Source organism: Lactuca serriola, chromosome 4, assembly GCF_051521515.1.
Source record: "Lactuca serriola cultivar US96UC23 chromosome 4, Lser_US96UC23_V15, whole genome shotgun sequence".
Lineage (NCBI taxonomy): Eukaryota > Viridiplantae > Streptophyta > Magnoliopsida > Asterales > Asteraceae > Lactuca > Lactuca serriola.
In genome coordinates, this window is record NC_136411.1 from 182,412,710 (window position 1) to 182,484,798 (window position 72,089).

The 72,089-nt window shown below is 37.8% G+C and overlaps 2 protein-coding genes and 1 pseudogene across 2 annotated transcripts; 2 read left to right on the top strand and 1 right to left on the bottom strand.

The window, feature by feature from the left end:
• Positions 1 to 15,852: 15,852 nt before the first annotated feature.
• Positions 15,853 to 18,057, top strand: LOC145099050 (auxilin-related protein 1-like; annotated as a pseudogene).
• Positions 18,058 to 37,194: 19,137 nt separating this feature from the next.
• On the bottom strand, positions 37,195 to 42,999 carry AAE13 (AMP-dependent synthetase and ligase family protein). Its single transcript, XM_079040530.1, has 16 exons — positions 42,744 to 42,999; positions 42,125 to 42,279; positions 41,862 to 42,023; positions 41,460 to 41,619; positions 41,269 to 41,357; positions 41,088 to 41,158; positions 40,941 to 40,992; positions 40,708 to 40,815; positions 40,357 to 40,455; positions 40,149 to 40,241; positions 39,659 to 39,736; positions 39,367 to 39,553; positions 39,179 to 39,252; positions 38,076 to 38,255; positions 37,583 to 37,636; positions 37,195 to 37,480 (listed from the first exon to the last, which is right to left on the bottom strand). Exons 1-16 carry the CDS (start codon positions 42,874 to 42,876, stop codon positions 37,433 to 37,435), a joined length of 1,743 nt encoding a protein of 580 aa, XP_078896656.1. The 5' UTR covers positions 42,877 to 42,999; the 3' UTR covers positions 37,195 to 37,432.
• Positions 43,000 to 55,948: 12,949 nt separating this feature from the next.
• On the top strand, positions 55,949 to 56,829 carry LOC145099051 (uncharacterized). The gene is made up of 4 exons (XM_079036635.1): positions 55,949 to 56,079; positions 56,171 to 56,321; positions 56,401 to 56,671; positions 56,759 to 56,829. The coding sequence occupies exons 1-4, from the start codon at positions 55,949 to 55,951 to the stop codon at positions 56,827 to 56,829; spliced, it is 624 nt and encodes a 207-aa protein (XP_078892761.1).
• Positions 56,830 to 72,089: the final 15,260 nt, after the last annotated feature.

Below are 72,089 nucleotides of genomic sequence, written 5' to 3' on the forward strand. Positions count from 1 at the left end.
ATTTATCAAAGCATTTCTTAAAGAAATGTATTTTCATTATATAACAAAATCTCGGGATGTCATGTTCCGATACAGACACATAAGCATAAACAAAACTTACATTTATTTACACTAATGATTTACATCTCCTTTAATCTCTCAGTGAAATATGTCTTCGTATTAATACTTGTGATACAAAGAAAACATAGTGGGTCAGACTTGGGAGCCTGGTGAGGATATAGGGTTTTTGACCCACAATAATATAATTATTATATTCAACCATCAAACAATCAACCCAATTACCCATCCTCATTATCTTTTTTATTTCTTAGGTTTTTACCCTAAGAATTCAACTACCCGTCATTCATTCATTCCTAAGGATTGGCCTAAGGAATTGGCACAAAATCTATTGCTACATAAGGCTCATCTACCAACATCATCCTTTAAGCGCCTCTGCCAGGATTACGTCATACACTATGAGGCGCGACTGCCAGGTTTATGACATTCTCTTTTAGGCGCGTCTGCCGACATATCCTATAAGCGCATCTGCCAGGATTATCCTATAAGCGCATCTGCTAGTATTATAACATTCTCCATTTGGTGAATCTACCAATATTATTCTTAAGCACATCTGCTAGTATTATGACATTCTCTAAATGGTGCATCTACCAATATTATTCTTAATCGCATCTGCTAGTATTATGACATTCTCTAATTGGTGCATCTGCCAATATCATTCTTAATCATCATACATACCTCATCATTTATCTCATCATTTATCACATACCAACTATCTCATCTACCCATGTTCTACCCAACATATTGCTAGATATAAAATGCATATACATTTTAACTCGTTTAAAAACCATATAAAACATCCATTTCACACTTATCTCAAATAAACAACAGTATATAAACACATAGCATGTATTTCATAGCAAATACTTCATATTTATGTGTTAAAATAGAGTGACTACACTCTCACCCAAAACATATACTTAATACATTCAAACAATACTTGTTTTAAAATTGTGTTTATGAAAGGGACAATACACTCACTCCAAATAAACAACAATATACATATACACATAACACGTATTTCAAAGCAAATACTTCATATTTATGTGTTAGAAGAAAGTAACCACACACTCACTTGATCAGAAGATGATTGGACAACACTATTGCTTGTAGAAGTAGTATTCTTCGGTGAAACTGGAAGATCTTCACACACCGGGCTTCTTGCAGGCAGAGCTTCGGCTCGGAAACTCTTTTCTTCTCAGGATCTTCGGGCTTCGGGACTCGCTTCGGGTCTCGGGATGATACCGGGGCTTCGGGGGGTTAAAATAAAGCTTAGAGAGAGTATCGGGAGTGAGAGAGAAGAGATTGAGCAACCAAACTCGGCTGCCCCTTGAATTCTATTTATAGAGCTGATTTTATGGATTCACGTCGTGAATCTCAAATATTTACGTCGTAAGTTCAGTCGTCAGTGCATGCGTCATCGCAAGTTGCATCTATCAGGCTCCAGAAGTCATAAATACTGAGTTCACGTCGTGAACACTGTATTCACGTCGTGAACTCTGACAGTTTTGGGGTTTCACGCCCCGGACTTCAGAAATTCATAACTTTCGCATACGAACTCCGTTTTCGACGTTCTTTATATCCACGCGTAGGTAAAAACAAGCTCTACAACTTTCATTTAGATTTCATCGGCTAATTTTGAATTTAATTTTAATATATTATTAATATATTATTTTAAGTAGGCCGGGACAAGAAAACTCCGTTCGAAATTCATAACTCCTTCATCTGAACTCCGTTTTTTCTGTCTTTTTATCGTTTGAATACTATTGATGAGATATTCAATTCTCATTTAGAAAGTTTTGGCTAAATATCACTCGACCTCAAATTCGAGTTTCGGGCTGCATACTGCTAATGCTGAAACTTCGAAAAATCATAACTTCCGCATAGGAAGTCAGATTTAGACGTTCTTTTTATGCACGCTCTCGGTTTAACATATTCTACGACTTTCATTTAGATTGCTAAGGCCAAATATCTCTCTAATGTAAATTCACTATTTACGTCGCGCTGTGTCGTGTCGGTTCTGTCGCGAAACTTCGACAGGTCATAACTTCTTCGTTATAACTCGGATTTTGACGTTCTTTATATGTACGGAATGATGGGTTTTAGCCATAAGAACTTTCCTATGTGCGCATGCAAAACCCTAATGCTTGGATCTAGGCTTTCTAATAAACATGCTTTGAATCCAAGTCTTCTAATGACTAATTAGGTTAAATAACAACATTGAAACAGATCTAGAATCATACCTTTGAGTTCCTTGTTGATCTTGAGGTCTTGGAGCTTCTAGAGTCACAAATGTCACTCCTCTAATGGCTTACAAACACCAATAGCAAGAAGAATGATTTAGGAGAGAGGAGAGGAAAGGAATTCGGCCAGGGTTCTCTTACTTTTGGATAGGTTACGAATTCCCTATGCTATGGGGTCTATTTATACTTGTAGACTCCTTAAGGGTTACAACCTAAACCCTAATTGGATAATCTTCTCTTAAGGCTATCCAAATCCATTCCATAGATAAGCCTTTGGACGATTTAGGCTATCCTAACACTCTTAGAATTCGTCCAATGCATATCCCAATGGATTTACAGTCTAAAGCTTAACTATCAAACAATTGACAGTTTATACCCCTTTATTTAATTAATCTCTTTAAGTCACCAAATTAATTCTAATTAATTCTATGACTTATATTAATCAAATAACAAATATATTATTCATTATATTATTCCCATAATATAATATTTACTCTCTCTTAATAAATCATCCTATCAAGTTGCTATGGTGAAGGCAACCCAAAAGGACCATGCACAACCGGATCAAATACTTGCCTAATATAGTTGCAGCCTTAGACACTATTCCAACAGTCTCCCACTTGGATAAGTCTAGTAACTATATTCACAAGTACAATTTGGTTTGCAATCGTAGCTCTCAAAGACGCTGTCAACTCTGATCTAATCAATCTTGTCCTTTAGATAAGGGAACGTATAGTCCTCTGTTAGATATCATGCTGACAATCCTATGGAATGGTTAGTCAAGCATTTAGGTTTCTCGATCTCTGATTTATTTGACATAGAACTTAATCGAACACATCAATTTAGTTCTGACCGGGCCCGACACATAAGTCAAATCAAATCATCGAGCGGCCGAGTTATCGCTTTTACCTTCTTAGATAAAAGTTACAGATAAACTTCGACTTATATGCATTTACTTATTCATTAACCAACTATACACAACAATACGTTTTATAACACCAAGTTACTGATGCGTTTTCGTATTATCAATGTACAATCAATTAACAAATAACAAACCATATATCTAGGTTTTAAGACTATATGATATTATCGTCTTGCGATCACCTTTTATATCGTATTCCATAAGGTCATTCCAGCAAGCGCGGGTTTATTCCAATGCTCAAAACTAGTTCATAAGCACTCATGAACGTTGCAGCAATCCTTTGCTATGTCTAACACCATTTAGACATTCTACACACCAATTCATGACAATCTTCATTCATATCTACTCCCAACATATGAACGATTGTGGACCATTTGAACAATTCGATTATTCCTAATAAACTCAATTATTCTGGAAGTCAAAACATGCAAAGTGAAACAATAGCTAAACAATTAACATAAGATAGTAACATTACTCATAAATAAAACTCCTTTATTTAATCATCAAATGTCAATTACATTTATCTATTACACGTTTCTAATACTATCTAATCTATGCTAATATCATCCTTCAGCCCAATACTCCTAGCATGCTGCAAGTGCTTAACCCTACTCAGTCCCTTCGTAAGCGGATCTGCTGGGTTATCTTCTGATGATATCCTCTTCACTACGAGTTGTCCTTCTTCTACACGATATCTAATGAAGTGATACTTTCTATCGATATGTCTTGATCTACCATGATCCCTCGGTTCCTTGGTCAAGGCAACCGCGCCTTCGTTATCACAGAAAATCTCCATTGGCTCATTTATGGCAGGTACAACTCCAAGATCACCGATGAAGTTCTTTAGCCATATTGCCTCCTTCGACTCTTCGCTCGCTGTAATGTACTCTGATTCGCACGTTGAATCAGCTACGGTTTCCTGCTTGGAACTCTTCCATGTCACTGCTCCTCCATTTAGGGTAAAGACCCAGCCCGACTACGAACGGTAGTTGTCCCTGTCGGTCTGAAAACTGGCGTCACTATACCCTCGCAACTTCAAGTCATCACTCCCTCCGAGGACTAAGAACCATTCCTTCGTCCTCCGAAGGTACTTAAGGATGTTTTTCACCGCAATCCAATGTGCTTTGCCAGGATTCCCTTGATATCTGCTAACCATGCTCAAGGCGAAGGCTACATCAGGGCGAGTACAAGTCATAGCGTACATGATTGAGCCAACTGCGGAAGCGTATGGTACTCGGATCATTTCTGCTATCTCAGCTTCGGTACTCGGACTTTGAGTCTTACTCAATTTGGCATTACTTTGTATCGGTAGTTCTCCCTTCTTTGAGTTTTCCATACTAAAACGTTTTAGTACCTTCTCTAAGTAAGTATTCTGACTAAGTCCAATTAGTCTCTTACTTCTTTCTCTTACTATCCTTATTCCCAAAATGTAAGAAGCCTCTCCGAGGTCCTTCATAGCGAAGCACTTCCCGAGCCAGGACTTAACCTCCTGCAGAGTCGGGATGTCGTTTCCTATGAGTAATATGTCATCGACATATAGAATGAGGAAGCTTACTATACTCCCAATGGCTTTGACATATACAAAAGATTCGTCTTTGCTTCGTACAAATCCAAACTCTTTGACTTTCTCATCGAAGCAAAGATTCCATCTGCGAGACGCTTGCTTAAGTCCATAAATGGACTTCTCAAGCTTACACACTCTATTCGGATGCTTCGGATCCACAAACCCCTCTGGCTGAGCCATGTAAACATCCTCAGCCAACTTTCCGTTAAGGAAAGCGGTCTTGACATCCATTTGCCAAATCTCATAATCATGAAATGCGGCAATTGCTAGCATCACTCTAATAGATTTAATTTTCGCAACTGGCGAGAAGGTCTCATCATAGTCAACTCCGGGAGTTTGAGTAAAGCCCTTCGCGACCAATCGCGCTTTATATGTGTGTACGTTCCCATCCACGTCGGTCTTCTTCTTGAAGATCCATTTGCACCCAACGGTCTTACGTCCGGGCACGTAATCAACCAAATTCCAAACTTGGTTATCATACATGGATTGGATCTCGCTATCCATTGCCTCTTTCCACTTTGTAGACTCTGGGCCTGCCATGGCTTCCTTATAGCTATTAGGTTCATCAAGATTTACTAGTGTACCATCACTAATATACGTGTCCCCTTCGGTAGTAATATGAAAGCCATAAAACCGGGGATGAACTTTAACTCTATCGGAACGTCTAAGAGGTAAGGATTTGTCAATCGGTTCAACCGGAGTTTCCTCCTCGGGTTGAATGCCAGCGGTAGAGGTTCCTTCATCTATCGACTCTTGAATCTCTTCAAGTTCGATTTGCCTCCCACTGTCTCCTTGGCTTATGAGTTCTCGCTCTCGGAAAACTCCTCTCCTCGCAACGAAGACAACATTGTCCTTCGGTCTATAGAAGAGATATCCAAAGGATGTCTGCGGGTAGCCGATGAAAATACATCGCTCACTTCGAGGTTCAAGCTTGTCGTGAGTATCTCGTCTTACGAAAGCCTCGCAACCCCAAACCTTGATATGTGCCAACGAGGGAGCTTTCCCTGTCCACGTCTTGTGAGGTGTTTTGGCAACCTTCTTAGTAGGGACTCGGTTAAGGACATGGGCGGCAGTCTCTAAGGCATACCCCCAAAAAGAGATTGGTAGTGAAGCACGACTCATCATAGAGCGAACCATATCCAATAAGGTTCGATTACGCCTTTCTGCCACACCATTTAACTGCGGTGTCCTAGGAGGCGTCAATTGTGAAACTATTCCACACTCCTTGAGATAATCGTGGAATTCAAGACTTAGGTACTCTCCTCCTCGATCGGATCGAAGCATCTTGATTTTCCTGCCCAATTGATTCTCCACTTCATTCTTGAACTCTTTGAACTTTTCGAAGGTGTCTGACTTTTGCTTGATTAAGTAGATATACCCATATCTACTATAGTCATCGGTAAAAGTCACATAGAAGCGGTTCCCATCCTTCGTGGTTGATCTAAACGGTCCACATACATCGGTATGTATTAGGTCCAATAGACCCTCGCCCCTTTCACATGTACTCGTGAAGGGTGACTTAGTCATCTTTCCAAGCAAACAAGACTCGCATGTGTCATCTTCCCTAAGGTTGAATGACTCCAACACTCCATCCTTTTGGAGTTGGGCTATGCGTTTCTTGTTGACATGTCCAAGTCGACAATGCCACAAGGATGCTTTATCCATACTAGTGGAAGAATCAATATTCAAAACATCATTTCCTAAGTTATCAACAATCATAACGGTTTCATATATTCCATTACATGGTATAGCTTCAAAGTAAAAGACACCATTTAGATAAGCCAAAATAGAACCATTCTCATTATTAAAAGAAAATCTAAATCCGTGTCTATATAAACCATGAAATGAAATGATGTTTCTAGCCATTTCTGGCGAATAGCAACAATTGTTCAAATCCAAAACCAAACTATTCCTAAGCACTAAAGAATACACTCCAATCTTGGTCACAGGCGACGATCTTCTGTTCCCCATGATTAGATTGATCCTTCCTTGCTCCACATCCCTACTTCTTCTTAGTCCCTGCACATTAGAACAAATGTGATAACCACAACCGGTATCAAGAACCCAAGAAATAGCATGATTAGAATCGTTAGATTTGATTGTGTATATACCTGCGAAAGATGGCTTGATCTTTCCCTCTTTGATTGCTTGCAGGTAATCTGGGCAGCTTCTCTTCCAATGTCCTATCTTGTGGCAGTGGTGGCACTCTGCCTCCTTCGGGTTAGAGCAGGGCTTAGCGGGATCAACTTTGGTCCCACTAGAAGAGGCACCATCTCGGGCTTTCACCTTGCGATAGTTCTTCGATGAAGCTTTCCTCTTCTTTCCCTTTCCTTGACCAATAGCCAAGACAGGAGCAGCGGACGGATTGGGAGTAGGTGCAACAGACTTGTCCTTGAAGTTGCTCTCAGCAACCCTCAAGAGACATTGGAGCTTGCTTAGGGTGACCTCTTCTTTGTTCATGTGGTAGGTCATCCTAAATTGGTTGTACATCGGAGGCAAAGAGTGAAGCACCATGTCGATCGCCAAGTCTTCACCGAAGTCAACATTTAACTTGCGAAGGCGATCGACATACCTTTGCATCTTTTGCAGGTGCACGGTAAGAGATTCTCCATGACCCATCTTAGCGGAAATCATGTTGGTGAAAATCTCATAACGCTCTTGTCTCGCGTTTTGGTGATATCTCTCCAATAAGTCTTGGTGCATCTCGTACGGGTACATGTCCTCGTAGGACTTTTGGAATTCGGAGTTCATGGTAGCGATCATGATGCAATGTACCTTCGTTGCATCTCGCTCATGAGTTTCAAAAGCAGTGATTTCGGAGGGAGTAGCAACTTCGGGGTTGATTTTCTCGAGCTTCTCATCGAGGACATAGTCCTTATCCTCATTGCAAGCAATGGTGCGAATGTATCTTATCCATTCGCTAAAGTTCGTCCCATTGAAGGTGACCTTTTGGCAAAGGCTCATCAACATGAAAGAACTAGCAACAGCGTTGTTTGCGTTCGACATCTTCAATTAGAAAAGGACAAAGATAGATTAGAATAAGAATCCCTAATTATCACCCAATAAGAAAAATTAGGGCTAGGATCCAACAATAACATTTACATACTAGAAAAGGGATGCCGTAATCTAACATGCAAATAAATTGAAGGTAAGTGAATGACGATTCACTACTTCTCCATCACAAAACTTAAACTATTAGTCCTAAGTGTTTTTGAGAATTCCTAGGTTCGGATGAGATTTATTGAAACTATTCAATGGCATGTTTAAATCTCGATATGCCCCTCTTGTTTGTGACTGGGATGCCGAGGATCACAAAGCGGGTGTGAATTACCATGCAAATTCACATGGTGCCTTCATTGTAACGATCACCTATTCGATGTGCCGGTAAACCACACACGCTCCATCGAACTATGATAAACAATGAATCACCCTTTGCCACCTTCGCTTAGAACCAATTAGTGTGCCGGTAAACCACACACGCTCCACTAACATCTTAGCAAGGTGCAAAGTGTAATTTCATGGGATTGCATCAATTCACTTTTCCTAAAGTAACTAGGATTGGGAAATTTTAAAAATATGTGTAGTTACTTTATATTTCTTATTATACTTTTAATGAGAGGATGAGGTTGCCCTATCCTACCCGTTCGGCTAACGACCCTCCACCAATCAAGCAAGCGGTGGGTGTGAGTGTACACCCATTAAGCGCCATTTTATAGGCCGCAACCTTATACCCACCTTATAGATCGGCTTCGTGAATGAGGCCTACTAACGGTAAGACTAGCATTTAGTTATATATATATATATTATTCTAGTAATATCATATTAGTATAGGGTTGTATTTTAAAACTTTTAAAATCTAGGGTTTGAAATTTAAGTTGTCTAAATTAAAACTTTTAATCACAAATATAAATTTCAAAACTTGAGGGCAAGTTTTAAACATTTAAAACATGGAGGATCATATAACAAATAATTCCAATTAACAATTAATATCCTAATTATCTATATTTAATTTTATTCAAGATAACTTTGAAAGATAATTACCAAAATAATTAAAATAATTAATTAATTATCATATAAGGAAATTAAATATTTTATTAGTTGATAAATACCTTTAACTAGATCAAGATAATAGTCATATATATCAAAAAATCGGATTTAGATTGATCTATTATGATTAAGGTAAGTTTCCATAAGATAATTATGAAAAAATCCCGAATCTGGCCATTCCTGACGCCTGGACTCGCCGAGTGCACAAGGGGACTCGCCGAGTCAGGCCTACTCGCCGAGTCCACCTTGGGACTCGCCGAGTCAGTGACTCAAAAACCTAAAAATCGAATTTTACAGGTTTGTTTCAGTTAATCAAGCAACAATTTAAAGAAAACCAAGCTAGGCTCTGATACCACTGATGGGTTTTAGCCATAAGAACTTTCCTATGTGCGCATGCAAAACCCTAATGCTTGGATCTAGGCTTTCTAATAAACATGCTTTGAATCCAAGTCTTCTAATGACTAATTAGGTTAAATAACAACATTGAAACAGATCTAGAATCATACCTTTGAGTTCCTTGTTGATCTTGAGGTCTTGGAGCTTCTAGAGTCACAAATGTCACTCATCTAATGGCTTACAAACACCAATAGCAAGAAGAATGATTTAGGAGAGAGGAGAGGAAAGGAATTCGGCCAGGGTTCTCTTACTTTTGGAGAGGTTACGAATTCCCTATGCTATGGGGTCTATTTATACTTGTAGACTCCTTAAGGGTTACAACCTAAACCCTAATTGGATAATCTTCTCTTAAGGCTATCCAAATCCATTCCATAGATAAGCCTTTGGACGATTTAGGCTATCCTAACACTCTTAGAATTCGTCCAATGCATATCCCAATGGATTTACAGTCTAAAGCTTAACTATCAACCAATTGACAGTTTATACCCCTTTATTTAATTAATCTCTTTAAGTCACCAAATTAATTCTAATTAATTCTATGACTTATATTAATCAAATAACAAATATATTATTCATTATATTATTCCCATAATATAATATTTACTCTCTCTTAATAAATCATCCTATCAAGTTGCTATGGATAAGGCCAAATATCTCTCTAATGTAAATTCACTATTTACGTCGCGCTGTGTCGTGCCGGTTCTGTCGCGAAACTTCGACAGGTCATAACTTCTTCGTTATAACTCGGATTTTGACGTTCTTTATATGTACGGAATCCTTGTAAAATATACTAAAACTTAGTTAAGATTACCCCTTATAAATAATATTCCATCAAAAAGTCATTTTTGATGCTTATCGTCTCTAAATTGAATAGCCCGGATCTACGGGCGTTACAATTACCTCCCCCTTAGGATGATTACGTCCCGGAATCATCAACGAAATAGGACTCGTTTAATGATTTCATACGTTATCTCTTCATAATAGATAATAAATGTAAGTTCTATGTTTCCTCGAAAGAGTATCTAACTCTTGGACTTCTCGATAGCAGGTAGTGCTCAATCCTGCATCTGCTCTTCGTACTATGTATGTTGTACTTTCAATTGTAAAGTTCGAGTTACGAAATAAATCCTTATTTAGGACTCCTTCTTGTTCTTAGGATAAGTACTTTCCTTTATCTATTGTAACAAACCGATGGGTCGTGTTCTAATGACCTCTCGTCGTTTGATGCAACGCTTAGACTCAAGTCTCATAGAGTCAAATCCGGAATGGAATATACCTTCTTTCATATTCTAATGTGATATAATCACATTTTTACATGTAGCATTTCTAGATACAAGTTTCCCTAACAACGAGCGCGATGCTATCGATCGCATTGATTTCAATCTTCTGACTTGACTCAGATGCTACCTCGAACTTGGCTCTATGAACCACGTAACAAACTCATCGTAGTCGGACTCAATTTGATATGACCGCTAGGGTCAAAATATCAATCATCTTCTTAGTCACTACCAAAACAATGGTAACGACATACTTGAATAAAACGAGATCAATCACTAGCTTCTTGGTAACCTTGTGATTTTCCCTGATCCAAGTGCGAGTCCTATGCTTCCGGTAGTATATGCATCTACTACCTTTCACACCTACTCGTACTCGTCCCAAGTATTGTCATGCAGTCGACCAAGTCACCATACAAGAAAATCATACAATCATTCAACATACCAGATAACAAAACTAGGGTTTATATTATTTCTTGAAACTATTACACAAAAGTTCAAGTTCACCATATCCTATGCCTCTAATAGGCTACACCATAAGTTACTATTCACACTACTACTTCATGACTTGATCTTTGGATATAAAATTTTCATCCTTGACTCCTTGCGTTACCATCTGCTTCATCAAGGATCATTTGAAATGCTCTTGCCTTTGGCTTTGGCGGTGCCTCTAGCCTTGCTACTTGATTTTTCCTTGAGCAGTCTTGCTTGAAGTGCCCCTCTTCGTTACATTCGTAACACACCTTTTTGTTGAATATACATTCATCGGCGTAGTGCCCATGCTTTCCACATTTGAAACATGTCACCTCCGCGCCACATTTTCCCGAGTGCTTCTTCTTACACTTATCGCACCACCTTGCTCCATCTCTTCCTCCTCCTCCAGACTTTGAGAATTTTCTTTTCTCATTAGAACCTGAAGTTCCTTCCAACTTTATCTTCTCGCCAACTTCAACCTTAGTGGCGATCCTCCCCTTGATCATATTCTCAATAGACTTGGCAGCCCAAATAGTTGCCTCTAGAGTAGGTGCCTGATGCACTGGCACCGCATACTCCCATGGGAGTCCTTTTGCGTACCGTTTGACTTTTGACTGCTCGTCTGGGACGATGCGCAAAGAAAACTCCATCTTGTCTGTGAAGGCATTAGTGTATTCATCCACTGACATGCTGTCTTTCTTCAATATTAGAAATTTGTTCTCCAACTCTAGCAGGTTTTGGGCCGAGCAGAACTTGCGCTTGAATTGCACCAAGAACTCTGTCCAAGACAGTTGCAGTGGCTCGTTAGGGCTTAGGGTCTTCTCCAGAGTGTTCCACCAGCGAACAGCGCCACCTTTGAACTGACGCACTACAAATATGGTTTGTAACTTACCCTTGCAACCACATGTCATAAAGGCTAATTCCATTTCTGAAATCCAATCCATGACTCCAATCGGATCCTCCTTCCTAGTGAAAGTCAATGGTTTGCAAGTCAAAAAGTCTTTGTACTTGCCTCCAAGTCCATCAATTCCTCCCTCCTGATGGTTTTGTCTAACTAACGGTGGGTTGGCTTGACCAATAGTCCCACTAAAATTACCTCCCTCCAAATTCCCTCCATTCACTTCGGGCTCTTCCATTTGAATTCACAGTTCTTCACGATTCTGCCTAAGCAGACGTCTCGTTTCTTCCATCTGACGATCCAACATTGTTTGAATCATCATTTGTACACCGGCCATTGTTATTGGCTCAGGTGCTGCTGCTACAACAGCCACTCTCTCAATCACAGGTGGTTGATTCTTGTTTTCATTTGCGTTTCCAGCTCCACTTCTGGTTCTTGCCATTTTTGATCTATACACCGAATAAGGTGAATTTAGATCCTCATTCACAATAGATATTTAAATCATCCTTATCACTCCGAAACGTTTACATGCTAGTTTTAATATCGTAATCATACGCTTAGAATCCTACACACATAAGGTTTCCAGATCCGCTCGGCAACAGACCATAGATCCGAACAAATAATATCATATATGGCAAACATATAACATTTTGCACATAAAAGCATTTTAGGCATCATTCCTAAAATAAACTAGTGCTTGTATCAATTTAGGTGTACTACCTAACGTATTTTAGACACACTCCTCACAATCATTACTTAGCATTCTAAGTTTAAGTCTAGAATTTTCCTACAAATTCCTAGTTCGCTTAAACTAATGCTCTGATACCAACTGTGACATCCCCAATTTCACAGCCAGAAAAGACCGATTTGTTTATGCTTTGTTTTTAAAATCAGAGTAATCTTTTATAGAAAACAGTTGCGGAATTTGTTCCCAAAACAAAATATGATAAGAATTTATCAAAGCATTTCTTAAAGAAATGTATTTTCATTATATAACAAAATCTCGGGATGTCATGTTCCGATACAGACACATAAGCATAAACAGAACTTAAATTTATTTACACTAATGATTTACATCTCCTTTCATCTCTCAGTGAAATATGTCTTTTTATTAATATCTATGATACAAAGAAAACTGAGTGGGTTAGGATTGGGAGCCTGGTGAGCCTATAGGGTTTTCGACCCACACTAATATAATTATTATATTCAACCATCAAACAATCAACCCAATTACCCATCCCCATTATCTTCTTTATTTCTTAGGTTTTTACCCTAAGAATTCAACTACCCGTTATTCATTCATTCCTAAGGATTGACCTAAGGAATTGGCACAAAATCTATTGCTACATAAGACTCATCTACCAACATCATCCTTTAAGCGCCTCTGCCAGGATTACGTCATACACTATGAGGCGCGACTGCCAAGTTTATGACATTCTCTTTTAGGCGCATCTGCCGACATATCCTATAAGCGCATCTGCCAGGATTATCCTATAAGCGCATCTGCTAATATTATGACATTCTCCATTTGGTGCATCTACCAATATTATTCTTAATCGCATCTGCTAGTATTATGACATTCTCTAAATGGTGCATCTACCAATATTATTCTTAAGCGCATCTGCTAGTATTATGACATTCTCTAATTGGTGCATCTGCCAATATCATTCTTAATCATCTTATATACCTCATCATTTATCTCATCATTTTATCACATACCAACTATCTCATCTACCCATTTTCTACCCAACATATTACTAGATATAAAATACATATACATTTTAACTCGTTTAAAAACCATATAAAACATCCATTCCACACTTATCTCAAATAAACAACAGTATATAAACACATAGCATGTATTTCATAGCAAATACTTCATATTTATGTGTTAAAAGAGAGTGACTACACTCTCACCCAAAACATATACTTAATACATTCAAACAATACTTGTATTAAAATTGTGTTTATGAAAGGGACGATACACTCACTCCAAATAAACAACAATATATATATATATATATATATATATATATATATATATATATACATAACACGTATTTCAAAGCAAATACTTCATATTTATGTGTTAGAAGAAAGTAACCACACACTCACTTGATCATAAGATGATCAGACAGCACTACTGCTTGTAGAAGTAGTATTCTTCAGTGAAACTGGAAGATCTTCACACACCGGGCTTCTTGCAGGCAGAGCTTCGGCTCGAAAACTCTTTTCTTCTCGGGATCTTCGGACTTCGGGACTCGCTTTCGGGTCTTGGGATGATATCGGGGCTTCGGGGGGTTAAAATAGGGCTTAGAGAGAGTATCGGGAGTGAGAGAGAAGAGATTGAGCAACCAAACTCGGCTGCCCCTTGAATTCTATTTATAGGGCTGATTTTATGGATTCACGTCGTGAATCTCAAATATTCACGTCGTGAGTTCAGTCGTCAGTGCATGCGTTATCGCAAGTTGCGTTTGTTAGGCTCCAGAAGTCATAAATATTGAGTTCACGTTGTGAACACTGTATTCACATCATGAACTCTGACAGATTTGGGGTTTCACGCCCTGGACTTCAGAAATTCATAACTTTCGCATACGAACTCCGTTTTCGACGTTTTTTATATCCACGAGTAGGTAAAAACAAGCTCTACAACATTCATTTAGACTTCGTCGGCTAATTTTGACTTTAATTTTAATATATTATTATTATATTATTTTAAGTAGGCCGGGACAGGAAAACTCCGTTCGAAATTCATAACTCCTTCATCTGAACTCCGTTTTTGTCTGTCTTTTTATTGTTGGACTACTATTGATGAGATCTTCAATTCTCATTTAGAATGTTTTGGCTAAATATCACTCGACCTCAATCTCGAGTTTCGGGCTGCATATTGTTAATGCTGAAACTTCGAAAAATCATAACTTCCTCATACGAAGTCAGATTTAGACGTTCGTTTTATGCACGTTGTCGATTTAATGTATTCTACGACTTTCATTTAGATCGCTAAGGCCAAATATCACTCTAACATAAATTCACTATTTACGTCGCGCTGTGTCGTGTCGGTTCTGTCGCGAAACTGCGACAGGTCATAACTTCTTCGTTATAACTCGGATTTCGGCATTCTTTATATGTACGGAATCCTTGTAACATATACTACAACTTATTTAAGTTTACCCCTTTATAAATAATCTTCCATAAAAAATTCATTTTTGATGCTTATCGTCTCTAAATTGAATAGTCCGGATCTACGAGCGTTACACTGAGTGCTAGTGATGAGTACTATGATTGCTAGTAAACCTACTTAGCTTTCCTACAACAAACGTTATACCAGGTCTTGTGTTGGTTATATCATACATAAAACACCCAATGACCTTTGTATACTCAAGTTGTGGAACTGCTTCACCATAATTTGGCATAAGTTTTATACTTGAATTAAAAGGAGTACTCACAGAATAAAAATTAGAACAATCACTACTAGAAAAACAGCCTTTTACGACGCGCAAACCATGACACTCATTGATTTATGTTACTTAAAAGAGAGTGACATTAAGAAAATGCCGTCTCTTCAAAAAAGTTAAGCATCTAGGTCACGCATTATTGCGCGCCCCTAAATTAGTGTCTCATGTAAAAAAAATAAAAACATGGAGGGCACTATATCTAAAATGTGCGCCGTCAGTGAACGTCGCTTTATAATTTTCACTCAAAACGCACGTTCTTGGAAGGGGGAAATGAAATCCACTCAAAATTCTTAAAATTTTTAATACCCCGCTTCAAGATCCCCTTCATTCTCTTTTTCCCTTCTCTCTGCAAACCCTAATCACGATACCATCTCTGCTATACACCTCGACAACACGTATAATCGTTCTATAACTTTTTTCTTTAAAACTCGCGTTTCCTCTCTCTAATTTTCACTTCCCTCTCTCGCATTTTCCTCCTGGTGCTGCCCTAGATTCACCAACAACACTAGATCAACACCGGCCATGTCAGATATCGATTACGATTTGATTTTCGATGGATTTCCCGGAATAAAGAGCAAATCGATGCATTCTGCTTCAGCGAGATACGAGGAAAATATTTTTTCCTTGATAACTTCATCGCCCCGTAAACGGAGTCAACAGAGTGATCATTTTGATGATCTACTAGGAAATCTTGGTCAAGCGGAGAAGGTTGAGCCACAAAAGCAGTAGTCTAGTAAGAGTTCAAGAGGTTTCGATGATTTGCTTCCTGGATTTGGAAGCGGCGGTTCTCCATCTAGTAGCAGGTACTGTGCTATGATTTAACTACGTTTTAGTTGTTTCATCCACTTATTTATGGAATTTATCTGCTCTTGGTTTTGAAATTGTATAACTCTATTTAGTATTTAGCATCATAGCTAGGTTTTCATATGGATCAACTATCGCAAGTGAAAACTTATATTTGTTATTAAGAAAATTAATTTGTAAGAGTTTGTGCATTAACTATAGAAACGTAGAAATCATTAGTCATAAGTTAAGTGGAATCATAATTGCTTGCCTTTATGTTCCTGAAACAAACTGCTATCCTACACATTACAGAACTGATATCACTAGAAGAATTCCATGGTAATATAATTAATGATAAAGGAGTCTAGTGATATGCAAACTCCAATAAGTCAGTAGCTTTTCAAGGATTCAACTACTTTTGGTTTTTTTAAAGCTAAATATGCCACATTTTACTTCTCTGGTATTTTATTTCTACAATTTCCTGCTGTAATCTGGGATTATAATGAGCGCATAAATAGATGCAGAAGCTCTTGCTTTTTTGTTTTTGTTCCCTTATGCTTCTGAATTTTGCCTACAAAAGAATGCCAATCTGATTTTAAAATGTGTTAAGATGGTAAACATTGAATGATATGAAAAGTCTAATGCGGAATATCATACTTTTCTCACAGGTCAAATTCAGAGACAGTGCCAGCATCAACTGGCAACACAAAGGAAACTTCTAAAGCAATGGATGATCCATTTGTGGTTCTAGAATCTGCATCAACACCTGTCACATCACCCCCAAGTGTTTTTATCGATCCACTAGAAACAATTCACAAGATGAATAAATTCGGGAGCACTAATGTTGGAGTAAGTAGGGGTGTGTTTGATTTTGATGACATTGACCCCCTTCATGGATTTGGTAAGCCTGCACCTGCATTCCCAAATGAGACAAATAACAAGGCAAAAGATCAGAGCCCTTCTAAAGAAGGACTAAGAAGTTGAACTCATAGAGACCCAACAGACAAATCTTCTTTTAGATTTCCCGAGACCCAATCAAAGAAGGCACTTGTAGAAGATTTTCAAGATTCTCAAGAAACTGTCCTTGACATGCCACCTGTCTCTAAAACTTCTCTTCGGTCTGTTGATCAATTTGCTTCTCCACCTTTATATACTAAGACAAGTTCTCAAGAACATGAACAAGAACAACCATCTGATGATATATGGCTTACTGTATCAGAGATACCTCCATTTATAAAACCTACCAAAGCACCACCACCTTCAAGACCTCCCTCTTCAATACCAAGGCATACTTCAAAATTCGAACGAGGGTATTCTGGTAAATACTCTCAAAGCCATAACCCATTCCAAGCATCTCCATTAGATGAGTTGGAGACTTTTGCCATGGGTGGAAGTGGAACACAAGATAATGGTGTGGACCATGTTAATGGCGAAGAGATGGATTAAATCTCAGCTGATGCTGCAATGAAAGATGCCATGGACAGAGCCGAAGCTAAATTCAGGCACACAAAGGAAGTAAGGGAAAGAGAACATGCAAAAGATTCTAGAAACAAAGAATTTGTAACTATAAAACTACAAAGAGACAACATGTCTACTGAAGAAGATTCATCAAAGAGGGAAGAACAAGAGAGAGAGAGAGAGAGAGAGAAAGAGAGAGAGAGAGAGAGAGAGAGAGAGACAAAGAGAGAGAGAGAGAGAGAGAGAAGTAGGCTTGAAAAAGAGAGAATGAGGGAGATTGAAAGGGAAAAGGCTAGGCAAGCTGTGGAAAGGGCAACAAGGGAAGCCCGTGAAAGAGAAGCATATGAAGCACGTGACAGAGAAGCTACTGAAGCTCGTTTGAAGTCTGGAAGGGCTGTTGTTCAAAGAGCACAAGTTGAGGCACGTGAGCGGGCAGCTATTGATGCAAAGGGAAGGGCAGAACGGGCAGCGGGGGCACGTCAATGATATGAGGTCATTCCTTTGTCTCCAAACAGTGGGTTGAATGAGTGGTTCCCTAATTGTGACACCCTCCACCAACTGATCTGAGAGTACAATGCTGCAAAAAGAAGAAATTAAAGTATAAAAAAATCAGTGAAAGCATTTTGCTATTTGTTGCATATATGTAACTCTAATATGTAACTCTTGCTTTACTATGTTTGCCATTTTGATGGGGATATAATCTATAAAGGATCAATTGATTTTTGCAGACGTGTATTGTCTCTGCCTCCAATAATCAATGGAGCCCACTCAGCTATTTCTATAAATACCAAGAACGTGTTCATTGAATGCACAGCCACTGATTTGACAAAGGTCAAGATTGTCTTGAACACAATGGTTAAGTGTTTAATCATACTTTTAAATGATTTTTAAAGAACAAGTGTATTGATACAATTATGCATGTATTTATTAATTGTAGGTGACAATGTTTTCTATATACTATGAACGAAAGTTTGAAGTGGAGCCAGTTAAAGTAATATAATCTGATGGAAAATCCTACATTTGCCCTGAACTATCACCTTACGATATGGAGGTCTCTCTAACATACATAAATGATATCACTGGGGTTACATTGGAAGCAAATAAGGTACTAAACTAAAACTTGTCTTTTAACTTGTTATATGATTACTTACATTAAAATGACTTTTTTACCCTCCATCATTCAGGTTGCTCCCCCTAGATGTTTCAATTGACCACATGAGTAATATTTCTTGATTCTGACACACTCTGAGACATTTTAACAAAAACAGAAAAACAAAAAAAGACCCTAGTTGTATGTTTAAAACTTAACCTAATAGGTAGTATTTATTTCAGCTCATCATTTGATAAAACAGCAAAACCATCCCCTAGAGTTTATTCATTTATCATGATTTCTTAATCTTTATGTATTTTTTAATAGCAAAAGTCCATATTTTTAGGAAAAAATTTCATGGAAAAGTATATTCTTTGCAATTTGTCCATCAGAAAATAACAAGCTTAGAAAATTCTTACCCTATTTATAGATCTTCGTGACGTTAAACCATGGTAATAAGTTTTGCTTTCAATCAAAATAATTCGTTGTGTTTTTCCAATTTAGCAAGAAGCTTTAAAAAGATCTCAAATTGCATACAATCCTGAATAAACATGAGAAAAGAAGAAGAATTATTTTATTCTTTTTATAGGCTGGAAATTGCTATTTATTTGGTGAAATAAATGTAAGTATATTGTTGTTTCTTGAATTTTCACTTTTATTAAACTTGAAATTATAGAACTACCAATTTTTATTCCATTAATTTCTTTCTATTACTTTCTTTTACGAGATTATTGCATGCCAAACATGGTAATATTTGTTTCTTTTTTTAGTTTATATGAGTTCAAAAATGAAAAGACTATATTCTTTTATTGAATTTCTTTAAAACAGGGGTAACTACTTTGATATGGATCAATGTCTGGTCGTGTAAATCAGGTTCCTCCTACAACAACTCATATAGGGCAACTTCAACTGACTAGTCACCAAAAGGTCGTAGAGACTATTGCTCGATGAGAAATCGGTCATCTTATCATCCTCAAACATAAATAAACAAACACATAAGGACCACTATACAATGCACTTTTCACGGATGAAGGCGAGTCAAGACTTTGACTTTTCTTGTTCTTATAATTCCATCCTTTCTTTCATAGTTTCATTAACATTTTTATGGAAAAGGGTATTCTTACAAGACTTCTCTGATTGCAGGTGTTGCTGATGCTGTCCAAAAAGAAAGTCTACACTTCTGTGTAAGTAACTATTTTATTCAGTTCTTGTTCCATTGTATAGTGATCACCAAGAAATACGGGTATTTTCACTAATGATTTTATAAGCACTTTTCATATTTATAATGAAAGCCTTGTATGTTTGCTAATTTGTATCTTTTTAAAACTTATCCAGATTTGATCGGCCAACAAAGGACAACATACTGATGGAAAGATAACATTTTTTCGCTTCAAGTTGTAAAAAATTAAGATGTCGAGGTAATAAATAATTATCTGAACTAAATTGGATGAAAGTGAAGTTGATGGAGCTCTTGCAAGAATTTTACAAGTGCTCAAGCGAATCTATCATATGTTCTTTCATTATTTTATGAAGTAGTGCAAGTTCTATTAAGAGGAAACCCACACAATCCCTTGTTTCCTTTGTATGATGTGTCTACACAGACAGTGCCGTTAAGCTGCGGGTATCAGCATGGGGTTGTTAATGGTGGGAACCGCTAGTGAGAACGTAGTTGAGATGCTTGTGTATGCTCATGAGACACAACATGAAAAGATCATAAGGTGAATTAAGAATTTACAATTAATACCTTTTAATATTATGTTAAATAGTAGTTAGTTATGACATGTATATAAATACAAGGTCATTTCGGTCATTATACCCCCATAAAAGTTTTTAAAAAAGATAGGTAACTATTTGTTGCGCTTAATTTATGGATTGATAACATTAAAAAAATCACATCTCATAGTATTTTCAAATATACATTTCTCCTTTTGTCTTACAATTGTTATATTGAATGTTCAAGATGATTTAGATAACATAACTCGTTATCTAATACTAGCAAGAGAACCTATAATCCCAGGAATTGACAAGCCCCATAAGGTAACAAAAAAGATAATTTATTTTATTGTATTTTAAATCAAATTATCAAATCATATATAAACTACCCAAACAATATTCAAATTTTATTTTATCGCCTCAATTTTGCAGACGAGCATTGTGTTTACATTAGAAGAAGGCCCTAGGGTCTTGTTCAATGCTTTAGCTGTGTTTGCTCTAAGGGAGATCAACTTATCAAAAGTATATTATTTTTTTTCACCCTTTTATTTAATATTTTTGTGATTGAATGAAAGTCTTAATGAAAGTAATTGACAATCCTTTTTCTATAAATGATGTTGTGATGGTGAGAGAGGTGTTGTATTTTTCTCTGTTGCTAGGTAACCTTCTCAACAACAACATTCTACTTAAGCAGGTGAGTAATCAAGATTAAGGGAGACTTGTAATCATGTTTGACATTCCTTTCCAGTAAGAAATAGAGTTGTATGATTATTTTTTAGTTTTATAGGAATGTATAACCAATGTTAGCAATGTATTATTTTTGTTTAACATTTGAATGATTCTTTGTATGACATTATAATTTGTGCAATTTATTTTATTTTTTGAGTATGAAATTTTATTTCATATTATGCAATGGATTGTATTTTTTGTATTTGGTATTTTATTTCTATTATGAGAAATTAAATGCAAATTTAATTTAAAAATTAATGAATATATAAATTTCTTTTTTTTAAACATTTAAATTTACGATACGCAAAAATGTGTGTCATCTTCATTTATGACATGGCCTTTCTTGACAGGGGCTTTCTTGATACGCATTGCGTGTCATTAACACGCGCGTCGTAAGGTTACGACACGCGAATGCGTGTCGTCTTCCTTTATGACATGGCCTTCCTTGATACGCATTGCGTGTCGTAAACGCGCGTCGTAATTGCGCGTCGTAAATGAGCGTCGTAAATGCGCGTCGTCTATAGATGACGCGCAAAAGCGCGTCGTCTCTCTTTATGACATGGCCTTCCTTGACACGCATTTGCGTGTCGTCTGAGCCTTTTACGACGCGCAATGAGCGTCGTAAAAGGTTGTTTTTCTAGTAGTGAATTGAACTTGTTAATCATTTTCTCAATGTAATGAGACTGTGAAATTAATATTCCTTGATGTTCACGATTGATTCTAATTCCAAGAATCACATATGCCTCCTCATATCCTTTGTGAAGAACTGAGATGATAAAAACTCTTTGGTTATATCAACTTGCGTTTGATTAGTACCAAAAATTAACATATCATTTACATACAAGCATATGAACACTCCTTTACCAGACTCATCAAATTTGATATACATACACTTGTCTGATTGATTCAACTTGAAACCATGTGACAAGACAACATCATCAAACTTTTGATGCCACTATTTTGGTGCTTGCTTAAGTCGATACAATGATTTAACCAACTTATACATCTTATGCTCTTTTCCATGCATAATAAAACCTTCATGTTGTTTCATATATACCTCTTCCTCTAAATCACCATTTTAGAATATTGTTTTAACATCCATTTGTTGAATCACCAAATTATGAATTGTTGCTAAGGCAATCAGTAGTCTAATGGTAGATATATGAGCAACTGGAGCATAAGTGTCAAAATAGTCAATGCAAGGTTTTTGTCTACAACCTCGAATATACAATCGAGCCTTAAACCCATCAATTGATCCATCAACTTTCATCTTCCTTTTAAGTATCCACTTGCAACCCAAAGGTTTGCATCCAAGAGGAAGATCAAACAAGACCCAAGTATTATTCCCCATGATGGAATCAACCTCGTCATTTATTGCTTCTTTCCAGAAAACAACATCTTGATATTTCATTGCTTCATCAAATGTTTTAGGATCTTCTTCAACACTAAAACAATATGAATATTGATTTGTAATTTTATCTCTAGAACCCTCAACTAGGTAAAGCTGAAAATCATTACCAAGTAATTTAGCTTTCCTTTGTCTTTCACTTCTTCTGAGCTCAGGTGATTCATTTCAATCAGGTACAACTTCCTTGGTAGTTCGACTGGAACTAGAAACCAAGTCCTTTGGTCTAGGTATGGATGAAAATCGGTTTTTATCAAATATTGCATCTCCAGATTCTATAATAGTGTTAACTGAAACATAAGCATTAGGTTCGATCTATAACATAAAACCTATAATCCTTGGAATGCTCATCATATCCAATAAAGATACAATCAATACCTCTTTCGCCCAAAGTATTCATTTTTGGTTCAGTTAGTCTCACAACAAACCGACAACCCCAAACTTTAAGATATCCTAAGTTTGGTTTCTTTTTGTACCAAAGTTCATAAGAAGTTACCTTGTTCCTTTTGTTTGGAACTCTATTTAAAAGATAACATGCAGTTAGTATAGCTTCTATGACATCCCCAAATTTCACGGCCAGCAAAGACCGATTTATTTATTCTTATTTAAAATCAGAGTATCCTTTTTAAAGAATAATATTGCGGAATTTGTTCCCAAAAATATGATAATGATATCATTTTCCGAAGAAATGTATTTTATTTATATTAAAAATGTTGGGATATCATCGTTAATACAATACATAAGCATAAATGCAATAATACAAGCCTTACACTAGTTTAACTAAACTACTGGTCTATAAGCATCCATAAATCGCTCATCATAGCATCACACTTGTGTTTTCGTGCCACTACCTGAAATACAAGAAACCGGGTGGGTTAGGCTTGGGGGGCTGGTGAGCACATAGGGTTTTCAAAACACAATAATTGTATTCTTTGTTATAAATTTTCATCAAAACATTCAACCCGATTACACATTCCGTTATCCTTACTTTCTATCTTTAAGCATCTAATTCAGGGGACCTATTCGAAGGAATCATCTTCAGGATAGACAATACTGCTTAGGGAATTCCTTAGCAATATATATCAATAAGGCAACCATGGGGGGATGGAGTACACCTGGTGAACACTTAGTTGAAAAACACCTACAGGTTGTGAGCCTGCTAGCGTTCCATTAGGCTGTCTAGAATAGTTTGTGGCCGTCATCTATACTTCCTAGATGACTGGTTTATCTATAAATTCAAGGCTTCCCATCATCTATATCATCTTTCATCTCTCATCCTTTATATCATCTTACATCTACCCATCTTTACCTAATATATTTATAGGTATAAAAATGCGTATATAGTATAAATCAAGTAAAACATATATAAAAATCGTTCATTTAGCATAGATATCAGGAGATAATAGGCACATATAGCATGTAATTATCTTAAATACTTTATATCTATGCGTAAGATGAAAGTAACTATGCACTCACTTGCTAAAGTGAAGACTCGAAACTTGGACAACGCTTCACTTTAGCACTTGGTTTTTCCTTTGACGTGACCTAGGTTCAATTAACACTAAGTCTTAGACTAATATTCCTTATGAATAAAGATAGCCTAGACCCATCACTAATTCCAAATTATACTGATCTATAGTTGATAACAGATAACTAGGTAGGATCATATCGAAGGTAGGGTCTGTTTGGTATACATAGTATATTGTTTGTAATTCTCACTTTAAACACCTCACTAAATCCAGCCTAGACATCATCCTTGTAAGTAGATCAATCAGTAATTCGACATTAGAACTACTAAAAAATCTTATTTATAAATTCATAACAATGAGTATTAATTTTAAACATAAGCTACACTAGAATAAATAGAGTGTAATTTAACCCACGTAGATTCTTTGGACAAAAGTCCGAAAATTATACTGGCGGAACTTTGGGCTGACATCTACTAGATATTGGGATCCTAGGGACTTCTGACTTGCCAAAATATCCTAACTACTAAGGAAAAATTCGGACCAAATCGAGAGTAATCGAGAGAGAGAGAGAGAGAGAGAGAGAGTGAGTGAGTGAGTGAGTGAGAGAAAATGTTGTGGGAAAGGAATGAGCTTATGGCGTCTATTTATAGGCTGGAATATGGGCATGCATGTCGTGAAAAGGCCTTACGTTGTAACACCGTGAATTTCAAAATAATTTTTTCGCATAAGATAAAAACATTTTCATTTAAATTTTCATAAAACATCAAGTTTAAAACTCCAATCCATATAATACAAAATCCCAAGATCACATATTATAAAATCCCATGCGTGTGTACAGATCAAGTCGGCGCCTTCCCACGGTCATCACTAGTACCTGAAACAAACAACACTAACACTGTAACCACAAATCTTAGTGAGTTCCTCAAATACCACACAAAACACATATTAGCCACTCGAGGCTATAACTCTGGGGGTCCGTAGACCCTGCTCTGTGAACCCACTGGTTCTAACTCTGGGAACCTTCCGGTTCCAACTCTATAAACATGCACAACATATATCACATAGAAATAATGCAGTACAACACATAACAGGCATATAGCATACAAATACTCTATCACATAACTCTGATTACCTACTCAAGGTAAAGTACAGTGAGAAGACTCACCTCGTATATCTCGATAACTCGCGAATCCCGGAAATCACTCGTGCTCGATCCTCCAAGCTATAATCCTCATATAACATCATGTATCTCTAATTAACACTTTTACCACTAAGGTTGACTACCCCTATCAAGTCAACACTGGTCAACTCTGGTCAACAGTCAACGGTCAACTTTGACCGGCCTCGGCGAGTGCACTATGGCGACTCGGCGAGTCTATACGTGTTCACTGACTCTCTGGGATCCCCTCCTGACACGTCGAGTACACCCCCAACTCGACGAGTCCCACCTGGCATGAATCGCGGGGCCACCACGACTCAACTCGCCGAGTCTCAAGAACAACTCGGCGAGTTCCAGCTCGACTCAGTCCACCTGTCAACCCTCTCCAACTCTCCCTGACTCACTGAGTCAACCCTTAACTCGGCAAGACCACTCAGTGAGTGGTTAAGGACAATCTTCATGCTACTCGTCGAGTCTGTTCTTCGGACTCGGCGAGTCCATGCCATGCATCAACTCAATCTCGCTTCTGAGGTCAGATCCGCTCCATCAACTCATAGATCTGGCCTTCCTAAGCTCATTCATCACGTAAAGTCATAGTCTTGGCTACCATGCAACACCTACAAGGCTCTTTTTGGAGAAATGACCTCTAAGATGGCAACCCTAGCCTCCAAACCCAAAAGGAGGGCATAAAGCATGGCATTTGGGACTCTCTGGACCTGCTAAGGTCCAGATCTAGGTACCATATCCCCATGGGACCTCTCACACTCCAAATACAAGGCAAACAAGGCATGAAGAAACCCTAGATTTGACCATATCAACAAAAATACGAGAATAAGCTATGAATGATACCTCAATAAGCTTCCTCTGATGAAATGGAAGTAGATCCAAGCTCCCCAACTCTCCTAGCTTGATTTCCCCCTTCCTTTCTTGCAAATACACACAATATTGGTGAATAATGGCCTCTTATCTCACTCACAAGAACTCACAGCTGATTAGGTGCTCTCAAGGACAAGGTAGCCGCAATGAAGGGCCATAAGGTCCTTTAAATAGGGCTTAGGACCGGGAAATTAGGGTTTCATTAAACAGCGCGGACTCGCCGAGTCCATTCCTTGGACTCGCCGAGTCCAGGCACGAACCCGCGTCCAGAACCGCGATCCTACTCGGCGAGTCTGAGCTCCAACTAGTCGAGTCTCCTCACAAAATACCAAAAATATATGAATAAAAGATACCTGGAAATCCGGGCTGTTACAATTCTCCCCCACTAGAACTAGACTTCGCCCTCGAAGTCTCGCTCTACAAATAGCTCCGGATGTTGCTCACGCATCTCACGCTCCGGCTCCCAAGTCATCTCTGACCCCTTCTGATGCTGCCACTGAACCAACACCAGGGGTACCTCCTTGTTCCTCAGAACCTTGACTTTCCGATCTCTGATGGCCATTGGTCTCTCAGCATAATTCAGGATCGCATCCACCTGAATATCCTCTAATGGAACCACCACCGACTCGTCGGCTATACACTTCCTCAGCTGCGACACATGAAAAGTGTCGTGAATCTGCCCCAACTCTGCTGGCAAATCCAAACGATAGGCTACTCGGCCGACCCTCGCGATCACACAGAAAAGACCAATATATCGGGGCCCCAACTTGTCCCTCTTCCTGAATCGAATCACTCCTTTCCAAGGAGAGACCTTCAGGAGTACAAGGTCGCCGACCTGGAACTCAAGCTCGGACCGGCGCCTGTCTGCGTAACTCTTCTGTCGGCTCTGAGCAGTCAACAACCTCTGTCTGACCTGCTGGATCTGCTCTGACGTCTGAAGCACGATCTCTGTACCGCCCATCACCCGCTGTCCAACCTCTCCCCAACAAATGGGGGTCCGATACCTCCTCCCATACAACAGCTCAAAGGGTGGCATACCAATGCTCGAATGATGGCTGTTGTTGTAGGAAAACTCTACCAAGGGCAAATATACATCCCAGCTACCCCCGAAATCCAGCACACATGCCCGGAGCATGTCCTCGAGCGTCTGAATCGTCCGCTCACTCTGACCGTCTGTCTGGGGATGATATGCGGTACTAAAATGCAATCTAGTACCCAACTCCTCATGAAAGTTCTTCCAGAATCTGGATGTGAAGCGCACATCACGGTCTGAAACAATCGAGATTGGCACCCTATGCCGAGATACCACTTCCCTCACGTACACCTCGGCCAATTTCTCTGCTGAAGAACTCTCGCTGATAGCAAGGAAGTGAGCGCTCTTCGTCAATCTGTCCACAATCACCCAAATTGCATCAACTCCTCTGGCAGTCCTTGGCAATTTGGTGATGAAATCCATAGTGATCCGTTCCCATTTCCATTCGGGAACCTCCAATGGCTGCAACTTACCATGCGGCCTCTGGTGCTCGGCCTTAACCCTACGGCAGGTCAAGCACCTCTCAACAAACAATGCAACATCCCTCTTCATACAGAGCCACCAATACTCCTTTCTCAAATCCAAATACATCTTAGTGGCCCCCAGATGGATCGAAAATTTCGACCGATGCACCTCCTCCATCAAAATGGTACGCGTTCCTCCCACAAACGATACCCAGATACGCCCCTGAAATGTCATAAGCCCCCGACCATCGGTAACGAACTCTGAAACCAAACCAACAACCCGTTCCCTCTTCTGCATCTCAGGTTGTATAGCCTCGGCCTGTGCCCCACGAATGGCGTCCAACACTGGAGCTATCACGGTCAATCTCAAACATACATCCCGCAACGGGGTGCTCTCCGCCTTGCGGCTCAATGCATCGGCTACCACGTTAGCCTTGCCTGGGTGGTACAGGATCTCACAATCATAATCCTTGACCACATCCAACCACCTTCTCTGACGCATATTCAGGTTGGGCTGATCCATCAAATACTTCAAACTCTTATGGTCCGTGTATATCGTACACTGAACCCCATACAAGTAGTGACGCCAAATCTTGAGGGCGAACACCACTGCCCCCAACTCTAGATCATGGGTGGGATATCTCGTCTCATGAGGCTTCAACTGCCTCGATGCATATGCTATTACACGCCCTCTCTGCATCAGCACCGCTCCCAACCCCAAAATCGATGCATCACAATATACCACAAGGTCCTCCATCCCTTCCGGGAGAGCTAACACCGGGGCTTCGCACAACCTTTGGCGAAGTGTCTCAAAGGAGGCCTGCTGCTCGGGGCCCCATGAAAAAGCAACACCCTTCCGGGTCAATCTGGTGAGTGGCACTGCGATCTTAGAGAAATCCTTGATAAACCGCCGATAATACCCTGCCAACCCTAGGAAACTCCTGATCTCGGAGGGTGACCTCGGCACCTCCCAACTCATCACCGCCTCAACCTTGGCCGGATCGACCAATATCCCTTCCTGGTTAACGAGATGTCCTAAGAACTGGACCTCCCGCAACCAAAAATCACACTTGGAGAATTTGGCATAAAGCCTCTCCGATCTCAGAACTCCGAGAACCTCTCTCAAGTGCTCCTTATGCTGCTCTCTAGATCTCCAATATACCAGAATGTCGTCGATAAATACAATCACCGACCGATCCAGCATCGGCCTACACACTCGGCTCATGAGATCCATGAACACTGCCGGGGCATTGGTGAGCCCGAAAGGCATCACCACAAACTCATAATGCCCATAACGTGTCCTGAACGCTGTCTTCTGGACGTCCTCATCTCGCACCCTCACCTGATGATATCCAGACCTCAAGTCGATCTTGGAGAACCAAGATGCTCCCTGCAACTGATCAAACAAATCGTCGATCCTCGGCAACGGGTAACGGTTCTTGACCGTCAGATTGTTCAACTCCCGGTAATCAATGCACATCCGGTGTGAACCATCCTTCTTCTTGACAAACAGGATCGACGCTCCCCACGGCGAGCTGCTCGGCCGAATAAACCCCTTTCCCAGCAGCTCCTGAAGCTGCGAGGATAACTCTTGCATCTCTGGAGGTGCAAGACGGTAGGGCACCTTAGCGATAGGCGCGGCCCCCGGAACCAAATCGATACTGAACTCCACTTGCCTCACAGGAGGCACACCCGGCAACTCCTCGGGAAATACATCCGGGAACTCACGCACCACCGGAACCTCCTCAACTGAACTCGGCCTCTCGGAATTCACCTGTGTATCCATCACATACGCCACAAAACCCTTACAGCCCTGCTGTAGACACTGCCTCGCCCTAGCGACCGAACAAAACGCTGATCCTGAACGTATACCCTCGCCGTACACCGAAAGAACTCCCCCACTAGGGTCTCGTATGGTCATCAGCTGTCGCTCACTGTCGATAACCGCACCGAATCGGCTCAACCAGTCCATGCCCACAATGACACAGACATCACCCATCGCAATAGGAACTAGATCAATCGGGAACTCAACACCGAAAATCTCGCCTACGCACCCTCGGAGAACCTCCGTGGCATATATCACCCTCTCATCAGCTATGGACACACTCAGAGGCCGACTCAACGCCTCACGACTAACACTGATATGCTGACTAAAGGCCAAAGATACAAAAGACCGACTCGCACCCGAGTCAAATAACACCAATGCAGGTACAAAATTCACAAGAAAAGTACCTACGCACAACATAATATAAGCATAATATCTCAACATCAAAATAAATATATGAAAGAATACATACCAGCCACGACATCGGGTGCTGCGCGGACCTCCTCCGCGGTCAGCTGAAAAGCTCTCTCTCGTGCCCTCGGCGCCTCGGCCTTCACTGGCCGACTCTCTGTAGCTCGGATGGCGGCAGGGGCAGATCCCTGAGGTGCTCCCTGAGATGATCCTCGTAACTGCGGACACTCTGCCTTCCGGTGTCCGGTCTGATTGCAGTGAAAACACACCGCAAACCCCTTGGGGCAGTCCTTGGCCATGTGCCCCTCCTTGCCACACTTGTAGCAAGATCCCGCTCTACAAACTCCATCATGAGCCTTGCCACACTTCCCACAAGTGCGGCCCTTCTGGCTCCCTGGTTTGGGATCAGCGGGCTTGGCCCGCTTGGCTGCCGGTTGTGACTGTGCCGGTCGCCGATCCCTCCCCTGAGACTCCGCCTCCTCCCTGGCCTGAGTCTCTAGCTCAATCTCCCTCTTCCGGGCATTTTCCTGAAGCTCAGAAAATGTCCGGTATGAGGAGTTCGCCGCGAACTCCCGAATGTCTCGCCTCAAGATACTCAGATATCGGCTCATACGTGTCTGCTCGGTGGACACGTGCTCAGGGCAGAACATCGCCCTCTCATGGAACATCCTGGTGATCGCTGTAACCGACTCAGTAACCTGCTTGAGGGTTAGAAACTCCTGGGCCAAACGCTCCCTCTCCACCTAGGGAACGTACTCATCTCGGAACATGGCAGTGAACCTCTCCCAGGTCACTGCCGCAAGCTCAGCAGGCGTAAAGTGCGCCGTCACAAACTTCCACCAGTCCTTCGCTCCCAAGCGAAGCTGGTTCAGCGCGAACCGAACCTTCAAATGCTCAGGAGATGAGCAAGTGAAGAAACACCCCTCTATGTCAGAAATCCACCTCATAGCTGCCACTGGGTCATGGGTCCCATCACACTCTGGTGGTTTTGTGTTGCTGAACTCCCGGAACAGCAACGCATCCCCACCTTGCGGCCTAGCGGCAGCAATAGCTACGGTGGCCGCTGCAACAGCAGCCTCAGAAAGAGCGGCATAACGCTCGTCAAAAGTCTCAATCAGCATGGTCTTAATAGACCCGAACATCTCTGGTATCTCTGCCCTGATGGCCGCAGCCACCTCCTCGTGGATGATCCGGCGGATCTCCTCATCACTGATATCACTGCTCGCAGGCATCAAACGTGTCCTCACCATGATCTACCTCTGAAATACAACATACGATAAATTAGAATCCATTCGAGCATAATCTCACTTGACAACTCATCCCTCCTTGATCCTTTGTATTCCAAAGATTCTTACTTGGGCTGTACACCGCTCTGGTGCTTTCAGTAGTACGGGCCCAATACTACTGTCCGCACCGTATCAGAATACACCCCAAGTCCTCCTCTTCGGATCCCAAATTCCAAGTACTCTATCATGCACAGGCTACTCTCTAATAGATCTCTCATAAGCCCCTCGTTGCTACCTACTCACTCTCAAGCATCTCATAGCAGCTCACCTCTTCCTAGGCTAAGGCATCACAAATCAGGCCACTCTAGTCCTAATAGGAATACTTAGCCTACTCTAGCATGCGAATACATCATATCAATATCAATAGCACATAACATGAGGGTATTTTGGGAAATCACCGTTCGGGCGCGGATCGATCGTACACACACTCTGCTCTACGTTTTCCAAAATCTTTTACTCTTTTTGAAAATACTCTTCAAATCCTCAGTTTGAGTTCAAATACGCCCGAAGGTGTACTCGAATCCCTCAAACCAAGGCTCTGATACCAAATTGTAACACCGTGAATTTCAAAATAATTTTTTCGCACAAGATAAAAACATTTTCATTTAAATTTTCATAAAACATCAAGTTTAAAACTCCAATCCATATAATACAAAATCCCAAGATCAAATATTATAAAATCCCCTGCGTGTGTACAGATCAAGCCGGCGCCTTCCCACGGTCATCACTAGTACCTGAAACAAACAACACTAACACTGTAAGCACAAAGCTTAGTGAGTTCCTCAAAATACCACACAAAACACATATTAGCCACTCGAGGCTGTAACTCTGGGGGTCCGTAGACCCTGCTCTGTGAACCCACTGGTTCTAACTCTGGGAACCTTCCGGTTCCAACTCTATAAACATGCACATCATAAATCACATAGAAATAATGCAGTACAACACATAACAGGCATATAGCATACAAATACTCTATCACATAACTCTGATTACCTACTCAAGGTAAAGTATAGTGAGAAGACTCACCTCGTATATCTCGATAACTCGTGAATCCCGGAAATCACTCGTGCTCGATCCTCCGAGCTATAATCCTCCTATAACATCATGTATCTCTAATTAACACTTTTACCACTAAGGTTGACTACCCCTATCAAGTCAACACTGGTCAACTCTGGTCAACAGTCAACGGTCAACTTTGACCGGCCTCGGCGAGTGCACTATGGCGACTCGGCGAGTCTATACGTGTTCACTGACTCTCTGGGATCCCCTCCTGACACGTCGAGTACACCCCCAACTCGACGAGTCCCACCTGGCATGAATCGCGGGGCCACCACGACTCAACTCGCCGAGTCTCAAGAACAACTCGGTGAGTTCCAGCTCGACTCAGTCCACCTGTCAACCCTCTCCAACTCTCCCTGACTCACTGAGTCAACCCTTAACTCGGCAAGACCACTCAGTGAGTGGTTAAGGACAATCTTCATGCTACTCGCCGAGTCTGTTCTTCGGACTCGGCGAGTCCATGCCATGCATCAACTCAATCTCGCTTCTGAGGTCAGATCCGCTCCATCAACTCATAGATCTGGCCCTCCTAAGCTCATTCATCACGTAAAGTCATAGTCTTGGCTACCATGCAACACCTACAAGGCTCTTTTTGGAGAAATGACCTCTAAGATGGCAACCCTAGCCTCCAAACCCAAAAGGAGGACATAAAGCATGGCATTTGGGACTCTCTGGACCTGCTAAGGTCCATATCTAGGTACCATATCCCCATGAGACCTCTCACACTCCAAATACAAGGCAAACAAGGCATGAAGAAACCCTAGATTTGACCATATCAACAAAAATACGAGAATAAGCTATGAATGATACCTCAATAAGCTTCCTCTGACGAAATGGAAGTAGATCCAAGCTCCCCAACTCTCCTAGCTTGATTTCCCCCTTCTTTTCTTGCAAATACACACAATATTGGTGAATAATGGCCTCTTATCTCACTCACAAGAACTCACAGCTGATTAGGTGCTCTCAAGGACAAGGTAGCCGCAATGAAGGGGCATAAGGTCCTTTAAATAGGGCTTAGGACCGGGAAATTAGGGTTTCATTAAACAGCGCGGACTCGTCGAGTCCATTCCTTGGACTCGCCGAGTCCAGGCGCGAACCCGCGTCGAGAACCGTGATCCTACTCGGCGAGTCTGAGCTCCAGCTCGCCGAGTCTCCTCACAAAATACCAAAAATATATGAATAAAAGATACCTGGAAATCCGGGCTGTTACATACGTGCCGCGTACATGGTCGATGTGCTTGACCGGGTGTGGTGTCTAGTGTCGAAATCTGACTGGTGCTACACAATGGCTTCTAGAAGGTAGACGCGTGCAACGAAATTCAAACTTCAAAATTGCATAACATCTTCATACGAACTCCTTTTTCAACATTCTTTATATCCACGCGTAGGTATCGACGGGATCTACAACTTTCATTTAGACTTCGTTGACTAATTTTGACTTTTTTATTTCACATAGGCTTTAATTGTTAAAGCTCGTATAAAATGCGTAACTTTTTCATCCGACGTCCATTTTCGACTGTCTTTGTATCGTTGGGTTCTTATTAACGAGATCTTTAACTCTTGTTTAGATTGTTTAGGCTAACAATCGACCGATCTAAAATTCGATATTTGAGTTGTCTATTGTTACGTTGAATCTTAGAAGAATCATAACTTCCTCGATTGAACTCAAATTTGGAAGTTCTCTATATGTGCGCTCTTGGTTTAACAACTACTATGAATTTTGGTTAGGTCACTAAGGCTAAAAAGTAACCTAACATAAATTTACTTTTTACGATGCGCGTTGCCGAATCGGGTCGAATTGCAAAACTTTGACAGACCATAACTTCTTCGTTATAAGTCTGATTTGAGTGTTCCTTATATCTCCGAAATACTTATCACGACTATTTCAACTTTCCTCAAGGTATTTTGCCTAATTATTATTCTATTTTAGACGCGTATTTTGTTCTTATTTTATTGAATTATCGTAAGCACGTATACTACAAATAATCACATACTACTCAAATAATTTGCCTTTATTATATCAAATAAGTTACAATTGTTAACCCTAACTATTACATCATCTTATTAATTCCAAGCGAGAAACGCGGACGTTACAGTTTCTCCCTAGAAACCATCACTCAAACAACATAGAGTTCACCATTTCCTTTAGAAATATAGTTTTCCTTTCAGAAATCTCATTTAGTTGAGGAGTATATGGAGCAGTTATTTCAGGTATAATTTCAACAGATTGGAAATAACTAGGATCATAATACTCTCCACCTCGATTTGTGTGAAATCTTTTGATTAAATCATTTTGTTGCAATTCAACTTCATTTTTAAAAAATTTGGAATTCATCAAGAGCTTTGTCCTTGGAATGTAAACAATATACATAGAAAAAATGAGAATAATAATCTGTAAAAGTAACTATATATTTCTTATTTCCTAAGGATGGAGTTGAATGCAAATCACATAGATCACTATGAATTAATTCAAGCATAACAAAATCCCTTTTAACATTAGGAAAAGGTTGTCTAGTTATCTTAGTTAAGATATAAGTTTTACATTTTTCTATGTTAACATCAAAAGATGGTATTAATCCAATTTTAGACATTTTAAACATTCTTTTATAATATACATGTCCTAAACAAGCATGCCATAAAGAAGAAGAATCAATACTAGAACAAGCCATGTATATAAAATCTGCAACTTTATTATTTACATTCAACCTAAACATTCCATTACAATAATAACCAAACCCAACAACTGTACCACATTTAGCTAATACAAACGTATCAGATTCATAGACTTGTTTATATCCACATCTATTAATTACACCACCAGAAACCAAGTTCTTTCTAATCTTAGGAACATGAATAACATTCTTAAGAAGAAGACTTTTTTTAGAACTAAAACATAAAGACACACAAGAGGTGCTTTATTATGGTCCCCTATGTACATCACCAATCCATCATTAATTACTTCATAATCCTTGAACCAAGAGCGATCTTTACACACATGACTCGTCGCCCCCGAGTCTATCCACCATGCATGATCATCATCCTGAACATAGAATGATTCAAAAATAAGTGTTACATGATAGATAACAACAATAGTAGTAATTTCAGAAATAAAATTTTAACCTTGTGGTTTAGGACCTTGATCATTAGATCCTTATCTAGAAGTGCTTGCACCATTTTTGTTCTTCTTCAAATGAAAATCTCGTTTCATTTGACCAGGTTTGTTGCAATTCCAACACACAAGTTTTTCTTTCTTATTTGAACCTTTGTGATGGTCATCTTTCTTCTTCCTTTTTCCTTTGTTATTTTTCTAATGTTTGTCATTTTCTACCATGTTCACTGAACATCCAGGAACTTCCTTTTCTTTTCCCTTTTCACTTTCTTGAGCTTGAATACCCTCTTCAATTCTTAAGTGACTACCAAGTTGTACCAGAGACAACTCTTCCTTTTGGTGTTTCAAAGTGTGCTTAAAGTCTTTCCATGATGGGGGCAATTTGTTAATGACACTTGAAACGGAAATGCATTCATCCATTTGCATCTTATGTTGTTCAAATTGTCCCGGAATCCTTATGAGTTAATTGTATTGTTCCATGACAGGCCATGAATCCACCAATTTGTAATTATTGAAATTACTAACAAGAAACTTCTTACTTGAAGCATCCTTAACCATGTATTTGGATTCAAGTGCATCCCATATATTCGTTGCAGATTCATGATTTTGATAGATGTCAAAGAGAGAGTCAGACATACCATTCAGAATGTGCCCACAATAGATGTAATCATCATTTTCCCATTTGCAATGTTTTCTGGTGTGTTCTAGCGTTTCATTCTCTTGGGCTTCTGGTGCAAGAGTACTCAAAACATGTACAACCTTCAAAGTGGTAAGGGGAAAGTGCATCTTTTTCTGCCAACGATGAAATTCGTTTCATTCAAACTTATCAAGTTTTCCAAACTTAGAACTCATGTTCCTGACAGATTCTGCCATTGTTATCCCTTTACAGAAATTACAGATTTCAAATGTTATATTTTAAGGAATCAGAAATAACAATAAATACAAACTTTGATAGATTCAAGGATCGTGTTTTCAAACACTTTCTGAGATATATAATTCATCCTTTTTACCTGGGTACACAAATTCAGAAGTGAGATAATCCAAGAATGAACCAATCCAAATTACAGGCCTAACTTAGATTGGTAAAGATATAGTACATTGCTTGATGTGTTCTTGAGAGAGAGAGAAAATATTAATGAACATATTTCAAGTATATGTTTGTAACCCTTTTTCTGGAACAAAAAACATGTTCTTATACAAGAGGGAAATATAGTTATTGATGATTGCATGCAAATTTGGCGCCAAAATAGGTAGGTATCAGACATAACCAACACATACATCATCATGGTGTCATCAAGTGAGTTTTGACGGGAATATGCATGGCTGCAGTCATACCCGATATAAAATTTTGTTTATGTTTTGGGGTGTTGCCCCAAGCCAGAGGCTCTGCCCATTGGACCTCCCTAGAGGCGTTGCCCATAGACCCCGCCAAGGGGCTCTGACCTCGGACCCCAATATCTCAAGCTCATATGAATCGCTCTTAGTGTGCATCCCTCACCTCCAACATCAGTGAGTGAAATAGAATTCAGTCTATTAATATTAATAACTACACTAAAACATGTTAGATAACATTTAAATCACCAACATCACACACTCCAAATTAATTCACAATTAATTTAATAAAATGGTAATTTAGTAAATGCACTATTCAAAAAATAAAAGTCGGAGTTTTTCATAAATTATGACATATAAATATAACTATTCTAACAATAACAAATCCACTTGTAGGGGATAGGGGCAAGAAGTTGGGGATTGTAAGTCATATTGCTATCTCTAGTCATCTCAACACAGTTGATTCATATAAGAAAAAAAAAACCTAAGAAAACTCTTTTGGAGTGCTTTATCCATGTCAATTATCGCCAATACGTCACCAACGAAATATATTCAAATCAAGACTTTGAACAATCAACCAAAATGCAGTCCAACATTAAATGGCTTGAGTCAATCATACCATGAGGCCTACACCAAAAGGTCCATAAACAATGCAACCACACAAAACACTCAATAATCTCTACCGAATTTATCCTCAAAAGTTCTCTACAAGAATACAACCTCATTTTCATAAACCAAAATACTAATGCCATTTCCAATATAAAAACCACATTACTCCTAGAAGACTTGTTACAACTAGCAATAAAGTAATATTCTACCACGAACAAAATCACCAAATTTGCAAGCAACAACATAAGACTAGAAACATTACATTGCATATTTTGCATATGGTGAAACTGGTTTATTGTTCTTCAGCAGCGAGTGTCTTCTTCAATTCCTTTTTGTTCACCTAAAAGAATACACACAATGATTGATTAAGTTTTATGTTTTAAGTTTTAAATCCTTATAAATGCAAGCAAATATGGCAAAAAATATGGTCTTAGGATTTTACCTTCCCCATGGCATTACGAGGCAGTGATTCCCATAAGAATAATCGGGTTGGTAGCTGAAGATAATAAATGGGAAAACAACATCAGTAAACAGTAATTTTTTATAGTTGGGTTAGTAATTTATAACTGCAATGAAGTTACATTTTTTTTAACCAATTTAAGCAATCAGGTTTTGCATTTTTTAGCAAGGGTTAAATGAGAGAAATAACAACGTACTTCATTGATTTGTCTATTACAAAAATAATAATTTAAAAACTCTACCAAATTATAGAAATGTCATTAAAATGCATAACAATTTTCACTACTATAACTTGGTAGCTTTTTCAAAGTGTAATTTCCTACTAGGAAAAGAAATAGAAAGTGTACAGTGTTACGAACAAGAAAACATGGATTAATTACATAAAAGACCCTGTATATTGGGTTTTTTAAGGATTAAACATCAAATAAATGAAAGTACAAATTTCTTAGCAATGATTATGGAGGGAATAAGGATACCTTGTATGGAGCAAGCTTCTGTTTAGCCCATGAAGAGAGTTCATCCAAAGATATTGCAGGCTTCAAGTCTTTTTCACGGGCTTTCTTTATCTCCATATCTGGCACAATTATTGCAGTCACTGCTTCTCCATAAGTATTATCCGGTAACCCCAACACACAACATTCTGAAATAGCTGGATGCTGTACAATCAAGTCATATTAAATGAGGGCAAATTCGTAAATTTCCTTGATTTTCTGTATTAAGTTGTTTTTTTCTACGCTAAGTCAAAAGAAAACATCCATATATAGCTTGCTAGAAAACAATACATTGTTGTTTCTTCTTATAGCTTAATCTGAACTGAATGGGTTAATGGGTTGAGCTAAAAAAGCCTAGCTTAATGTATTAAGACAATAACTCTTTACCCATTTTCCCTTCTTTTTTATTCTCACCTCCTCTCAAGTTAAGATGATGAATATTAAGAAACTAGATATTAATCTGTAAGCTTTCTATTAGGCAGGGACCATTTTTGTAATTTTTTGAACACATGGACTGTTTCTGTTAAAAAAAACTGCATGGGGACCTTTTCTGTAAAATACATGGACATTTTTTGTAATTTATTTTCTACATAGGGACCAAACCTGGCAACATACAAAATTCTATGGCCAAAGTCTCGAACCCAAAGAGTATACTGTAATTTTTTTGAACACATGGACCATTTCTGTAAAAAAAAAACTGCACATGGACTTTTTCTGTAAATTATATTGATAGTTTTTTTAATTTATTTTCTACACAAGGACCAAAACTGCCGACATAGGAAAGTCTTTACACACATGGACCATTTCTGTTAAAAGAAACTGCACATGGACCTTTTCTGTAAATTACAGGGACAGTTTTTGTAATTTATTTTCCACACAGGGACCAAACCTACCAACATAGGAAAGTCTTGTGTCCAAAGTCTGAAACCCAAAGACTATAATATTCCTAAGGTCAATTGCCTCTAATATATATAAAATAATTTGTTTTTTTTTTCAAATATAAGGGTAAAATGGTCATTTAGTCTCATTTAGAAGGTTTATTAGTCCTTTAAGTAAAAAAAAAAAAACAGCACTTTGAGAAAACTTACTTCTAAAAGAATTGCTTCAATTTCTAATGCTGACAACTTGTATCCACCAACCTTCATTATATCAGCATTAGTACCTAATTTGAGGATATAAAACGTGTCAAAAACTCAAAATACACGCTGATAAAAAACCAAAAATACAATGGAAATGAAAATGGAAAACATTTTAAAAAAAAAAAAAAAAAACTTACGTCCTAAAATGACATAATATCCATCTTCATCAACTCTAACAGCATCACCAGTTTTAAAAAAGCCACCTTCTATAAATGATTCCTTTGTTACTTCTGGACGTTTCCAGTATTCCTTAAACAACGAAGGGCTTTTCACACAAAGCTCACCAACCCCATCATTAACATTATCTTCTGTAAGAATCTTGACCTATTTATTACAACAATTATAATCCCGTATTATGAATTTGTATTTTTTTTTTTAATTTGTATAACGAATAACATATAGTTCTAGATTTTTGTTAATTTTGCTAACCTCGACTCCTGGAAAGGGTTTGCCTACAGTGCCTCCTTTTCGCATTCCTTTTAACGGATTTGAAATTGCCATCACAAACTAAAAGGGCAACAACGAAGGGATAATTACAGAAATTACCCTTAACAAATTTACTACCGATAAAATAAAATTGCGAAACTGTTCATATTTTGCAATTCGTCTAACAATTTTGCAATTGGAGTTACTTTTTACAGACAAAAGGAGCAAAAAGATGTAAAAAGGGTTATAAAAGCTTTTATTTTGTGAAATTCCGAAATATTGTGAAATTGGTGGGACCATTTTATAAAGCAATATCTCAATTTGTAGCATCACTTTTGCTATTCGTAATACAAAGTGGTCAATTGGTTAAATGCCACATCATACGATGGCTATTTTTGTAATTATCAAAAAACAGAATCTATTTTGAGGTGACTTATAATAAATAAATAAATAAATAAATAAATAAATAAATAAATAATAATAATAATAATACCTCTGTCATGCCATATCTTTCTAATAATCGATGTCCTGTGATGGTCTCCCACCTTTGCATTACGGGTAGGGGTAGAGCTGAGGAGCCACACATCTGGAAATTAAAAATGTTAATTAATTTATAGTTTTTAATATCAAAATCCAATTAGTTAAAAGAAAAAAAAGGGTTATATTATTATATCTTTATGTTTTTGAAAAAATATAATCACCATTAGACGCAGTTGGCTTCCAGCTGTTGCAGAAGCAGCTTGTAAGTCTGGATCCATTGCATCATAGCCTTGTATCAGCCTTGTGTACATGGTTGGAACCTAAAATAAAAATATAAAAAAAATAAAAATAAAAAATCAGATATTATAAGGACAAGGACAAAATTGGTAAATAATTTTAGCCATTATATGATACGAAAGTTAAAAAACATATTTTTGTTTGGTTTTCTTAATTATAACTTGCATACGCAAAATATATTTTGTATATGCAACATAAATGAGAAAGATAAAAGTGGAAGAAAAAAAAACATCTTTTTCCACATTGTTTTAAATATTAAAAAAGAAATGGCATACCCCTGTAAATACAGTAATTGCATCATCAAGCTTAGCTCCATCTTTTGGATAAGATTCACGCCATCTTTTCCAAATACCACTCACACTAAACTTTGGCATAAATTCAACCTAAAAAAAACATAAATATATATATATATATATATATATATATATATATATATATATATATATAATTGGTGATGATAAATAATTTATTTTACTTAATTGCAAATTTCATAAAAGTGTTTGATTACCATGGACCCCGCATAAAGAGGAGCAAATAGTGCATTGAAGAGCCCATGAACGTGTACAGATTTGAATTAAGAATCAACAAGAAACGTGAAACATTTTTGGAAGAAATAAGGAATTGAAAGTAATATTTTAATGTTTATTTAAGGATATGGTGTAATGGAAGACAATGTAGAAAACGATCACTTGATGTGTATTCCCAAGCTGTTGATAATGTTTTCACCTGAAATTATGCAGCAATTAGAAGATCATAAACATGTTTTTTTTTCCAAAATATATGAATCTTTCACAAGTTTGGTTTTTAAAGTATTTTCTTTCAAAACATTAAATTACCTGTGCTAAAATGCTACTGTGTGTATGAACAACTCCTTTAGGTTTCCCAGTTGTTCCACTAGTATACAAAATCAATGCTGGATCATCATCTGTATGAATAAGACAATTTTATATTATTATTGTATATGAAATTATATATATATATATATATATATATATATATATATATATTAAAGAAGATGGATAAATACCTTTTATGTTATTTGCAAATACAATCTCTTTTTGATTATCTACTGTTTGTGAAGTCATGGTAGGAACATTTGGTATTAGAGAAAATTGAGCAGCAGTTTTAGCTGCAACTTTTTGCATAAGCTCACTGTGATCTTCAGTACTCAAAATCATGGACACATCCTTCAAAACTCAAATAAACAATGTTGTATTATTAGGAGAATAAAATTGTATCTTACAAAAGCCACAGAAACCACATTAAAGAAAAGGGTATGTTAATTGAATAAGGAGAAAAGAGTCATTTTATTGAATTTCATTTCTTCCTATTAAAGCAATTTTAGCAATATCATCCAAATACAAAGCAGTTTCTTCCAAATAAAAAACATAGGAAAGTAGAAAAGTTTAAGGTTGTTTTGAGAGCAAACCGAGTCAGTCATGACATGTAACAACTCAGCTTCAGGGTAGCTGAGTGCAAGTGGAACAGCTACACCTCCATTTAACCATATTGCAAGTACTCCAGCAACAAACTCAGCACAAGGTTTAGCCACAACACCTATTCTAGCACCATTTAGACTCTTATTTTTATCCTGCAAAAGTGATTTCAAGATAAAAGATTTTGGTCATTTTCATGTCTCATGAGAAATTATATACTGCAAATTGCAATACTATTTTAGTATTTTGTACTCACGAGTTTTTGGTCATGATTGGATAACAAAAGGGATATTTTTGAAGCAGAAGAAACTAAATGGTTGTAGGCATAACTCTTGTCATCGGCTTTCAGAGCAATACTTCCATGATTAGCAATCTCTTTCACAACCTCCATGGATGTTCTACAACCCGAAGCTATATGTAATTGCACCAAGATTAACTAAAAATGTTATCATGATGATGATTTTACATTATACTCAAAGAGGGGATGATTATAAGTTCGAATTGTATCTATAAGACTCCATTAATGCGATCATTCAAACAAGTACGGCAAAAACGATCATTCATATATCTATCAGTTGTTAAAAATTAAACAATTAGGATGATCCCTAATGACATTCAATTCAGTAGTCGTAACTATCGGAATTCATGTACAATTTCGAAAGACGCATAATTGAATTCCATAGAACCAAGCATTTTGACGAACAGTTGGAGTACAATTACAAACGTAACATTTACGGATTCCAAAAAAACCTAAAACTTGAAGTGATTACACGTACAAGAACCACAGAATCATATAAGAAACGGGAAGGGGAAAAAGGGAAAGACAGTACAAGCGATTATTGAAAATCAAGTTGGAAAAGCATCGATCAACTTACCAGAAAATCGACGAGACTGATGGAAGCTAGAAATGAAAGGAGGATTGTAGTGGGTAAGGAAGTAGTTGAAGAAGAAGACTTTCTTGTTGAAGTTATTATGAAGAATGGTAATAAATGGAGAGCATCTGTTCATCGCTATTTTCGGTGAAGGGCACTATATATATTTATGGCGTACACCAACTGGCAAAAGTCGTGAAAATCAATAAATTATTGAATTACCAAAGATGTTTGTCCACGTTTCTTTCATCCATCGACATCACAGGGAAGAGACAAATGTTTCGTGTTGAAGGGAAGATTAGATAAAATAGATTACGTAGGAGCATACGCTAATTTCGAGCGCGAAGGGCATCTGATCACTGATCTTAGCCTTTTGCCTCGCCCTTCACTTTAATTTGGTGAACACATCTGTATGGATTTTGAACTTCAAACATCATAGGGTTTTAGCAGGATTAGCAAAGATGGAGGGAATTAGTTCTAGGTAGGGTCAAATGAAGGAGCGTTACGCAATGAAAATTGAAAACCTAAACTAACCTTTTTTTTTTTTTAAGGTTTTGAATAGAAACTAGTAAGTAGCTAGAAGTAAAAGTCAAATTTATGTTTGCAGAAAATTTTTTAATGTTACACCTATTAGAAATTCAAAAACACCTAAAAATATTTTTTCGTATGAGTAGCCTCAAGTCATTACTTCAAGTTGGATTTTGAAGGTAACTAATTAAATTCATCTTTGCTTTTTTATATACTAGTTGTTAAACTCGTATATTATACGGGTTAATTATAACATAATGTTAAATAAGAGTGATTAAGTGAGAAGTTTATTTGAGTTTGAAATATAAAATAAGTGAAAATTATGAAAAAAAAAACATGTAAAAAATAAATTAATTAAAATTATGTGTTTACTTGTTAGACCCGTGTACTAAATGAGTTATTATAATAAAATGTTAAATACAATGGTTTAAAGTGTAAATTTATTTAAAACTGAAATTGAAATTTCAAATTTCAAATTTGAAATTAATAGTTATTATAGTAGGTTTAATTTATGGAAACTAAATTAATGATATAGTGGAAATGAATAATGATGTAATTGACAAGTGGAAAATAAATATATTTCAAAATTATAACAAAATGACATGTGGCAAATTAAATGAGAGAATGACAAGTGGCAATAAGATTTTCATTTATTAGGGTAGAGATTACACCTATTAAAATTTTCAGGAAAAAAAATTATATCAACGTCATCATCAAAAATACAACATTTTCTAGGAACTAGTGAAGGTTCCCTGTTTTATGAGGGTTGGAAGCCTACAGTTGGTTCGAAATTCAGAAAACTTTAGTCCTAACTTTCAAGCATCCACAAGGATATCATCTTTTAAGATTTCAAGCATTGGGATTTAAGGTTTGGGGAAAAAATCAATCATATTCCTTGTAAACTGCAACAAATGTCATTTTTGTTTTTTATCGGTTGCATAAAGAAATTCAATTCATACATAATGGAAGAATAGAATATGTAACACCGTGAATTTTCAAATAATTTTTCGCAAATATAAAAACATTTCTCATTTAATTTCACAAAACGTCAGGTTTAAAATTTCAATTCGTATCATACAAATCCCAAGATCACATAAATATATATCAAAAGTCCCCTGAGTGTGTACGGATCAAGCCGGCGCCTTTCCACGGTCATCGCTAGTACCTGAAACAACAACACTAACACTGTAAGCACGAAGCTTAGTGAGTTCCCCAAAATACCACACATAAAACACATGTTAGCCACTCGAGGCTATAACTCTATGGGTCCGTGCACCCAAACTCTGTGAACCCTCAGGTTCTAACTCTAAGAACCTTCCGGTTCCAACTCTGTAAACATGCACAGCATAAATCACATAGAAATAATGCAGTACAACACATAGCATACACATGACATACATACTCTAGCACATAGCTCTGATTACCTACTCAAGGTAAAGTATAGTGAGAATACTCACCTCGCGTATCTCGGTATCTCACGAATCCTGGAAATCCCTCGTGCTCGATCCTCCGAGCTCTAATCCTCCTATAACATCACATGACTCTAATTAACACTTTTTATCTCTAAGGTTGACTATCCCTAAGAAGTCAACACAGGTCAACTCTGGTCAACGGTCAACGGTCAACTTTGACCGGACTTGGCGAGTGCACAAGGGCAACTCGGCGAGTCTAGACGTTTTCACCAACTCTCTAGAATTCCCTTTTTACACGTCGAGTACTCCCCCTGACTCGACGAGTTCCACCTGGCAGAATCGCGGGGCCACCCCGACTCAACTCGCCGAGTTCCAAGAACAACTCGGCGAGTTCCAAGAACAACTCGACGAGTTCCAAGAACAACTCGGCGAGTCCCAGTTCGACTCAGTCCACTGACCACCCTTCCTAACTCGCCCTGACTCACTGAGTCAACCCATGACTCGACTGGACCACTCACTGGCCGATCTAAGGGCAATCTTCAAGCTACTCGCCGAGTCTGCTCATCGGACTCGACGAGTCCATGCCATGCAATCACTCAAACTCGCTTCTAAGGTCATATCTGTTCCATCAACTCATAGATCTGGCCTTCCTAGACTGATTCACCACGTAAAGCCCCTATCTTGGTGTACATTCAACCTCTATATGACCATATATGAAGAATTATCAACAAATACCACAACTCAAGGTCATAACCTCCATTGTTCTTCATAAAGCTTGATGAATGAGGCTCTCTGGACCTCTATGGATCTAGATCCAAAGCCTCATCACTAGCAAGGGACTATTTGGCCATCAAATCAACCCAACAAAGGCCACAAGAAACCCTAAATCCAATTATACTCCACAAAACAGAAGATGAGCCGAAATCATACCTCTAGATCGATGATCTAAGCTTCAAATCCACAGTATAGCAACCTCCTTTGCTTCCTCTTGGCTAGAACCTCCCTCTCCTTTGCTAAACAACACACAAAGGTCAATAAATGCTTCCTTTCTCTCTCAAAACGTTCAAGCACTCTAGGGTTTCTCTCTATGGACTGCTGAGTACAAATGACGGCCATAAGGCCCTTTAAATAGATCCCAAACCCGAGAAATTAGGGTTTCATTAAACAGCACGGACTCGCCGAGTCCATATCCTGGACTCGCCGAGTCCAGGCGAATCCCGCGTCCAGAATCTCGATCCTACTCGGCGAGTCTGAGTTCCAACTCGCCGAGTCCCCTCTCAAAACACCAAAATCATAAACATAAAAGATACCTGGAAATCCGGGCTGTTACAACTCTCCCCCACTAGAACTAGACTTCACCCTCGAAGTCTCGCTCTGAAAATAGCTCCGGATGTTGCTCCCGCATCTCGCGCTCCGGCTCCCAGGTCATCTCTGATCCCTTCCGGTGTTGCCACTGAACCAACACCAGAGGTACCTCCTTGCTCCTCAGAACCTTGATCTTCCGATCTCTGATGGCTACTGGTCTCTCGGCATAATTCAGGCTCGCATCCACCTGAATATCCTCTAATGGAACCACTGCCGACTCATCGGCTATACACTTCCTCAATTGCAACACATGAAAAGTGTCGTGGATCTGCCCCAACTCTGCTGGCAATTCCAAACGATAGGCTACCCGGCCTACCCTCGCAATCACACGAAATGGCCCAATATATCGGGGCCCCAACTTGCCCCTCTTCCTGAATCGAATCACTCCTTTCCAAGGAGAGACCTTCAGGAGAACGAAGTCGCCGACCTGAAACTCAAGCTCGGACCGGCGTCTGTCTGCATAACTCTTATGTCGGCTCTGGGCGGTCAATAACCTTTGTCTGACCTGCTGAATCTGCTCTGTCGTCTGAAGCACGATCTCTGTACTGCCCATCACTCTTTGCCCAACCTCTCCCCAGCAAATGGGGGTCCGACACCTCCTACCATACAACAGCTCAAAGGGTGGCATACCAATGCTCGAATGATGGCTGTTGTTGTAGGAAAACTCTGCCAAGGGTAAATACGCATCCCAGCTACCCCCGAAATCCAACACACATGCTCGAAGCATGTCCTCAAGTGTCTGAATCGTCCGCTCACTCTGACCGTCTGTCTGGGGATGATATGCGGTACTAAAATGCAATCTAGTACCCAACTCCTCATGAAATTTCTTCCAGAATCTGGAAGTGAAACGCACATCACGGTCCGAAACAATCGAGATCGGCACCCCATGCCGAGATACCACTTCTCTCACATATATCTCTGCCAACTTCTCCGCTGAAGAACTCTCACTGATGGCAAGGAAGTGAGCGCTCTTCGTCAACCTATCCACAATCACCCAAATTGCATCAACTCCTCTGGCAGTTCTCGGCAATTTGGTGATGAAATCCATAGTGATCTGTTCCCACTTCCACTCGGGAACCTCCAATGGCTGCAACTTGCCATGCGGTCTCTGGTGCTCGGCCTTAACCCTACGGCAGGTCAAGCACCTCTCAACAAACCAGGCGACGTCCCTCTTCATACATGGCCACCAATACTCTTTCCTCAAATCCAAATACATCTTCGTAGCCCCCAGATGGATCGAAAATTTCGACCGATGAGCCTCTTCCATCAAAGTAGTACGCGTACCGCCCACAAACGGTACCCAAATCCGACCCTGAAAAGTCATAAGCCCTCGACCATCCGTAACGAACTCTGAAACCAAACCAACGACCCGTTCCCTCTTCTGCATCTCCGGTTGCACAGCCTCGGCCTGTGCCCCACGAATGACATCCAATACCGGAGCTATCACGGTCAATCTCAAACATACATCTCGCAGTGGAGTGCTCTCCGCCCTGCGGCTCAACGCATCGGCCACCACATTGGCCTTGCCCGGGTGGTACAGGATCTCACAATCATAATCCTTGACCACATCTAACCACCTCCTCTGCCGCATATTTAGGTTGGGCTGATCCATCAAGTACTTCAAACTCTTATGGTCCGTGTATATCGTACACCGAACCCCATACAAGTAGTGACGCCAAATCTTGAGGGCGAACACTACTGCCCCCAACTCTAGATCATGCGTGGGATATCTCGTCTCATGAGGCTTCAGCTGCCTCGATGCATATGATATCACATGTCCCCTCTGCATCAACACCGCACCCAGCCCCAAAATCGATGCATCACAATATACTACAAAATCCTCCATCCCTTCCGGGAGAGCTAATACCGGGGCTTCGCACAACCTTTGGCGAAGTGTCTCAAAGGAGGTCTGCTGCTCGGGACCCCATGAGAATGCAACACCCTTTCGGGTCAATCTGGTGAGTGGCACTGCGATCTTGGAGAAATCCTTGATAAATCTCCGATAATACCCTGCCAATCCAAGGAAACTCCTGATCTCAGAGGGTGACTTTGGCACCTCCCAACTCATCACCGCCTCAACCTTGGCCGGATCGACCAATATCCCTTCCTGATTAACGAGATGTCCAAGGAACTGGACCTCCCGCAACCAGAAATCACACTTGGAGAACTTTGCATAAAGCTTCTCCGATCTCAAAACCCCAAGGACCTCCCTCAAATGCTCCTCATGCTGCTCTCTAGATCTCGAATATACCAGAATATCATCGATAAATACAATCACCGACCGATCCAACATCGGCCTGCATACCCTGTTCATGAGATCCATGAACACAGCCGGGGCATTGGTGAGCTCAAAAGGCATCACCACAAACTCATAATGCCCATAACACGTCCTGAACGCTGTCTTCTGGATGTCCTCATCCCGCACTCTCACCTGATGATATCCCGACCTCAAATCGATCTTGGAGAACCAAGATGCTCCCTGCAACTGATCAAATAAATCGTCGATCCTCGGCAACGGGTAAGGTTCTTGACCGTCAACTTGTTCAACTCCCGGTAGTCAATGCACATCCGGTGTGAACCATCCTTCTTCTTGACGAACAGAATAGGTGCTCCCCACGGCGAGCTGCTCGGCCGAATAAATCCCTTTCCCAGCAACTCCTAAAGCTGCGAGGATAACTCCTGCATCTCTGGAGGTGCAAGACGATAAGGCACCTTAGCGATAGGTGCGGCCCCCGGAACCAAATCAATACCAAACTCCACTTGCCTCACAGGAGGTACACCCGGCAACTCCTCGGGAAAAACATCTGGAAACTCACGCACCACCGGTACCTCCTCAACTGAACTCGGTCGCTCGGAAGTCGCTCGCGTATCCATCACATACGCCACAAAACCCTTACAGCCCTGCTATAGACACTGCCTCGCCCTAGCGGGCGAACAAAAAGCTGATCCTGAATGTGTACCCTCGCCGTATACTGAAAGAACTCCTCCACTAGGGTCTCGTATGGTTACCAGCTGACGCTCACAGTCGATAACCGCACCGAATCGGCTCAACCAGTCCATGCCCACAATGACACAGACATCACCCATCGCAATAGGAATCAGAACAATCGGAAACTCAACCCCGAAAATCTCTAACACACATCCTCGGAGAACCTCCGTGGCACAAATCACTCTATCGTCAGCTATGGAAACTCTCAGAGGTCGACTCAATGCCTCACGACTAACACTGATATACTGACTAAAGGCCAAAGATACAAAAGACCGACTCGCACCCGAGTCAAATAACACTAAAGCAGGTACAGAGCTCACAAGGAAAGTACCTACGCATAACATAACATAAGCATAATATCTCAACATCAAAATAAATACATGAAAGGAAACATACCAGCCACAACGTCGGGCGCAGCGCGGACCTCCTCCGCAGTCAGCTGGAAGGCTCTCCCTCGAGCTCTCGGCGCCTCGGCCTTCACAGGCCGACTCTCTGTAGCTCTGATGGCGGTAGGAGCGGATCCCTGAGATGCTCCGCGCAACTGCGGACACTCGGCCTTCTGGTGTCCGGGCTGGTTGCAGTGAAAACACACTGCAAACCCCTTGGGGCAGTCCTTGGCCATGTGCCCCTCCTTGCCACATTTGTAGCAAGACCCCGCTCGGCAAACTCCGTCATGACCCTTGCCGCACTTCCCGCAAGTGCGGCCCTTCTGGCTCCCTGGTCTGGGATCAGCGGGCTTGGCCCGCTTGGCTGTCGGCTGCGACTGTGCCGGTCGCCGATCCCTCCCCTGAGACTCCGCATCCTCCCTGGCCTGAGTCTCAAGCTCAATCTCCCTCTTCTGGGCATTTGCCTGAAGCTCGGCAAATGTCCGGTACGAGGAGTTCGCAGCGAACTCCCGAATATCCCGCCTCAAAATGCTCAAGTAGCGGCTCATACGTGTCCGCTCAGTGGACGCGTGCTCAGGGCAGAACATCGCCCTCTCATGGAACATCGTCGTGATCGCTGTAACTGACTCACTACCCTGCTTGAGGGTTAGAAACTCCTGTGCTAAACGCTCCCTCTCCACCTGGGGAACGTACTAATCCTGGAACATGGTGGTGTACCTCTCCCAGGTCACCGCCGAAAGCTCAGCAGGCGTATAATGCGCCGTCACAAACTTCCACCAGTCCTTCGCTCCCAAGCGAAGCTGGTTCAGCGCGAACCGAACCTTCAAATGCTCAGGAGACGAGCAAGTGAAAAAGCACCCCTCAATATTAGATATCCACCTCATAGCTGCCACCGGATCCTGAGTACCATCAAACTCTGGTGGTTTTGTGTTGCTGAACTCGCGGAACAGCAACGCATCACCACCCTGCGGCCTCGCGGCAGCAATCGCTGCGGTAGCCGCTGCAGCAGCAGCCTCAGAAAGAGCGGCATAACGCTCATCAAACGTCTCAATCAATGTGGTCTTTATAGACCCAAACATCTCCGGTATCTCTGCCCTGATGGCCGTAGCCACCTCCTCCTGAATGATCCGGCGGATCTCCTCCTCACTGGTACCACTGCTCTCGGGCATCTAACGTGTCCTCACCATGATCTACCTCTGAAATACAACATACGATAAATTAGAATCCACACGAGCATACTCACACTCGTCAACTCTTCCCTCCTTAATTCTTGGCATTCCAAAGATTCTTACTTGGGCTGCTCACCGCTCCGGTGCTTCCAGTAGTACGGGCCCAATACTACTGTCCGCACTGCACCAGAATACACTCCAAGTCCTCCTCTTTGGATCCCAAGTCCCAAGTACTCTAACATGCGTAAACCACTCTCTAATAGATCTCTCATAAGCCCCTCACTGCTACCTACTCACTCTCAAGCATCTCGTAGCAGCTCACCTTTCCCTAGGCTAAGGCATCACAAATCAGGCCACTCTAATCCTAATAGTAATACCTCGCCTACTCTAGCATGCAGATACATCATATCAATATCAATATCACATAATATAAAGGTATTTTGGGAAATCACCGTTCGGGCGCTGACTGATCGTACACACATCTCTTGCTCTGCGTTTTTCAAAAATCTTTTACTCTTTTTCAAAAATACATCTCAAATCCTCAGTTTGAGTTCAAATACGCCTGAAGGTGTACTCGAATCCCTCAAACCAAGGCTCTGATACCAACTTGTAACACCGTGAATTTTCAAATAATTTTTCGCAAATATAAAAACATTTCTCATTTAATTTAACAAAACGTCAGGTTTAAAATTCCAATTCGTATCATACAAATCCCAAGATCACATAAATATATATCAAAAGTCCCCTGAGTGTGTACGGATCAAGCCGACACCTTTCCACGGTCATCGCTAGTACATGAAACAACAATACTAACACTGTAAGCACGAAGCTTAGTGAGTTCCCCAAAATACCACACATAAAACACATGTTAGCCACTCGAGGCTATAACTCTATGGGTCCGTGCACCCAAACTCTGTGAACCCTCAGGTTCTAACTCTAGGAACCTTCCGGTTCCAACTCTGTAAACATGCACAGCATAAATCACATAGAAATAATGCAGTACAACACATAGCATACACATGACATACATACTCTAGCACATAGCTCTGATTACCTACTCAAGGTAAAGTATAGTGAGAAGACTCACCTCGCGTATCTCGGTATCTCATGAATCCTGGAAATCCCTCGTGCTCGATCCTCCAAGCTCTAATCCTCCTATAACATCACATGACTCTAATTAACACTTTTTATCTTTAAGGTTGACTATCACTAAGAAGTCAACACAGGTCAACGGTCAACGGTCAACTTTGACCGAACTTGGCGAGTGCACAAGGGCAACTCGGCGAGTCTAGACGTTTTCACCAACTCTCTAGAATTCCCTTTTTACACGTCGAGTACTCCCATTGACTCGACGAGTTCCACCTGGCAGAATCGCGGGGCCACCCCGACTCAACTCAGCGAGTTCCAAGAACAACTCGGCGAGTCCCAGTTCAACTCAGTCCACTGACCACCCTTCCTAACTCGCCCTGACTCACTGAGTCAACCCATGACTCGACTGGACCACTCACTGGCCGATCTAAGGGCAATCTTCAAGCTACTTGCCGAGTCTGCTCATCGGACTCGGCGAGTCCATGCCATGCAATCACTCAAACTCGCTTCTAAGGTCATATCTGTTCCATCAACTCATAGATCTGGCCTTCCTAGACTGATTCACCACGTAAAGCCCCTATCTTGGTGTACATACAACCTCTATATAACCATATATGAAGAATTATCAACAAATACCACAACTCAAGGTCATAACCTCCATTGTTCTTCATAAAGCTTGATGAATGAGGCTCTCTGGACCTCTATGGATCCAGATCCAAAGCCTCATCACTAGCAAGGGACTATTTGGCCATCAAATCAACCCAACAAAGGCCACAAGAAACCCTAAATCCAATTATACTCCACAAAACAGAAGATGAGCCGAAATCATACCTCTAGATCGATGATCTAAGCTTCAAATCCACAGTATAGCAACCTCCTTTGCTTCCTCTTGGCTAGAACCTCCCTCTCCTTTGCTAAACAACACACAAAGGTCAATAAATGCTTCCTTTCTCTCTCAAAACGTTCAAGCACTCTAGGGTTTCTCTCTATGGACTGCTGAGTACAAATGACGGCCATAAGGCCCTTTAAATAGATCCCAAACCCGAGAAATTAGGGTTTCATTAAACAGCGCGGACTTGCCGAGTCCATATCCTGGACTCGCCGAGTCCAGGCGAATCCCGCGTCCAGAATCTCGATCCTACTCGGCGAGTCTGAGCTCCAACTCGCCGAGTCCCCTCTCAAAACACCAAAATCATAAACATAAAAGATACCTGGAAATCCGGGCTGTTACAGAATAGATGATGAGTCCTAATTTAAACTCTTATGAAATAAATATAAAGAAACAAAATGTCGGAGTATGAATCTTCATCATAAGTACAATGCTCAGCATATTTGGCTTCTTCATCATCCTAAATGATTATTATATTTTTAATGTAATACATTATTTACTGAATTGAATAGAGTTGAATATAAAGAGGTAAAAAAAACAAAGAACATTACCTGTTTAGTGATCCATAAGTCTAAAAAGCACCAACACAACACACATAAGTAGAATAAAAATAATCATATGTTGAACATTTTGGTTGTGGCTGGGCTAATTGGCTTCGAGTATAATGATGTTAAAGCCGCCAAAATTTTCTTCTTATTTAATTTGAATTAGTGACCTCTTGAGCAAACATCTAACATCGAGGCCTACACATTCATGTCATAGCTTAAACCTAATCATTGTCTAGAAGTAAAATAAAAAAACATAGTTACTCAATTTGATCAAGGTTTGATTGGGTGTCAGCAACTTTAGTAATTTTTTCCTGTTTGTTTATGTTTTAAAAAAATGTTAAAAGAAAAATAGCTGGAATCACATTCCTTCAAGCAAACAAGTATTTTTTATTCATTCCAACGGAATAAAGTCTTGTTCAATTTAAGAATCAAAATGGATGGGTGTGACTATGACTCGCCTTAAGTTTAAGAAGAACATCCTGGTTTTGCACGATACTCAGCTATTGAATTAGCTTGCTTCCGGAACTCTTCTTTCATGGAGCTTCACATTCCACTCCTACATAATCTTTAAACAAAAATCAAAAGTCAAAACACTTATTAACAAAAGTAGAAACCAAAATAAATGCTTCTCAAGTTTCACAATAGCAACCTACTTACATCTTCCTACCATTATAGGCAACATAGTTTATCTTTTAGACAAAACCAACTTCCATTTTTCTACCATTATAGGAAACTGAAACATACTTTATTTTTTAGCTAGAATAACAACCAACTTAAATCTTTATATCATCACGGGTAAGTATGTTTTTGTTTCTTAGGCAAAATAGTAATGAAGTAGCCTTTTTCTACCATTCAAAGAAAATTAAGGTAAACATATACTATAAGAAATTTATAAGGGATGGGTACCTCCTTAACAGTCTTTCTAGTAATTTCATATGGTAATTTGATACAGGGGTAACAGTAGTGGTGACACTGATACTTGTCCTAGAGGCACACAAAATCACATGACTTACCAATTAAAAGAAAAAAAAACACAAAAATATTTGATTATTCGGCATTTAGAAAGATAAAAAAAATCTTATTTTTTAGAATCTTTTACTTTGAAACCACAAAATCCAAATATATAATATTAGTATTAAAAGCAATCTATCCCAAACTGGTAACGAAATCTCAGATGTTACATATTTTAATTATAATATTCATATTTACTCTAAAAAATAAAGATTTATTTTGTCACATGTCAATCTCTTATGAGTTTTGACACTTGTCATTTTTTTGTATTTTTTTGAAATAAATAATATCCACATGTTAATTTCTAGGCTTTTTTTTCAAATTTTAAAATTAAAAAGCCGCATAATATTTATAATTATATATGTAAATTATTAAATGTAATAAATATAATACTAAATTGCAATAAATATGTTTCTTCCTTTCTTATTCTAAAATTTTATTTTAAAAATACTTAATGTTTACATTTTGATATTTAGATTTCTTTTTAATTAGTTAACTCGTGTAATACACGAGTCTCAAACCTAGTTTTAATAATATGGAAAACACCAACAATCAATTTCTACTCGAATCAAATTAACATATTATTAATTTAATTATGACCACTGCATATTTAAAGTTACCCTTAAGGACCTAATAGCAATGTAGGTAGGTTTTTGGAAAAAAAAAAATCAAAAGAAATCACAAAAATAGGGAAAAAATGTCAAAAGAACAGGAAAAATCTATAAGTTGAAAGTACAGTGCTATTTACTTCATTTATAACCTAAAAATAGAAAAGTCACCAAATGACAATGTAAAAAATATTACTCTAACAAATAAAGATCTATTTTTGCCACATGTCAATCTCTTATGAGTTTTGACACTTGTCATTTTGTTATATTTTTTTGAAATAAATAATATCCACATGTTAATTTCTAGGCTTTTTTTTTTTAAATTTTAAAATTAAAAAGTCGCATAATATTTATAATTATATATGTAAAGTATTAAATGTAATAAATATAATACTAAATTGCAATAAATATGTTTCTTCCTTTCTTATTCTAAAATTTTGTTTTAAAAATACTTAATGTTTACATTTTGATATTTAGATTTTTTTTAATTAGTTAACTCGTGTAATACACGAGTCTCAAATCTAGCTTTAATAATATGGAAAGCACCACCAATCAATTTCTACTCAAATCAAATTCAACATATTATTAATTTAATTATGACCACTGCATATTTAAAGTTACCCTTAAGGACCTAACAACAATGTTGGTAGGTTTTTGGAAAAAAAAATATCAAAAGAAATCACAAAAATAGGAAAAAAAAATGTCAAAAAAACAGGAAAAACCTATAAGTTGAAAGTACAGTGCTATTTACTTCATTTATAACCTAAAAACAGAAAAGTCACCAAATGGCAATGTAAAAAATATCCCCTATCCTAATAAATAAGTAGAATATGTCCACGTGTCACTCTCCCAGCCCCCTAAATCGTGTTTTCCCGCTCAAATTATTAAGTGAATTTCTGAAAATACCCATTGGTCGATTCAACTCACGTTTAAGGATTATTAGGAACGAGTTTTGCGTTTAAAATGGAAACAGATTCCTCCATTTTACTTATATCTTCTCCTGTTTTTTCTCCTTTTAAATCTGTGGAGTTGTAATCTCCTAGAAGATATAACCCAAATCTCCTTAAATCGGATATATATCATCAATACAAATTAGTATATTACTTCCTTCTTTATTCTTTATCTCCCCCGTTTCTCACTATAACCAGAGGACTAAGAAGGAGAAGCCGAATTTTTGTAAAATAATTGTTGCTAAGCAACAACCAGAACAGATCATGATTGATCTCTTCCAGGAGATTACAACTCTGAAAGCTTCAATTTTTGAGATTCCGACGAGGCTGAGCGTAGATCCGAGCATTGCTGATCTTTCGGTTGAAGGATGTTGTTTTAAACCCCCATTTTTATGGTAATCATCATTGTTTTTCGTCTCCATTAATTTCCTTATTCTCGAGCAAATCCAATCAGATGTAAACTCTAATCGTTGATCTGTTAATTAGGGTTTCATCGAACTGTTTTGGAGTTGAAGATGGAACTGTTTTGAAAACCTTCAATCATCTCCTTCATAGAAATAGAAAGGTGGATTTCATCGAACAGTTTAACGAAAAGCTTCTTGTGAAACAAGAGAATGAAAATCTTCAGATTCTTGATGTAAGAATCTATTCTTTTTACCTATTTGTGAATAAAACCTTTGAAAGATCTTGAGACCACTGTTTATGTATTTATTTAGGTACGTAATTCTGAGTTAATAGAAGTGAGTAGAACAGAATTCATGACACCATCAACATTCATCTTTCTATATGAGAATCAGTTGTTCTTGACATTCAGAAACAGAACAGTTGTTGTTTGGAATTTTCGTGGGGAGCTTGTGACATCATTTGAAGATCATTTATTATGGCATCTAGATTGCAACACCAACAATATATACATCACAAGTGATCAGGATCTTATTATTTCATATTGTAAAGCTGATTCTGATGATCCTTTAACAAAAGGAAATGGTAAATAAATTACTACACTATTTCACATATTCATTACTCTCTTTAATAATCAACAAAATAATATTTTTATGAATGGTGCAACATCAGGATCGATCAATATCAGCAATATTCTAACAGGAAAATGTCTAGCAGATCCAAAGTTTCACTGTTTCAGATAAATTTAATTGATTTGCTTGGCAGTTATTCCATCCTAAGTCCTTCCTTTCAACCTTGGGATTCAAACTCGAAACCATTATAACAATATACTTAAAAATAAAAATAATTGTTATGCGTGTTTCTGTTCAACTGTGCTGTTATATGTGTTACATTTTCTGGAATAGTAGACAGTGTCATATTATAGAGAAAGTGCATTTTGGTCCTTTTATAGAAAAATGAAATTTAACAATAAAACTTTAGAAACTATGCAGAAAAATAGCATTGTACTTTATAAAAATATGATTTTTAAATTTTTTTACAAAGGAAAGTACAATGTTTTTGCTGTGTGACTATGTGTTGTAAAAAAAAGTTGCAACAAATGTGACTATTTTGCCCTTGCTCAGAAAACTAATTCTAACTAAAAAATCAACATGTAACCCTTGGTCCAAAACTACTTAATTATAATCATATTATTAGCAAATTATGAAGTTTTTACTTTTACTAAAATGTGATATGTGCAAATGGTGGGTTAAAAAGAAAAGAAAAGGTTATTTTCGTCTTTATTTTGGATAAAGGACATTTCGGTCCTTTTTCGCAAGATTATCCTAAGTAACATTGTTGGCTGTTTGTTGTTACTTCTTCTGTCTAACTTCATTGCCCTCTGAAACTTTGTTTTTTGATCTTACAACTATAACTCATTTCAACTACTATTCTTATTTAAGCATTGTACTTTTTAAGTACATTGCCATAATTTAGTTTTAGTTTTCAAATGAACTCTTAACATAATCTTATTATGACTTTTTATTTTATTTTATGTGTAACTGAAAGATGAAGTTGATTAATGAATGTACTTTCATTTTACTTTTTATATATATTTTGGTTAAACATGAACTATTCCTACAAATGCGTATTTTTAAATTTTTTTTTTTACCATAATACCCTTTTAGCTCTAAATTGCATTAGAATTTGATTTCCCGACTTTGATGTGCTATGATTTTGCTGCATACCCTATTGTAGACTCTAAAAATAAAAGTATCCATTTGGAACTTGCTACCAAGGTAAGATTTTTACCTATGATGTTCTATTGGTTGTCTCTATTTAAGTATACATCTAGGGGTTAGCATATTCAATTGAGTTTTAACCACCCTTATTTGTTTGGATTCGATGTGTTTCTCAATGACAAAAGACAAAAAAAAAAAATCAATTTATGATCATTTTTTCAAAGTTCAAAAATTATTTCTAATGATAAACCAACCAAATATCTACAAAGTGCCAAAAATTATTAATTAATGTTTAATGTCTACATCATTATTTTCATCATCTTTTATAAATATGTAGCTTTTTATTTTATTTGTTTATTTATTGAAATAGTTAATTTATTCATTATAGATTTTTTGTATTTATGTAAAATTATTACTAAAAAACATGTAATTTTTAACAATTTATATTATTTTTTTTAATAAAACCCGTGTAATACACGGGTCTTACACCTAGTTTACTCTAATAAATAAAGATCTATTTTTCTACATGTCAATCTCTTATGAGCTTTGACACTTTTCATTTTGTTGTATTTTTTTGAAATAAATAATATCTGCATGTTAATTTCTAGGCTTTTTTTTTTCAAATTTTAAAAATAAAAAGCCGCATAATATTTATAATTATATATGTAAAGTATTAAATGTAATAAATATAATACTAAATTGCAATAAATATGTTTCTTCCTTTCTTATTCTAAAATTTTGTTTTAAAAATACTTAATGTTTACATTTTGATATTTAGATTTTTTTAATTAGTTAACGCGTGTAATACACGAATTTCAAACCTAGCTTTAATAATATGGAAAGCACCACCAATCAATTTCTACTCGAATCAAATTCAACATATTATTAATTTAATTATGACCACTGCATATTTAAAGTTACCCTTAAGGACCTAATAGCAATGTAGGTAGGGTTTTGGGAAAAAAAAATCAAAAGAAATCACAAAAATAGGGAAAAAATGTCAAAAAAAAAACAGGAAAAACCTACAAATTGAAAGTACAATGCTATTTACTTCATTTATAACCTAAAAATAGAAAAGTCACCAAATGGTAATGTAAAGAATAGGAAAAAATAAGTCTAAATTCAAAGTACATTGTTATTTAGGGGATTTTAGTCCTAAAAATAGAAAAATATTCCTAATCGCAACGTAGTTAGGTTTTTGGAGAAAAAAAATCAAAAGAGAATGCAAAAAACAGAAGAAAAAAAACGTGAAAATTCAAAGTATGTTGCTATTTACTACAGTTACCACCAAAATATGGAAAATGCACCAAATGGCAATGTATTTCATGTCATGTGATGGTTTATCTTCATTACAAATGCTCCCATGTAACATTCAATCTTCAAATAAATACTTATTAAAAATGTGTAGTTGTAATTAGAGGTTTATAACAAACAAAATGATAGTGTTAGTTTCAAATTTAGCAAAAAAAGTAAAAATGTTGCAAACTTGCAATTATACCTCCAAATCCATGAATAACACTCAACTACAGTAGAAGCAGCGACTCTAGCATAAGAAGCCTGAAAGTAAAATTAAAAAACTTTACAAAAATCATTAAGAAAAAACTAAAAACTAAAAAAAAGGAAAAAAAAGTTAAACATAAAATAACAACCTCCAATCCTCCACCTAATGCAAGCCCGTCAATAGCAGCAACAGATGGTCTTCTTGCAGTTGAAACCAACACAAACATTCTTTTTAAATCTAGTACTTTTATTATGAGGGTACCATGGTAAATGGATCATATGTTTAAGAGGTTATATTTCACAAAAAAAAAATTAACACTTTTTAACATATAAAACCATCTCTTGTAGGGTGAAATAGTAACAAACAACTTTATAGTCATGGCAGGCTTACCATAGACCCCAAACCAATAGTTTTTTTCATGTTCCTAATAATTCATATCTAGAAAAAAAATGAAGTAAACAAATATGATTAGTTGAGTCATAATGGCTATTGTAATAATTTAGAACTTGAAATCTCTAATATCATGAAGAAATACAGTAAATCTAATAGATATGATATGATTTGAACGACAATGATCGAGAGCTTTTCATGTTATCATTTAGTCATTCATGATGGGTTTTGGTCCTAAGAACATCCTATGTGCTCATACAAACCCTAATGCTTGGATCTAGGTTTCTCTATTGTACATGCAAGTTATCCAAGAGTGTAAACCCTAATTCTAACATTAAGTAATCATATTAACATGAGAATAGGTTTAAGATGTTACCTTGATTGTTATGTAGCAATAACAATCCCAAATCTCCTTGTATTGACTTTAGAAAGCTTAGAGTCACAATTGTCACTCCTCTAATGGTTCACAAACACCATGATGAAGAGGAGAGAGGATGGAGGCTGCCCTAAAACGTGTGAAACCCTAGAAGAAGTCTTAGCCACGTTTTTGGGTCATAAGGGATGTATATATAGTTAGGCTATTAGGGTTATCTAACAAGGAAACCCTAATTTGGATGCTTAAGCCCTAAGCAACCCATAGACTCCTTTAATTAAGGCCTTGGACGATTTCCTTATGGGTTTCCCCATATAATTCGTCCACCCCTTAATACAAGGCAATCCATGGCCCAAATTGCAATTATCTTATAATTACAATTCCAGTCCCTTAAGTTTAATTAATCTCTTTTAGTCACAACACTAACTACCAATTAATTATTGACTAATATTAATTAAACAATATGATTTCTCCTTTAATATATTATTCCCATAATATATTAATAAATCATATTTAATCCTTTCTCTCCATAATTCATCCTATCAAGTTGCTTTGGTGAAGGCAACCCAAAAGGACCATGCACCATCGGGTCAAGTACATACCAAAATAGTTATGGACTTAGACACTAATCCAACAATTCACACATATCTATTTCATTAGTTCCATGATGAAAATTAATCAAATGGAATTGTAAAACTTCGCAACAGAAGAACATGAAGAACTAGGTATAACTTTTCCAAACCCTTGCATATCGACATTAAACATTATCTCAAATTTTACATTTATATCATTCATAACTAACACATCTAACTCATCAATCATCAAAAACAGATATAGCATTCCATGGCACAAAACAGGGATTTATAGGAACCCACAAATCTCCTAATCTAACATTAGATTAGATGCATAGGAGGAATACCAATATCAAGCCAGAATACATAAGTAGAAGATCACCTAGGCAACAATTTAAAAGGGAGGATGTTGTGTACGTGACTGTTGTGGTATAATACAACATAACAGAAGTAATGAACATGATTAAAAATCATTTAATTCGGGTAAAAATCCTAAATATTGAACATGCCTGGGTTTACCCTCCAATAAATCACATGGGTTAGCTACAGAACCACCAATCGAAAAAATGCAGTCAAAACCTAAAACATTAGATATTAGGTCCTTATGAAATCAAATGTACGGTAAAGAAAATCAAATTTTGATTTGGGTTTTGGGTGAAAGCTTAAATAGAAATGAAAATGATCGAATCTTTAATACTCATTACCTGGAAAAGAGATTATCAATCCATTGTTACGGTGGCCATCGTTGAATGCCGTTAGTCATACGTCCACCAACATTGGGATCATTGTCGACAATGGAGAAAGGATCCTAAAAGAACAATGAAATATTTGCAGTGTACAAGTCAGAGATGCTGTAACTAACTGGGAAGAAGTCACGAACAACTATTGTTTTGTTATCAAAAATATGTTGAGAGGTTTTTCATGTGTGCCGAAAATTTGATGGTGTTAAGCAACAGTGCCATTGGTTTTTCGCCGGAGAAATCGATCTTCCACCGGTTTTTGTCTTTAGTGATCGTCATCTTGGCATCTGCATCATTTGAACCAACAGATGATGCTTTAACCCAAAACTATAAAAACAAATAGAAGGGAACTTTGTTCCACTTCCTCCAGCATCTTTAACACCGATCGTGGATGTAAGGGTCGAATTCTTGTAAAAAGTCGAATTGTGTTTAGTCTATTTTGTATGTAATGTATTTACTAAGTCACTTTTGTACAAAGCGTAAAGGTTCCAGACTTTGTATTTTTTGTACTTTATTGTTTCCTATAAATAGGGACTGAGCTTTGGTTTAGACTAACGAATTTTCCAGATTTCGTAGTCTATGTTTTGTAATCAAGCTTACTGAGAGTAATAGAAACTTCAAAGTCTTATTTACTTTCTGAGTTCATTACATTGATTAATCTTGTTCTTAATCGATTTCTCGTATACAATGCTTCAACAATTTGTATCAGAGCAGGAATCAAACTGCATTGATTTGATTTTCTTTCTGAATCATCTGATTTTGAGTCTTTTTTTTGTCTCAAAAGTTTCGACGCTTTTGGTTCTGAAAATCATGTATGATCTACAGATTTGATTATATTCTGCATTCAAATTGTATAATCGAGTGATCGATTATAAGTTTCTGATCAATTCGTTTGATCAAATCTCAAATTCATCAAGTTTTCTGTGATTTCTGAATTTTTTCTCGTGTGTTCATCAAATGAACACAATGACTTCGTATTCTTATTTGCTCGGATCATCAACCAAAATTTCAATGATGATTCCAGAATACTACGATCAGTGAGCTGATCGTATGGAAGACTACTTGAATGGTCTGGATGAAGAGTTGTGGAATTGCGTCAAAGGAACAGTTCAACCTCCATCGAATGATAAAAATATTGGTTCATCTGGAACTACTTCTACTGTTGAAGATCAACAAACAAGACTGGAGAAACACGAAAAGCGTTGTATGAGAGAATTGAGAGGTGCTTTGCCACCTGTTGTTTATAACTACATTCGTGGTTGTAAAACTGCTAAGGATATCTTGAATACTCTCACGGAAAAGTATCAAGGAAGCGACAAGACTAAGATCAATTCTGTTAAACAATGTTTGGTTGAGCTGAAAGAGTTCAAACATAAGGAAACTGAAACAATTGAAGTTTACTATGATCGTCTGAATGAGTTGATCTACAGATGTAATCGCTATGGAATCAGAAGGTCACTAATGGAGTATAATATTACTTTTGTTATGGGACTTAGGAAGGAATGGAGGAGTGTTAGTATGATGATCAAAAATCAACAGAGCTTTGATACTTCTTCTTTGAATGATGTTTACAATCAGCTGAAGACACACGAAAGTGAAGTGTCTGAGATAATGGAAGAAGCGAAACAGAGTTTAGGAGGACCACTAGCTCTAGTTTCGAAAGTGTCTGAGGTGGAATTTAATGAAAAGGAGAATTCAGATGAAGAAGGTTTCCTCTTGAATTCGGATGATGAAGCTATAGCTTTTTATTTGAATAATCGAGTTAAGAAGTTTTTCAAAAAGCCTTTTAATTCTAAGGGAAGACAGAGTGAGATGAAAGGAAATCTTACAAAGTCTGGTGTAGAAGAGAAAAAGAAATTTGAAAAGCTTGAGAAGAATGATGACAAGGTGAAAGAGTTTAAGGCAGAAAAGAAATTGAAAGGAGATACTGGAGTAGATTGTCATTACTGCAATGGTGCAAATCACTTTACAATTGATTGTATGCTTCGAAAGAAGGAGGAAAAAAAGAATAGAGTAAAGGATGAAGCATACTATGCTGAAAAACTGGAGGAAGTTCGTGAGAAGGCCAAGGGATTGTCTCTTGTGGCAAGAGGATAGAATGAAGATGAAGAAAGTGGTACTTATCAGATTTGGTCATGTGAGTCTGATGATGAGGAAATGAGACATCCTACTTATGGTGCCATGTTTGCAGAATTCGAGGATGGAGAAGAAGAAGAGATATCTGGACATTGCTTCGTTTCGAAGTCAAGTGACAAATCTCCAATGACAACAAAGGTACGCTCTATACTTGAATCTTTCAATATTCCTTTACATGCATATGATTATGAAATAATTGCTTTTGATGATATTGTTGCTTACTTTGATGCTATTGTTGTGTCTGCTAGTAATGAGGCAAAAAAAACTTAATAATCAATTGCTAGAGACTCAAAAGTTGCTAGACACGAAACGTTGCAAGGTAGACTATCTAGAGTTGCAATTAGGAAATGTCAATCATGATAGAGAGAATCAAGATAAAGATGTAAGAATGTTGTTGGCTCAACGTAACATCTATTGTAATTCTGCAAAACGGTTGTATGCAAAATTAACAGCATTACATTATTCTTCTGAAATTAGCAAAGAACAACATCGTAAACTATTGCCTTTTCTTGCATTCGAAAGAGAAAAAGTTGATGTCATGTCATATGATTGTGAAAACACAATAGCTGATTTTAACAAAGTACCAGACGATAGGTTTGCATATGGCGTTGTTAAGATAGATGAGTTTTTAAATGCTGATGAATTGGTTAATATTGTTAATGAAAGTTTGACAAAAGATGAACAAGTGAAAATTTTGAAAAGAACTGAACATTCAAAACTTGATTCACAACTCAATTTTGCTGATGTCGATGAGAATTCAGATAATCTTAGCGAAATCAGTGAAATTGAAGAAGAAGAAAGTATTGATTGTTCTCAGTTGTCCATCATTAACATCACATCTAAGGCCAAAGGTAAAGAAATTGTTAATGATTCGATGGTTGAGGATGACATTGGAAAACCCTCTACTTCGAATTTTTTTGACTTTGATGATGTGGAAGTTTGAGACAGTCAGACAGATAGTAGTGATGATGAGGAGGACGAAATCAATGCTTCGAATGTTTGTAAAATAGAAAAGAAAGTTTCAACCAAAACCTCAATTCCAAGAGTTGTTATTGAACAAGTTTATGGAGAAACTGAAAATTTTGACAAGGTGATGAATGAAAAAGGTTCTCGCTATTTGGAAACTCACGCTATCGTGTACCGAATTTTACATGCACAGATGATGTAGTTTTTCCAAATCAAGTATTTGTCACAATTGGGAATGTTGAAAACATCAAGCATGAATTCAACAAATTGGTCGAAGAAGACAATAAGCGTTCAACTGATGAAGGTTTCTTTTCAAATCAAAACACAGTTGAAAACAATCTCACTAAGAATTCGTATGTTTTTCAAAAACAAAACTCAAAACAAAAATAGGTTGTTAAAGCAGAAAAAGAAAAAGATGTTGTTACAAAAGAAGTTGTTTATTCAACTCCAACTGTGAAACTTAATTCAAACGAATTCAAAGTGCTTGTTAATAACTTTTCAAAAGAACACAAAGTTTCAAAAAGAAAGGTACGAAAAGTAATTTTTGGCAAGTGGTGTGTAACGAAAAACCCGCTCTGACTAAATCCAAAGTTTCGTATGAGACAGTCAGTGGTTTAAAGTCTAAATTCTCAAATTCTTCAAAAACTAAGAGTTATCAAAAACCAATTGTCACAGAAAAACAAAAAGAGACATCTATTAATCATCCAATGAGTGTAATAGACAAATTTCCAATAAACCAACAGGTTGCACATATTCGAAAATTTGATAACATTCGAAAGGATGAGAAATCACAACAGGTTGTGAATGATCAAAAACTTAACAATGTTCGAAAATCAACGAATAGTAAACAAGTTCCAAACAAAACTTTCAAATCAAAAGTTACATTTACTCCACAAAAGCCAAATTTTCCAAATCCTTCAATTACAAAACCAACAAAAGTTTCGTGTTCAAATGAAAAATTAGAAATCCATTCTATCAATAATTGGCTTGAAGGACAAGGCAAAAGGTATCAATTTGGGAGGTTTTCTTAAGTTCAGATCAAAACAGCTTATGAAAAGTATTTGAATAAGTCAATCACTAGAAGTTTATCTTCTCAAGATTCAGATATTCCGATACAGAGATGGAAACCAATCAACAAATTAACAAGAATTAAGAAGCCTGAGGTGCAATCTAATGAAAATCCAAAACTATCGAAATATTATATTTCAATATCTTTAGATAATGATGTTGATTTAATTGATAGTATAACTGCAAAAATTGGAACTTGGGCTTTTAGTTCTAAAATTCACTCCTTGTTTCAAACTAATAACCAAGGACCCAAAAAGCCTTGGGTACCTAAATTTTTTAATTAAATGCAGGTACTATATGACGAGCAATATGGTACGAAGTGGTATATTGATAGTGGTTGCTCATGTCACATGACTGGAAGAAAGGAGAACTTAAGAGATTTTCGAAGTCTTGAAAATGCTGGAGTAGTGAAGTTTGGTAATAATCAAAAATGTCAAGTGAAACGATATGGCAAAGTAACGAATGGGTAAGTCACAGTAAATCGCGTTGCATATGTGGAAGGTCTTCAACATAACTTTATTAGTGTTTCACAATTAGTTGTGGGCATTGGAAATCAAGTGGTGTTTAACGAAGAAGAGAGTATAATCTCAAAATTCGAGATGAATGAAGTATTGCTAAAATCGAAATGATATGGCGATATGTTCACACTGGATATTAAACCAATAGTGGGCAAACCATATGTTTGTCTACTTTCGAAAGCTTCAAGTGATGTCAGTTGGTTATGGCATAGACGTTTATCACATTTAAACTTTCGAAATCTAAACAAGCTGGTTACAGAAGATTTAGTTCGTGGTCTTCCCGTGTTAAAATTTGATAATAATACTCTTTGTGCAGCTTGCGAACAAGGCAAACAACATCGCAAAGGACATCCTATCGTGATAGACTCAAAAATTGTTGAACCATTTGAACTTCTTCATATTGACCTTTGTGGACCTTCGACTGTTGAAACAATTAACAAAAAGCGGTACATTTTGGTTATAGTTGATGATTTTTCACGTTTCACATAGGTATTTTTTCTCAGGTTAAAATTTGAAGTAGGTCAAACAATGATTGATTTTATCAAAAAGATAGAGATGAGTCTGAAAAAGAATGTTCGTTGAATAAAGAGTGATAATGGTTCTGAGTTTAAGAATAAGATGTTGGATTTGTTCTTAACTGAAAAAGGAATTTCGCATAATTTCTCATCACCATATACACCACAACAAAATGGTGTTGTTGAAAGAAGAAACAGATCATTATGTGAGGCAGCAAGAACAATGTTGACATATGCGAATCTTCCTCAGTATCTGTGGGCTGAAGCCATTTCAACAACATATTTTACTCAGAATCACTCTTTTATTCATAAAAGATTTAATATCACTCCTTACGAAATAATAAATAATCGGAAACCTAATGTCAAATTTTTCCATGTTTTTGGTTGCAGATGTTTCATCATGAATCTTAAAGACAATCTTTCAAAGTTTCAAGCTAAAGCTGATGACGACATATTTTTGGGATATTCGCATACTTCTGTTGCATATCGAGTGTTGAACAAACGAACTCACAAAGTTGAAGAAACGTTTAATCTTACCTTTGATGATTACTATGTTAAACAAGTAGAAAGAAAGTTTGAACAAAAACCAATTCTTGTTGAATCAAACAATCAAACTAAAACTGATAATTCAATTAATTTTGATTATGATCTAATTTTTGGTGTTCCAGACAGGTTAATTGATGCTGATGATAATCATACACCCGAATTATCAAAACATACTAATGATTCAACACTGAATTCAGATACTACTGAAAATGGCGAAAGTATGCTAGATGTTCGTAGGGAAGGGGAGCATATGTCTTTTCCTCTAAATGTTGAGGGGGAACATCCTTTCGAGGGGGAGAAGAGTAGTATGAATCATGAATTTGAGGGGGAGCATCAAAATGATAATCATGTTGAGGGGGAGCATGACGATACAGATGCAATTAATATTGATCAAAATGATGAATTTCATGAATTTCGTGATAATATTTCTGTGGCAGGTACTGAAAATGAAGAAATGTACGAAGATGCACCATTGGAATTTGATCCAGCATATCCACCACTTGAGAAATGAACGAAGAATCATCCAAAAGAGCAAATTATAGGAAATCCACAAGATGGAGTTTTAACTAGAGCTCAAATTCGTGCGAAAAATGAGGTACTTAATACGAATCAAGAATTTTGCATGTTTAATGTTTTTATTTCAAAAATAGAGCCAAAAACAGTTAAGGTTGCTATGGAACACTCTGATTGGGTTGTTGCTATGCAATCTGAACTTGTTGAATTCGAACGAAACAAGGTTTGGAGTCTTGTTCCAAAACCTAATGATGTTTGGATTATCGGGCTAAAATGGATTTTCAAAAATAAAACCGACAAAGAGGGCAATATTATTTGAAACAAAGCTAGGCTTGTAGTTAAAGGTTATTCGCAACAAGAGGGTATCGACTATGAAGAAACCTTTGCCCCTGTCGCCAGACTCGAGGCTGTTCGAATATTTTTAGCCTATGTAGCACACAAAGACTTTGATGTTTATCAAATGGATGTCAAATGTGCATTCTTGAATGGAGAGCTCCAAGAAACTGTATATGTTGAACAACCACCAGGTTTCGTTAATGAAGAATATCCTAATCATGTTTACATTTTAGATAAGGTTGTGTATGGATTGAAACAAGCACCAAGAGCATGGTATGCAACTCTTACCAATTTCTTAAAACAGTCAAAATTTAAACAACGATCAGTTGATCCCACATTATTTCGTAAGAAAGTTGGGGATCATCTAATGCTTGTTCAAATTTATGTTGACGATATTATTTTTGGCTCTACTGACCCACCTTTGTCTAGTGAATTTGAGAATTTGATGAAGAGTAAATTCGAAATGAGCATGATGGGTAAAATCAACAGTTTTCTTGGGTTAAATATACGTCAAAGCAGAGAAGGAATTTTCATTAACCAAGAAAAATACACGAAGAATTTTCTTGAAAAGTTTGTAATGATTAATAGCACGAAGCTAAGAGTACCAATGACAGTAGGTTACGAAGTTAACACCTTCGTTAGATTCACCTGCTGTTGATCTTACCTTGTTTCGAAGCATGATAGGTTCTCTACTTTATTTAACTACCAGTAGACCTGATATCATGTTTTCTATGTGCAATTGTGCAAGGTATCAAGCAAATCTAATAGAATCACATTTAACTGTTGTGAAGAATATTTTTTGTTATCTCAAGGGAACAGTTTCGTTGGGATTGTGATATCCTCCGAAATCTGGATTTTTCATTCAAGCCTTTTCGGATCCAGACCTTGGTGGATGTACTCTAGACAGAAAAAGTACAAGTGGAGGATGTCAATTACTGGATGGGAAGTTGGTAAATTGGCAGTCAAAGAAACAAACTTGTGTAGCTATTTCTACTGCTGAAGCTGAATACATTTCTGCTGCTGCTTGCACTTCTCAAATCATTTGGATTCAAAGCCAATTGCGTGATTATGCAATTAATATGAAAAATATTCCTTTGTACTGTGATTTACAAAGTGCTATTCGCATTTGTCATAATCCAATACAACATTCGAAAACGAAACACATTGCTCTTCGTTATCATTTTATAAAAGATCATGTGGAAGATGGAAACATTGAAGTTCATTTTGTGAAAACTACTAATCAACTTGTTGATATTTTCACTAAACCACTTGATGAAAAATCTTTTGTGAGAATTTTAGCAGGTTTGGGAATGTTAAATGCGAATTGGTACCAGTATCAAATACTCAAAATTAACGAAATATTGTTGGTGAAAAGGTGTCGATTCAGAGGCTAGCTGTCTAAACCATTAAGAGGTTACTATGCGTTAAGAGGCTTCGACACGCTTCGTTTTCGTATCTTGATACTAAAACTTTTCACATGTTCGGTACTATCATTTCTTTTCATTCGTTTAAAATTTTGTTCAACTGAAAAACCAAAAATATTTTTATCTTTTTGCATTAATTTTCGAAAAATCAAAAATATCAAAAAGATTTTCTTTTGTTGCATGTTTTATTTCTCGAAAAATTCAAAATCACAAAAATATTTTTTTTTTCAAAAATAGAAAATCCAAAAAGATTTTTGGTTACTTTGTTATTTTTTTTAGGTCTTCAAGAACGTTTTCACGAAAATTCTTCAAACGGTCATGCTTGTGTTTCTATGGGAAGGTAATTCTCTTAAATCTTTGTACTAGTTAAGATGTTCCTAAAAGCATACTGCTGCATGTCGACTCAAGCCTCAACTGACTCTATGTGTGTTACGAAAGCCTTAATGAAATTTTTCATATGAAAGTTTCTTCCAAATTAGGCTTACATTCGTATTAGTCCAATGAGCTACCTTACTCTTCTCAAATGAGTTAAGAGTTATTTGTTTAGTCCATATATTACAGAGGTACATTCAAATCTTAACCAATTTTTTTCATCACAAAAATTCCTAACACATTTCACACACAAAGACACATGTTCAAGAGGTCATTGATCAAACCAGTTATGACTTAAACATGTCAAAAATCTGTGTTAATGATCTTAAACCATGAGACCGTGATGCAAGTGAAACCCAAATATCCGAACTTAATAAGGAATTGACGGGGAACTATGTTCCAGATTCTTACGAAACACTTGTTTCTATACCAAAGTTTCGTATACTCCAAATCACATTCCTTCGTATGAGTGGTTTTAATCAAATGTTCGTAACCCACGACATTTGTTTCCCAACAAAATCCAGCTTAACTATTTTCCATGAATGTGATTTCAGTGTGAGTATCGACTTTTTTCTCTAGTCACTTTCACAAATTTTACAAAGCCACTTGTCACTGACTAAACTGGTCAAACAAGTAATTTCGTTTACAATTACTCACCTTATGTTTAGGATGATATGTAACGAAATTCGTAAGCCACCCATTGAAGCCTTGAAAAAGAAGCCCTTTGATACTTCTCTAAAAGTATTTGATTGTTATTCACGGGAAAATGCACAAGTTGTTAGTTATCTCTCTTGATAATTAACGAAACAACCTTTGCCTGGGGTTTAACTGCTTTCGTGTCAACATTTTTGACATCACAGATCCAATTTTTTTTTATTTTGCTTCTTATCCTTTTCCATTGTATCACTGCACTCACGAAATCCTTGAGGCTCTAAGTAATACCAACTTAGGCTGATGATTTCACAAGACTGGAAAATGACTTCGTTTCGAATCCCAAAAACGAATGAGCCCAACCTCAAATCCGAAACGTTTGATCTTATCCACAAGTACTCACGAACAGTCTCAAAGTAACCGTTTGGTAACTTGGCCCTAGTTTCAAGGAACTTTATCTGACATAGCTACAATAACGGCTACTGGTATGCGTTTCAAGGGATGACGTGATCTACTTCTTAATGACAAACGGTTCAAATTGTTTTGGGCTACTTATAAAAGGAAAATCTTCTTTCCTTTTGAAATCACGCGTTCAAGAATTCACAGAAGATCAAAAAGCCCTAATTTTTTCTAAAAGCTTCCAATCAACTTGCAAATGGCTACTGTTCAGAATTCTACTACTGAAGAAATTGCATCCCAACCTCTGATGAAGATACAAAGCACCAACTATCATGTTGAATCAAATGTCTCGTTGTATCCAGATGATCTCAAGATGCTGATAGTTGCATTGAAAAGATTAGTTCTAGCCACCGCTATGTTCAAATCCTTCGCAGTGCCATTAACTTGGTTGTCTATGGCTGCATCCACTGCTTCATTCAATAAAGGAACTGATGTACTGACTTTCAATTTAGTGAATGAGAAATGCATTCGTCTCACCAAAAAGATGTTTTCTCAATTCTTGGAGCTTCCCAATTCACCACCCTTTTTCAAACCTTCTAACCCTCAGATTATGTATATGTTCAACGAGATGGGTCACCAGCCACCACTCGAAAAGATAAGTGATTTCAAAAAGTCTGGGCTTCCCTGTATCTGGAATTTCTTATTTGGGATTTTTCTACAGTGTTTAACAGGAAGAAAAGTGGGTTTTGAAAAGGGAAGACAAGAAGTATATGCTATGGTCATAGGTTTATATTACGACTTGAGTGTGGATTATGCCACTCAGTTGTGGAAAGAATTCACGAAAAGCTTAGAAAGTACAAGTGTGGCTAAGGGAATTTCTTGTGCTAGATACTGGAGTTTGATTTTGGAAAAAGTGTATGAGAAAGAGGGAATTCAAGTTTCTCAAGGTGAAGACATTGTTGAATTTACGAAGTATCAATTTCCAAAGAATGTTAAAGATGATGAACAAATTTTTCCAAGTGTTGCAAGAATTCCAGATGCAATTCTCAAGAAGGTGAATCCTACGCACAAGATTCTTGTCAAGTATTTGTAGAAGGTAAAACCTGATGTCGAAACTGGGGTGTTACTTGAAGTCGAAGCTGGCTCTTCCAATCCATCAAAGAAAACGAAGTCTGATGAGGACCCTATAAAAGCTACAAAGTCGAAATCTTCTCCAAAGAACGTTGAGGGTGATGATAAGAAGAAAGTAGAAGAAAATGAAG

Bases quoted from the DNA above. Each gene is read 5' to 3' on its own strand.
- AAE13 (XM_079040530.1), bottom strand. From the start codon at position 42,876: ATGAACAGATGCTCTCCATTTATTACCATTCTTCATAATAACTTCAAC. The intron at 40,993-41,087 runs TATCCTTAAATA...CAAATCTGTACA, and splicing joins CATTGTCTTCCATTACACCA to CGTTCATGGGCTCTTCAATG. The intron at 39,737-40,148 runs GTATTATTATTA...TTGCCCTTTTAG, and splicing joins AAAGATATGGCATGACAGAG to TTTGTGATGGCAATTTCAAA.
- LOC145099051 (XM_079036635.1), top strand. From the start codon at position 55,949: ATGATTGATCTCTTCCAGGAGATTACAACTCTGAAAGCTTCAATTTTT. The intron at 56,080-56,170 runs GTAATCATCATT...TCTGTTAATTAG, and splicing joins TTTAAACCCCCATTTTTATG to GGTTTCATCGAACTGTTTTG. The intron at 56,322-56,400 runs GTAAGAATCTAT...GTATTTATTTAG, and splicing joins AAAATCTTCAGATTCTTGAT to GTACGTAATTCTGAGTTAAT.